The sequence below is a fragment of the Populus nigra genome, chromosome 3, assembly GCF_951802175.1.
Source record: "Populus nigra chromosome 3, ddPopNigr1.1, whole genome shotgun sequence".
NCBI lineage: Eukaryota > Viridiplantae > Streptophyta > Magnoliopsida > Malpighiales > Salicaceae > Populus > Populus nigra.
In genome coordinates, this window is record NC_084854.1 from 8,698,614 (window position 1) to 8,770,702 (window position 72,089).

Sequence of the window (72,089 nt, forward strand, 5' to 3'; positions counted from 1 at the left end):
TAGAAAACTCTTTTTTTTTCTTTCAATTGTCTCACAATTAAAAACAGCACGTGTTTCTAGAAGTAGCCCACGACAACACGTGGATAACCTATCTAGTATGAACTAAATAAATTAGCTAACATTGATTTAACTCAAACTTATTCAATCTATTTTAATAATACTTTTAAATCATTATCAATTTTCTACAAAAATTCAAATCCATCTACATTTATTGAAATTTTTAACATATCAATAAAATTAACAAAATATAAAATGTACCTATTAATAAGACATCATTTATTTCATTACAAAACATCTTAATCACAAAATCAAAATCAATTTCATCAAATTACAAACAAATACAATTTTTTAAAATCTAAAAAAAACCATAATATTTACAAATCATACATTCATACAATAAATTTTTATGAGATTATAAAATAAGTAAACATACAAACAAACTACATATACTACATCAAAATGCCAAAAAATTAACATTTTAAAAATTAATTTAAAAAATGGGTAGTTTTGACTTGACGTGGGGAATTCAAAAAAAAAAAAAAAACATAACCACAATAGGAATGTTGATAGACCGAGTGTTGGGGTAACTAGATTTATGGTTATGAGAGTTTGATTTGTCATTGGGGGGGGGGGGGGTTCCTATTATTTGCAAAGAAAAATAAAGAAAAACGAAGAAGAAAAAAAAAGAAATTGGGAGAGGGGTCGCTTGTCAAGTCATAACTTAATTATTACCGATGGATATTAGCGATGAGTTTATTTCGTTGGTAAAACTATCTATAATAATAACACATCATTTTTTTTTCATTCCTTCTTTTTATATTATAATTCATTGATATACACTAGAGAAAAATTAAAATCGGTGTATACTGAAGGACATAACAAAACAATATTTCACCAGTAAATTTCGCCATAATTTACTAATGGGATTGTTTCCATTAATATTTTTATTTGTATTTATTAAATTTATGGTTGTGAGACACATGTTTATGAGAGGTTTTTTAAGGTCTTTGAAAAGCATCCCTCCACAGGTTTTTAGGTTTTTTTTTAGTATGTTATTATATTAATGTATTTATGAGTAAGAAGTAATTGGAAAAACAATTACCAAAAACTATTCCTACCGACAGCATCAACACTGGCCTTTCGATTTTTCTTATCCGCGGCCCCGCTGAAGTGCTCTTTGAGGGGCAGTGGACAGATGTTTGTAACTGTCCAGAAACTCCTGATGTTGCTTCAGTGCCACTTGAGGAGCTGCATACTGGTCGCATACCTGAATCCACCGTTCCTTAAAACCTGTGGCCTGATAAGAATTATATATAAGCCCCAATGGAGAAAGAAGAGCACCAAACTTGTTGGGCTCTGCAGCACCCACCACCTTCTAGACAACATATACGTCTGCTTTTTTTTTTTTTTAATTTTGCAAAATAGTAAGATTTTGTTAAAAAAAAGAAATTGGTTCAGTCCACCTGTCACCCTATCATTCCTCAACCATTAAATTGGACGTAGAAAGAATTGGTATTAAGTAAGAATTTCGCCATACATGGGCACAAGAAAATATTTTCTACGAGTAAAATTAATATCAACTACTTTGAAAACCCATTTTTCCTTGCTTAGACAGTATGCTAGTGCTAAACACAGCCCAACTCTTAGCTACAACCTCAACAAGATATGTTCTACACACTTGGCACACGTTTATAGGCTCCAAACTGCCATGCCAGCAAGTAAAATCTAGCAAGATGACGACCCATAAATTAAATCTTTACAGTGAAAAACTTGCACAGTATCTAGAACGAGTAAGAAAGGGTTCTGATGAAAGGGAAGCGATGAGGCAAGTTATAAAGAAAGAGAAAAATGAGAGGCCTGAAATGGTTTACCTTACATTCTTGTGCTACGCTTGTGTACAAGAAAGAACTTGGCTTACCTTATCCTATCCACCTCTCAAGCCCCCCCCCTCTCTCTCTCTATATCCTCTTCCCAGCAGCAGTCTCTCTCGTTCTCTCATATTCTCCTTAATTAGCCCATGTCCCAAGTTTTCCTTTCACTTAAAGATTTTATTATGCTCAACAATATCCTACACAAACTAACTTCAATTCAGTTCCCTCTCTTTTCTTCTACTCTATCTGTCCCCATCCTTCTCCTCACCATATAAAAGCAGCTTCTTGCTTGAGCTATGAACTGGTTACGCATGCTTGCTAGCTAGCTAAATCTCCCCACCTTTAATTATCCCTCTATTTGTTAAAAAAGAATAAAAAATCCTGCACTTTTGCATTATTATTTTGTTTTCTTGGTGCTTCCTGTCCTTGCTCCACATATATTTGTTTCTTAATTCCTCGGGGTTTTTTCTTATGAGTGTTCGACGAAAGATTCTGTAAATGTTTCTTCCATGCAGAGAAGTTTAGTCGATAAATTCAATCTGGGATATAGTTTTTATCGTCAATTGAAGGAGTAGTTCTTATAACCAATCAAAACAGATTTCTTTTCCTTCATTCGCAACAACGATATGGCTCCCAAGACTGGAAAGGCCAAGCCTCATAAAGCTAAAGGAGAGAAAAAGAAGAAGGAAGAAAAAGGTTATTAATTCTATCATATATATATATATATATATATATATATATATATATATATATATATATATTCATTGCATCAGTCATCATATTTCTTTCTCCTCCTCCTCCTCCTCCTCCTCCCTATCTTTTTATCTTATTGAGTTTATTATTTGGATTATCAGGCCCTACATAAGATCGGAAATGTATGGCTCACAAATTTTCTTCTCCATTTTCTTATCCTTTCTGCAACCAATTGGACCTTTTAGCTAGATTGCTTAGATAAAAACATTCTGTGTGTGTATGCATATGATATGAATGCGAGCAAGTCGATGGACTGAATTATTGTCATTTTTTTTTTTAATTTGTTTTTGAGAATGCTGAGTTTGGGTCTTGTTGATTTTGTATGGAATGTACAGTTTTGCCTACTGTCATAGAAGTCACCGTTGAAACGCCGGACGATTCTCAAGTGTCTCTCAAGGTAAATGTACTTTCCTAGCTCGTATTTCCTCCCTGTCATTATAATTTTTCTTCATTAATTCCAAAAATCAACCCTTTGAACTACTTTTCTTAATTGGTGATATTAATTAGCAAAAAATTTAAGAGTTTAGGTTTTAGAAATTTTGAAGTTAATACTTTCATATATAGTTTTTGTTGTTGTTGTTGAGTTTTTAATTAAATAATATAAAAATTGAAGAAAAAACTGTTCAAAATTAATTAAGTTATATTGACTTTAAGAATAATTAATATATCTCTATTGATCCAAAAAAAAAAATATTTCTTTTGTCAAATTAATAATTAATGAGGTGTAATTTGCTTGTTATTTTCTTCTGCTTTTTCGTATTTGTTTTGTTGTTTTTGGTAGGTATATATTTCGATAGTACTCGTGTTTTATTATTATATTTTCTATTTTTTCTGCTTGGTTTGTAAGACATTTTTGGTTGTTGCATATATTTGTAGGGCATCTCCACGGACAGGATCTTGGATGTAAGAAAGCTTTTGGGTGTGCATGTCGAGACATGCCACTTGACCAATTTCTCCTTATCTCACGAGGTAACTAGCCCTTCTATTTTAATTAATTTATACTCTTAGCCCCCAAACTAATTTTTATTTTTTTTTTGATTTTTTTAACTTTAAATTAATTTTTTAGGTATTTTTAATTAATATAAAAAAATATTTTTTAAAAAAATGTTTTGATATATTAAAAAAAAACAATAAATTGGAGTGCTAACGGCTTTTTTTCCCTCAAACTCATTGACTCCTACCACACTCACAGGTACGGGGACCCAGACTCAAAGATTCAGTGGACATCATCTTGCTCAAACCCTGCCACCTCACCATTACAGAAGGTAAGCCCCTCATATCAACGGTCAAACATTCAACACCCACTCTATCTCACTAAGCACCACCAACAGCGTACTGCTACCCAAACAACCCCGATTTTTTGCTTAACGAGAATTCAAAATTTCTGTTGCAGAGGACTACACAGAAGAACAATCCATAGCTCACATCCACCGACTCCTCGACATCGTCGCCTGCACCACCTCATTTGGCGCCTCTTCCACTTCTCCGACAAAAACACCTGGTCGAACCGGAGGTTCAAAGGAGTCCGGTTCGACTGAGACGGGCGGAGATAACAAGAAAATCGTGAACAAGAGTGGCAAGGATGCTTGTACGGACGCGATGGAGAAAGCGGATGCGGCGGTTTCTATGTGCCCGCCGCCACGGCTTGGCCAGTTTTATGAATTCTTCTCTTTCTCGCACCTCACGCCGCCGGTTCAATGTCAGCTTTCATTTTCATTATAGTTATAATAACGACTATAATTATGCAAAAAAATACGATTTTTTAATATATTTTTTTTTTTGAATTTTGTTGATTTCAGATATCAGGAGATCGAGTCGTCCTTTCCTTGAAGATAAAACGGAAGATGATTTCTTCCAGATAGACGTGAGAGTTTTTGTTTTTTATGAATAGTTTGATTTTTAGTGGTTTTGGTTTAAAATTAAGGAATATTTTTGGAAATGGAAAAATTCAGGTTAGGGTTTGCAGTGGGAAGCCAATGACAATTGTTGCTTCGCGGGAAGGATTCTATCCAGCTGGAAAACGCGCTCTTCTTTGTCGCTCTTTGGTTAGTTTGTTGCAGCAGATTAGCAGAGTTTTTGATTCTGTAAGTTCTAATTCCAAACTGACATGTCGTTTGTGTGTTTTTGCTTTATTTTTACTATGAAAATCAAAGTCAGTCACTGGTGGTGTTTTTAAAGCTATAATTTTTTGTTTTAGGCATACAAAGCTCTTATGAAAGCTTTCACCGAGCATAATAAAGTAAGCCTTCCCTTCTCTTTAGCTCTTAGGTTTTAATAAGACTATAAGAGATGTTTGATTGTTAATTTTGTATTTTATGTTAATTGTTTGTTTCAGTTTGGTAACCTTCCTTATGGTTTTCGAGCGAACACGTGGGTTGTTCCACCGCTTGTTGCTGATAATCCTTCTGTTTTTCCGCCACTTCCTGTGGAGGATGAGAATTGGGGAGGTAATGGAGGAGGACAAGGAAGAGATGGGAAACATGATTACAGGCCATGGGCGAAGGAGTTTGCGATTTTGGCAACAATGCCTTGTAAAACAGCAGAAGAGAGGCAAATTCGGGACCGGAAAGCCTTTCTGCTTCATAGTTTATTTGTCGATGTTTCTGTTTTTAAAGCTGTTGCAGCAATCAAAAGTATCATTGAAAATCAGTGCTTTTTAAGTGATACTGTGAAGTCGTTTTTGCATGAGGAAAGAGTTGGAGATTTGATTATTATCATTACGAGAGATGTGTCAGATGCTAGCACCAAGTTGGATTGTAAAAATGATGGGTGTCAGGTTCTTGGAGTGTCACAGGAAGAACTTGCTCGGAGAAATTTACTTAAGGGAATAACTGCTGATGAAAGTGCAACTGTTCATGTGAGTAGTCTAATTGCTACATTTGCTCATTATGTTTTTCCTGAAGTAGTTGTATGAGTTGCTGAAGTGGACTTATGATCTTGTAGGATACTCCCACTTTAGGTGTAGTGGTTGTTCGACATTGTGGCTTCACAGCTGTTGTTAAAGTTTCTTCTGAGGTGAACTGGGAAGGGGATCCTATTCCCCAGGACATTTCCATTGAGGACCACCCTGAAGGAGGCGCCAGTGCCTTAAATGTTAATAGGTCAGTTCATTTCAAACGCTTTATTACTGTTCAGGACATGCATTTATTCATGTTTTAGTCCTAATGAACTGCTTATTTGTTGAATCCTCTTAAATCAGATCAGTTTTCTCTTAACTCTTCTCTGTTTCTTAATGACACATGGATATTAATGACACATGGATATGTGTATGCAATTGTACTCAAACAGACCCACTATCTAGAGAAATTACGCTTTGATGGCTTATAATAAAATCCATTGTTCCATAAGAGCATCCACAGTTGTTAATTGTCATTTTCTTTAAATTACTTTTCAGCTTGAGGATGCTATTGCATAAGTCATCGACGCCCCAGTTATCTAATACACTCCAGCGACTACAAGGTGGAGATCTCGAAATTTTACACTCTGCCAGGTCTTTGGTGAGGAAAATACTAGAGGATAGTTTGTTGAAGCTACAGGAAGAATCCAGTAGATACACGAAATCTATCAGATGGGAGCTAGGAGCATGTTGGGTCCAACATTTGCAAAATCAAGCTGCGGGGAAAGCTGAGGCTAAGAAAAATGAAGAAACTAATCCCGAGCCTGCTGTCAAGGGGCTTGGAAAGCAAGGTGCATTGTTAAGGGAGATAAAGAAGAAAACTGATGTCAAAACTGGCAAAACTGAAGAGGGAAAGGATGTTTATGCTGGTAACAACCTTGACATGAGCAAGAACCCTGATAGCACTAATCAGGAAGAAATGGAGAAAAAAGATGAGGAAATGAAAGTAATATGGAAAAAGCTGCTTCCTGAAGCAGCATATCTGCGACTTAGAGAATCAGAAACCGGTCTTCACCTCAAGGTTTGTTTACTACTTTCCAAGGAGAACATCTATCTGCTTAAATTTATTCTGTGTATTTTTCTATACTTAAACAACTAACTCATTTCTTCAAGAGTTGATCTTCAGGGAGTCTTGACCTTCTATATTTACTTGCTTATACTTAATGCTAAATATTTAACATTAGTTATTTATAATTATCATTGTGATAATTGCTTATTTATCTTGTTGAGAAGAGGAACCCCCAGTATTCTGATTTTATCAATCAATCATATTCAAATTCATATTTTCTGTGGTTATGTTGATTTTGCAGACACCTGATGAGTTGATTGAAATGGCATATAAATACTATGCTGACACTGCTCTTCCAAAACTGGTTAGTTTTTTGATAATCGACTTTTCTTTTTTGAATCCTAAGATGTTTCGGTGTTATTGTGAGTGATTCATGTGGCTTCAATATCTTAGGTGGCAGATTTTGGCTCCCTGGAACTTTCTCCAGTTGATGGAAGAACATTGACAGATTTTATGCATACACGGGGTTTGCAGATGTGTTCTTTGGGGCGTGTGGTAATTTACCTTTTGTGAAAGTTCTGTCTTGTTATTTTCTATTCCAAACAAGAAAATCTTTTGTTAATGCTATCAGAGTTGGCTTATCTATATAGCCGGATTCAGAAGCTTTATTAGTTTTTTCTTTTCTTCTATCATTCTAGGTTGAACTTGCAGACAAGCTCCCTCATGTGCAATCACTATGTATACATGAAATGATTGTCCGAGCCTACAAGCACATTTTACAAGCTGTTGTGGCATCAGTTAATGACGTTGCTGACTTGGCTGCTTGCATTGCATCATGTCTAAATATATTGTTAGGAACGCCTTCAACTGAAACTGAGGACTCAGATATCATAAATGATGAGAAACTAAAGTGTAAGTGGGTGGAAACCTTTGTTGGAAAGAGGTTTGGGTGGCAGTGGAAGCATGAGAGCTACCAGGATCTAAGAAAGTTTGCCATTCTTCGTGGACTGTCCCACAAGGTTTGAATATATGACCCTTCTGCTACTGCTTGAGAAGCCTCACAGTGTGTATAATAATCCATCTTAAGTTTATAAGTGAAGTCATCTTCTGTCAGGTTGGCCTTGAGCTTCTTCCCAGGGACTATGATATGGACAATGCTTTTCCTTTCAAGAGGTCTGATATTATAAGCATGGTCCCTGTATACAAGGTAAAGATACTAGTAACTCGTTTAAAAACTTTCATTTTTCTTGTAGTATCTGACAATATACTTCTCCTATAGCATGTTGCATGTTCATCTGCGGATGGACGTGCCCTACTAGAATCATCCAAAACTTCCTTAGATAAAGGTAAATTGGAGGATGCTGTAAACTATGGAACTAAGGTACATTATAACTTTTCTTGTGGAGATGACTTCTTACTCTTATCGATTTGTAAAACCAGTAATGTTAACATATATGTGATATTGAATTTTGAAGGCACTGTCAAAACTCGTGTCAGTCTGTGGCCCTTACCATCGAATGACTGCGGGAGCATACAGTCTTCTGGCTGTAGTTCTCTACCATACTGGGGATTTTAATCAGGTATGTGCTTTAATATGTTTTAAAACTTCTATACATCCACTGCATGCCAAGCAATAAGTAGCAGCAGCATGTATCTAGTTATTTAAACTTTTGGGAAACTCAAGATGGTGGAATTTATAGTTAATGTCTTTTTTGTCTTTCTCAAAATGATTTGAACATCAATTTTCTCCTTTTTAATTGGTTTGGTTTGTTTGGTATCGTTGATGATCACATGTTTTGTCAAAGAACCATCTCAACCCAATAGCTTAAGCTGTTAGGTGAGGTCATAGGATATGATTTATATTATTCTCTAACACACCCCCTCAAGTGAAAGCCCTTTGGGTTTGAAACTTATACAGGCCCATTTTACCTTGTGCTTAATTTTTATCAAATAAATGAGGATGGTGAGATTCGAACTCGAGACCACTTGGTCATCAAGGCTATGATATTATGTTAAAGAACCATCTCAACCCAATAGCTTAAGCTGTTAGGTGAAGTCCCAGGATATGATTTATATTATTCTCTAACATGTTTAAGAATGAGCACAACTTTGCTCAGTTTGTGGAAGAAGGACTATCTTGTCACTTGGCTTTTCTACAGATATCAAGGATATTGAATTTTATTTGCATAAACAAATGGATTCAAGATGATAATCAAAAGAAATAATAGCAGGATACAAATTAAACTCTGAGAAAGAAGAATTGTTGAGAGTTAAGTTTGGTTAGAAATCTGAATACATGTTTAGTTGTCATAGATACCTCACCTCATGATGCCTGTCTTGACATGATATTCTGAGTTTGACTTTGAAAAAGATCTTAGCGTAGCTACGAGTCCTAAAGAGCTTGAATATAAACAGTTTAGAGTGTTTACAGTATGTAAAAGAACTGGATTGCCATTCCATTCCTGAAGGTTTGGTAAATACTTTATGCTTTTATGTGATTGGTATTTTTATTATGAGGTTAATGTGTTTCATTATGCAATTACCAAAAATCAAGAACCTCCGAGTTCTATACTGATCTCTAATACTCTATCTATAGTTCTATACTGGTGTGCGTTTCCATGTTCTTCATTAGGTATTCTGTGTTGTTTATGGAGAATCACAAAGACAAAGGGAGAATTTACTCCCATACTTCTTTGCATGATTATCCTAGCTACTGTGGGGGAAATTTGAAACAGTAATATAAATAAAGAAGACAACTTGCATCAAGTCCATGAAATCCAAAAGGAGAAAGCAATTAAAGTTCGAAATTCTTTTGTATCTTAAGTACAATCTGAATCAAGTAAAGTAGCAGTTTCATATGTGAGGTAAAACTTGTAAAGGGAGCAGTTTCCGTAACAGATAGAGTATGCTGTACTTTTTTTGAAGTGTTACCTTCAAGATTCAAGCGCACCATTACATGTTTTAATATATTTCTGCTTGTCATCTAATTGGTGTAGTGTAGTGATTTTCTGTACTGACCTTCTCCACTTTATTTAGGCTACCATTTATCAACAAAAAGCATTGGATATTAATGAGAGGGAGCTTGGACTTGATCATCCTGATACAATGAAAAGTTACGGGGATCTAGCTGTCTTCTACTATCGTCTTCAACATACGGAATTGGCCTTGAAGTACGTTTTCATATTTTCCTAACCAAAAAATAATTTTCTACCTGACTCTGGCCCCACAATGGCTATCCTCTCTACTTTTTCATAGCTTTATATGGTGCTATGGGCTACTGGATGGTGCTATGTGATGAGTATAAACTTTTATTGAGGTTCTTAGCGTATAGAATTCAGGCTTGTCTCACTTTATTCACTAGTAGGACAATAGATAAACTCCTTAGTTAAAGGCAAGAGGGACTTTATCTGTTTAAATCTTGGAAAGAAAATATAATTGTCAATTAAAAGATTATGTTATTTGGGGCTTCCATTATTCCTTACTAGTTAAAATTAACCATCTCATTGGAGTTTTCTGAAATGCTCTCAGGAAAAACCAAAACACCAACATCGAGACAAAAAGCTTTCACATCCAAAAGGGGGTCTTAGAAAGGAATTTTAGGAATTTTTCACGCACACTGAGCTGGAAAAACAAAGAATCTGATGCCAACCCTGTGATAAAATTAAAATAAAATATTATGGTGCTGGAGTGGGGCAGGCAGTGCATCTATAAGAATGAAATATAGTTAATTCTTTCAGGAGTTATAACCAGTATCAAGGGAAATGCCCTAATGGCTACCTTTTTGCTTTTCCAGGTATGTCAATCGTGCACTGTATCTTTTGCATCTAACGTGCGGGCCTTCTCATCCAAATACTGCTGCGACGTATATCAATGTAGCAATGATGGAAGAAGGATTAGGGAACGTGCATGTTGCTCTCAGGTACCTTCACGAGGCTCTAAAGTGTAACCAGAGACTTCTTGGAGCGGATCATATACAGGCAAGTTCTTTCCCCCCCCCCCCCCCCCCCCTCTCTATCAATAAGAAAACTTTAACAGTTCGGTTATTCATACAGTAATTATAGACTACATAATCTGAAATGCATTTATCCTCTCCAATTTGTACTTTACACACCAGTTATTGTTGGCAAGCCAGCTCTTCCTTATATTGGCTGCTTCTTACTTTTCTGCTGAATTTCAAGGTTTGGTCAAGAAAATATTTGTTTTCTTTATACAGCATAAGTTATTATGGTCTTTCTTCCGTGATTTACAGATAGCCTTCAGTACTCAAAATTATTAATTCCTAGAAAATGAAACAAGAAGGTTAAAACTGATTCAAAAGTTGTGCTAAAAATGTTAAGGCCTGGTTAGAGTTAGAATTTCAATAAATGATATTACCATCATTGAACTCGCTATTCTCTCAGCTTTGATATCCTTAGTTGATTTGGATATCTTTAGATGCAACCAAATTAAACAATCAAGAATTATAAAGTGGGGTTACTAGAAGGGCTGAGACTTGAGAGGCAGTAGTGGATCTGGATCTATGACTAAAACAGATTTACTCGTTTGAAAAACCAATAACATTTCAAAAGGTATGTCTAGATTAAACATTGAATATACAAATCCAGAAATCCTGCTTCTTGAATCCAACCACTTGACAATTGCGTGTGTGCATGTATGCACATGTCCACTTTTTAATGAAGGTAATAGCTTGCATTGTCATGTCTTAACACATTTCTGGCTTCTTCAGACTGCTGCCAGCTACCATGCCATAGCAATTGCTCTGTCATTGATGGAAGTTTACTCCTTAAGTGTTCAGCATGAACAGACTACTCTGCAAATACTTCAGGCCAAACTTGGACCTGAGGATCTACGCACTCAGGTAGTATGAAGTTTAATATTTCAATTTTCAATAGTCAAATCTCATATTTTCCTGTGATTCTTGTTCCTTATATCTGTACACGATGGCTTTTACAGGATGCTGCTGCATGGCTTGAATATTTTGAGTCAAAGGCTCTGGAGCAGCAAGAAGCCGCGCGCAACGGTACTCCAAAGCCAGATGCCTCGATCTCCAGTAAAGGTCATTTAAGGTAACAATCAGCAGACATCAAATATGTGCTTTATATTGGTCCATGGTAGCAAGTTTTCTTTTCTTTTTGTACTGAATACATTGATATCATGTGTTAATAACAACTTTATGCAATATTTTCTTGTATTGGATCAGTGTATCAGATCTTTTGGATTATATAACACCAGATGCAGATATGAAAGCAAGAGAAGCACAAAAGAAAGCTCGTGCAAAGGTCATAAACTCTTGTACCTGCATATTTTTGCTTATGCTACTGGTATTAACTTTTCTCTTTTCTGAAATGCTGGCTGAAGTTTTCTTTTCATCATGCAGGTTAAAGGCAAACCAGGCCAAAATGGGGAGACAGTCTCAGATGAATACCAAAAGGATGAAATATTGTCACCGACTTCTCCTATTGTAGAAAATTCAAGTGATAAGGAAAACAAATCTGAAACTCAATTTGCAGAGCCTGGGAATGAAAAATCTGATTCTGGTCTTCCAGATCAGTCATTGTTGAAGACTGATGATAAGACCCTAGAGGAAGACTCAGATGAAGGATGGCAAGAAGCTGTTCCTAAAGGTCGTTCACCGACAAGTCGCAAATCTTCTGGTTCAAGGAGGCCAAGCCTAGCCAAATTGAATACCAACTTCATGAATTTACCCCAGTCATCAAGATTCCGAGGAAAGCCCAACAATTTTGCATCCCCTAAAACATCACCGAATGATCCTGCTGCTTCCACTGGACTGACAGTTCCTGTTCCTAAAAAGTTTGCCAAGAGTGCCAGCTTCAGTACAAAAGTAAATAACTCTGGTGCCTCTACTGGTGGAGCAGAGAAATCAAGTACCCCTAAATCAGCCCCAGCTACCCCTGCCTCAACTGAACAAGTTGCCAAAGCAGCCCCAACAGCAAGTCCCATCAGCGTTCAGTCAGCTGGAAAAATCTTTTCCTATAAAGAAGTTGCTTTGGCTCCTCCTGGGACAATTGTGAAGGCAGTAGCAGAACAGTTGCCGAAAGGAAATCTTCCAATGGAACCACGTACTCAGGGTAGCAATGAGGCATCTGCATCTGATGTCACATCAGGAGAGGTGACAACATTAAAAGCTGCAGAGGTAGACAACTTTCTGAAACCTGAAGCAGTGAAACATCTTCCGGCTTCAGAGGGAATGAAAAGTCCTGTCGATCAAAAGAAAGAAACAGAAGTAGGGGGTTTGGTGGCGACAGAGCAACTCGAAGGAAAGAAGTCTGCTGTTGAGGATCACACTGATAAAGAAGACAATGGTGCTGAAATTAAAATAGTTGCTGTTAAAGTTAATACCTCAGAAGCTGGAAACATTTCATTCTTGGGTAATGAGAATTTGGATACTTCCAAGGATTCAAATACCATCTCTTCCCCAACTGAAGTGCCAGAAACACAAGTATCAGACGGTTTCCCAGCAGCTTCCCTTGATATGGAACCTCAATCTACGTCAACTGAAAATTCTGGTTTGATGGAAAAAGATGCTTCAATCTCAAATGAAGGGGTAGAAGATGAGAATACTCTGGATCCATCTAGTGACAATACAATTGCTAAGGCATTGTCGACTGAAGGAGGAAAGCAAGATGAAACAGAAACTGGCAAGGAGACAACCAAGAAACTTTCTGCGGCTGCACCACCATTTAACCCATCCACAATAATTCCAGTTTTTGGCTCAGTTACCATTCCAGGATTCAAAGATCATGGAGGACTTCTTCCTTCACCAGTGAATATTCCTCCAATGCTTACTGTCAATCCTGTTCGCAGATCACCTCATCAGTCAGCAACAGCTAGGGTTCCATATGGTCCGAGGCTGTCTGGTGGTTTTAACAGATCTGGAAATCGCGTTCCACGTAACAAGCCGAGCTTCAACAATGGTGAGAATACAGGGGATGGGAATCATTTCAGCCCTCCTAGAATAATGAACCCACATGCAGCTGAATTTGTGCCTGGCCAACCTTGGGTTCCCGATGGCTATTCAATGCTGCAAAATGGTTATATGGCTACCACGAATGGTATGCCAGTATCTCCAAATGGCTTCCCCATTTCCCCAACCAGTGTTCCCGTGTCACCAAATGGTTATCCAGCATTATTGAACAGTATTCAAGCAACTCAAAATGAATTTCCAGCCTCTCCAGTCAGTTCAGTAGAAACACCCATGTTAGTTTCTGTTGATGTTCGTGTTGAAAGCAAGAGTGAAGCTGAAGCAGAGAATGGTGTTGAAACTTCTGCCATTGAAGTAGGAGTTGAAAACCAGTCAGGTGAGAAAGAACATCAAGAAGAAGATGTGAATCCCGAAATAGAAGAAAATCCTGCTGAGCTCCCAGAGACTAGTGAAACTGTTGTAGCAATAGAAACTTGTGATAGCTTGCCAATTGAGGAGAAACCAAGCAAGTGTTGGGCGGATTACAGCGATAATGAAGCTGATATTGTTGAGGTTGCAAGTTGAAAAATATCCTAAACTTTTCAAAGTTGGAAACTGGAAAGAAATCTGCTTGAGGCTCAGGATGTGTAGCAATGAAAGAGACAAGAGAAGCAATAAGCAACAACCGAAGGCCCCTGTAATGAGTGGGGAAGAGCAATGTTGCTGAGTCTGACATCATCATCTGTCTCGGGAATCTGTATATTTTCTAATAACGTTTGGTTTTATTGCAGCGAGGGAGGAGAGAGAATCGGTCTGATAGACTGGCATGGGAAAGACGTATACCATGACCATTGAACGATCTCAGTTACTTTGAGGAGAGCTCATGACACTTGTTATATTTTTTTTTGGCTAATTTCCGTGTTATATCTTTTTGTTGGTTGTGAAATTCAAACACAATAACCTCGGAGGATTTATACTTTCCTGGATGTATCTTAGGGATGATAGCTAGTCACTATCAAAGTTCCGCAGAAATGAAGTTCCAAGTAACTTGCATGTGTTACAGTATCGCCCGATTATCATAATAGGATTCCTCACAAGTGCATTAAAATCTTGCAGGAGATCAACACAAGTTAGTTTCTTAAAAAGCTATGGAAATTACTTGCCCAGCTGCGAAGCTTATACATGTAATTATGTGTTCACGAAGTCGAATTGAAACACTACTCTCTGGTAAGGTAACTATTCTCTATTTTGAATAGAATTGAAGATACTTATTTACAATAATACAATGAAAGTCTTGCAACATGAGGGAGGAAATTCATGAAAAAACATGCTGTCAACAATTAGCTAGCTTAGTGCAAAATGCCTACATAACATGCGCGCAGGCTGGTGATCTCATCATAACTAGTGTGGCAGCAGAGTGAGAAAGTGCTGCTAGAACAATAAACACATGAAAAATCTGATGGATGTGCCCTGCAATGTCAAATGCACCAATATGGAGGTTAGATTAAAGAACCGTGGATTGGGGTTGCTATAGAAGGTATAATAGATGGGAGCAAGGAATGAAGAAACTATCACAAGGGAGATGCCAGCATAATCTAGGCGCCAAAAGAACAAATTGTAACGTTTGGAATGGCAAGCAAGGAGGTGAGAGAGGGAGCTGCAGACCAGGCACACCATCGTCCCAGTTAAGAAAACGAACCATTGCCATCTAGGAATACCATCACCAGTGTTAAAATAATTAAGATCAAACACAAAAAGAAGGCTAGAATTATGAATAATCTGTATATTATGAGTACGTAGTCTTAACCTAAATACAAATAAAGTATATATAGGTTAAACTGAAAGTACTATTATACTCTTAATAAATAAGATTACATAAATATTATTTAACATCTCCCCTCAAACTCACGATGCGGCAGCTACAAGCATCGAGAGTTTGCCAACCAGTCTACGAAAACGAGAGATGAAGTGCGCCTTGATAAAGAAATCTGCAATCTGCAAGGAAGAAGAAACAAAAGGTAAAGCAATGGTGTCATGCTTGAGATGATGACGAGTAAGATGACAATCGATCTCAATGTGCTTAATTCACTCATGAAAAACCGAATTGTGAGCAATCTGAATAAAACTCTGGTTGTCACAATATATAGGAGTAAGATGAGAAAAGGAAACTCCTATATCAATAAGTAACCAACATAACCAAACAATCTCTTTGGTAGTAGATGCAATGACATGATATTCTGCTTCAGTGGATGATTGAGAAACAATAGATTGTTTCTTGCTCTTCCAAGAAATAAGAGAATCGTCTAAAAAGATATAGAACCCGGTAATAGACTTGCGATTAGTGGGATCACTACCATGATCAGCATCAGAGTATGCACACAATCCCAAGGAAGAGATGGATGAAAGTAAGAGACTTTGAAAAACTGTACCTCAAAGATATCGTAAAATACAAAGAATAACTGCCCAATGAATAGTAGTAAGAGAAGCAACAAACTGACTAACAACATGAACAACATATGTAATATCTGGACGAGTAATGGTGAGATATACCAAACTCCCAACCATAGTGCAGTATAAAGTAGGATCTATCAAAGGTAAATCATCAAAAGAAGAGTACCTTGCGTTAACCTCAATAGGAGTATCTACAGTCTTGTTATCAGTAAGTCTAGCTCGCTCAAAAATATCTGCAACATATTTCGACTGAGAAAGAAGGTAACCTCTAGGTGAGTATGTTACGTCAATACTTAGGAAATATCGAAGATAACCTAAATCTTTCATTTCAAATCATCTAGCCAACTCTGTCTTCAGAACTGAAATACCATCAATGTCATCACCAGTAATAATCATGTCATCAACATATAAAGATAAAATGATACGACCTGCATCATTGCACTTAATAAAAAGAGCAAAATCATGACTGCTAGAAACAAAGCCAAGAGACGAGATCATAATAGAGAATTTCTCAAACCAAGCACGGGGTGCTTGTTTGAGACCATATAATGCTTTCTTAAGCTTACAAACATATCCAAAGTCATGTGAAATACTAGGAGGGGGTGCCATATAAACTTCTTCTTGAAGATCTCCATTCAAGAAGGCATTTTTAACATCAAGCTGAGAAATATGCCACTGATGAATCAAAGCTATGATAATAAGAGTACGAATAGTAATTATTTTTGCAACCGGGGCAAATGTCTCTTCATAATCCATACCATACTATTGAGAGTATCCTTTTGCGACCAGTCTAGCTTTGTATCACTCAATAGACCCATCAGAATTAGTCTTGATCTTATACACTCAATGACAACCAACAACACTCTTACCAGGAGGTAGAGGAACCAGATCCCAAGTATCTATCTTATGCAAAGCAGAAAGTTCCTCATCCATAGCTTGCTGCCAAAACGGATCAAGAATTGCCTCTTTATAGGAAGAGGGCTCAAAGAGACACTGAATAGATGCTAAAAAGGAAGTAAATGATGAAGAATAACAAGAATAAGCAAATTCTGGTAGTTTGTGGACTTACGAATACGAATGGACTGATGTGGAGGTGGATCTACAATCTCAGATGAAGCTTGAAGGGCTATAGATGAGAATGGAGCTTCAGGTATGCTAGAGAGTAAAGTACCAGTACCTGCAGAGTTATGAATACAAATTGATCGAACATGGGGAGTGATATCATTACTAGAATCCTCAGAAAAGGGATCTATACGAATAAAATCAGATTTAGTCAGGCTATGAGTAGTAGATGAAATATAAAAGAAAGGTATATGCTCAAGGAAGACAATATGATGAGACACATAAAGTTTTTGAGTTATTGGATCAAAATAACGATACCCCTTTTTACCTTCACTATAACCCAAAAAGACACAAATGACAGATCGAGAGGATAACTTACTACATTCTACTTGAGGACGAAGAACAAAACAAATATATCCAAAGACTCTAAATGAGGAATAATCAGGGACATACTCATATAACTTTTCAAAAGGAGATAGACCCGAACAATGAGAAGATGGAATTATATTAATCAAACTTACAGCAGTAAGAACAGCTTCTCCCCAAAACTCACTAGGAACAAAAGTAGACAACAAGAGAGAACAAGCAGTTATGACAATATGCCTATGTTTTCTTTCAGCAACACCATTTTGCTCAGGAGCATCTATACATGAAGTTTGGTGGATGGTTCCATCTATGGCAAGCAATTAGCAAAATTTATTAGAGGTGTATTCCCCACCCAAATCACACCTAAAATATTTGATCACAACAGAATGTTGAGTTTTGATAAGAGCTCGAAAAGCTGCATATATCTTAAAGAATTCAGAACGATGTTTCATTAAATAAACCCAACAATAACGAGTATGATCATCAATAAAAGATACATAATATCGAGACTTTTCTTTTATGGCAATAGGAGAAGGTCCCCATACATCAGAATGAATCAAATTAAATGGTGAAGAAGAAACAGAAATACTTTGATTAAAAGGTAAAGCAGAAAATTTTGCCAGTTTACATCCACTACAATCAGAAATGTCACAAGTTTTTAAATTTCCTAAAGCTCATGTGGGTGCCAAAAATCTCAAACGAGAAGACGAAACATGACCTAGACGGGAATGCCATAAATAAAAACTAGAAGATGAAAGACTTAAACGAAAGGAAGATAAATCAACAGTAGCAGCAGCAGCAACAACAACAACAACAACAACAACAACTAGCACTTTTAACTCATCCAAAATATATAGTCCATTCTCCCTACGGCCTGTCCCAATTAGCTTCTGAGACTGTAGATTTTGTACACAACAAAAAGAACCAGAAAACATGACTAAACAATCACTAGAATCATATATTTGACCAACAGACGCAAGATTCAATTTGAGTTTTGGAATAAGATAAACATTAGAGAGAGACAAGTGAGGTGTGACAATAGAACCAACACTTGCTAAGGGCATAGGAGTGCCTTCAGTAGTCATAACAGGAATGGAGGACAAAAGGGATACAAAGGTAAAAGATGAGGAATCTGGAGACATATGATGAGAAGCACCAGAATCTAAGACCAATTTAGAGTTTGGCATACCTGAGGAACTATGAGGCAACTAACCTATGGAAGAAGAAGCGGACATTGCTTGTGACTGTAAGGAGAGAAAATTCTGAAATTGCTCAGCCAAAGTATTATGATCGGTAATAGAGCCTAGAAAATCTACTGCTACAGTATTGTGGTGTGGTGATTTATAACCCTGAGGTGGTCTATGAGCATTAGATTGTGACTGACTGCCAGGCTTTTAAGCTTAATTTTGTTGTCTCAACTTAGGACACTAAGTCTTCCAATGATTTTTCTATTTACAGAAACTGCACTCATCAAAGTTAACCCTTGTGTAAGGCTTATTCTGATGATTATAGAATGACTTAGAAGGTACTGCTAGTATAAAAGGATTTAAAGTAGAAAGAATTTCCTTTTCAGAATAAGACTGAAGACGTATTTCTTCAGCCAATAACTTACTGACAACAGAGTCAACAGAAGGCAGTGGAGAACGATGCAGAATTGAACCTCTAAGTCCTTCGAAATCACTGCGAAGTGCTGTTAAAAACTGTACCAATCGTTGCTACTCTCTACGCTAAAAATAGACACCACATGCCTTTAATTTTGCCGATTCTATAAGAGCCAATTGATCCCAAAGATCTGTCATAGCAGAATAAAACTCTTGAATACTCATATTCTTCTGAAGAGCTCGTATGTCATTCTAATTGATACTGTTTTGTAAAATTTGATTGTGTGAATAACCTTTGCAGATGATCCCAAACCTCTTTTACTGTCTCATACTTCGCCAACTGCGTACCTATCAAATGCTCAACAGAATTGTTGATCTAAGTAATGATTTTTGCATTATTTGCTTCCTATATATCTATCAAAACAGCATTATATAAGTTCCACTAACATACCGCCACATCTTCTTACCCTTAAAAAAATTTCTCATTACATAATTCCAATATGAATAGTTCTTCCCATCCAACCTCACCCTCACAGACTAAAGCGAATCATCTCTTTTAGTAGCTATAATTAACAGTCACAGAGAACCAGAATGTAAAAGCAACGGAAAACAAAATACGAAATTGCAGAAACTAAACAGAGATTGCAGAAACTAAACAAATATCTTCTTAACGAAATACCAAAATAATTATAGAAACTGAATGCAAATATCAAATTGCAGAAGCTGAAGGGAAGACGAAATACCAAATTTTGCAAAAGTTGGATCCACGAAAGTTGTGTTCGGGATTAAGCCTCGTTCCATAAAACCAACTCTAATACCATGTTAAAATAATTAAGATCAAACACAAAAAGGAGGCTAGAATTCTGAATAATCTGTATATTATGAGTGTTTAGTCTTAACCTAAATACAAATAAAGTATATATAGGTTAAACTGAAAGTACTATTCTACTTTTAATAAATAAGACTACATAAATATTATTTAACAACCAGAACCATCCTGTTTATGGAAGACTGATTGCTCTAAATTGTGCCTCATCAAGTCCGAATCTTAGAAACAAGCATTCAAATTCCTTGTAATAGAGTACCATACACTGAACAAATTTAAAGAAAAAAACATATTAGGGCTTGGAGTGTTGTAACATTGCATAATTGCCCGCACTTCTCCCCGCAAGGCCGAATTATTTTTTTTGTACAAAAAATAATATTTAGGTATTGAAATGGGGTTTAAAAAAATATAGAAAATTATTCATAACAAATGTGTAACGACGTTAATTAGAGCTAAAGCTAATATGAGATATTCTGCCAAACTTGCAGCTTAGATTATGTAACTAGAACAACCTGATAAAAAAATAAAGAGAAACATAAAGTTTTTTTTTAAAAAAAAATATGTTAACTTTTTAAATTTGTGACCCATGTCATTAGATCTGAAACATCTAATTTAGAAAAATCATGAAGTTCAATTATCAATAAATTAAATATTAAAGGATAAAATAAAAAAAGAAAAAGAATTTTAGTCATATAAAAGGATTGAAAAAAAATATCAATCTAAAGAACGAGGATCAAAATCACTATTACTACCATTATTAATAAGTAATATTATCATTGTTGTTGTTGTTGTTATTATTATTATTATCATCATCACTATTACTATTTCTATTATTATTAAAATTACTACCATTATTATTACTATTATTGTTATCATTATCACTATCATTATTACTATTGCTGCTGCTACTACTACTATTACTACTACTACCATTACTATTATCATTATCATCATCATCATCACAACAATTATTGCTAGCATTATCATTATTAATAATAACAGTAGCAATCATTAACATTATCATTAGTATTATTACTATTTTAATAACTATAACTACTATCATCATCACTACTTCTATTATTTTTATTGTCATCACTCCTCCTACTCTTCTTCTTACTACTACTATTATGATTAATGTCATAACCATAATTTTTATTATTGCTACCATTATTACCACCACCACTACCACCACCACCACCACCACCACTATTATTATTATTATTATTATTATTATTATCACTACTGATACTACTACTACAATCACCATTGTCACTACCACTACTACTACCATTATTATTATTATTATTATTATTATCATTATTTGAAGGATATTATTATAATAATAACTATTATTATTATTGTTGTTGAAAAAGTAAAAACCTTGAACTTGATTTGAAGGATAGAATTGAAAATTATAAAAACATTGACAAAAGAGCTAAGGAAAACAATAAGAAATAAAAAGAAGAGGGGCCAATTTGAAATCATTATTATTCTCATTGAAAAAAAAATCATAAACTTGATTTGAAGGATAAAATTGGAAGCAATAAAAACATTGACAAAAAAAAAAGAGAAAAAAGAAATTAAAAGCAGAAGGATCAAATCGAGACATATTATATATACAAACTAGAAACCAAAGGTTAGATTGAAAACAAATAAAACTTCAACAAAAGAAAAAACGATAAAAATTAAAAAAATTAAAACTAAAAAGACTGAATTTTAAGTACCAATAAAAATGAGGACTATAGTGTGTTTTTGGGGATAGGAGAGATAAACAAATGAGAAAAAAAGAAAACATCACTGGTAATAAATCAACAATATTTAGACCACACATGACACTTATTATAGAAGAAAAGATGATGAGGAATAAAATGATATAGCGGAAGCTCATTTTTTACAACCAAGAGCCTTCCCACACGCTACCTAAAGTACACAAAAGCTCCTATGCGCCATCAACCTTTCCCAATTAAAAAATATTATTTGAATATTAAATACATCACTATTCTCAACCAAACTAACAATTAACAAAAAATAAGAGACAAAAAGACCCCAATACCCCTAACCCTAATGAATTAAATTTCTTGGATGTAAGGGCCCATGTGTAATTGTAATGTGTATTAAAAAACAAAACATACCTAAATACTTCTACCCGAAACAATTGATTTTTTAACTTAGGGATATTTTGGTTATTTTAATGTTCATTAAAATGTTGAATAGATGAAAATACCTTAAAAAATCAATAATGACTAATGCACCGTGTGAAAATACCAAGACACCCTTGTTTCTAAGGCAACCAATTTTTTTAGCCAATATCGTAGATGTCAATAAACTATTGTAGTGAATAATGAAGTGTGTCTTTTGTTAGTGTATATATCTTGTAGCCAATCGGTTGGTTACACATAACATTAACTTTGTTCATATAAATATATATAATTTATTAATAAAAGACTTCTTTATATTTAACATTCATCAAATATTTTATTAATGAATTAAATATTTTATTAATGAGTTTGGAGTAAAGATAAAGTTCTTGGAACAAAAATGCTTTGCAAAAAAAATTATGAAGTTATTATAATTATAGGATTCATATTACATTAGAGCATTGTTTCTAAAATATTCGTAGTCAATACTCTATTAAGACTAGATATTAATTGAAGCTATTGAGACTAATATATATTATGTTCTTTTATTTATAAAAGGAAATAATTGTTCTCATAAGTTGAGGTATAGAGGATACTTAGAACTAATTTGTAAGTGTTTATCAGATGACATGTTTACTTAATTGACTCACATGAGAATTTCTTATAGAAAAATCGCATGTGTCTATGGATATACTCATGTGACGGTTGTGTAAGTGATCTTTAGACTTGAGATCACTAAGTTATCTTATATAGTGATCCTTATACTTGAGATTGATAGATATTATGTTTTTTTTTTATTTATGAAAGAAAATAATTATTCTCATAAGTTAAGATACAGGGGATACCTAGAATTAATTTGTAGGTGCTTATTAGATGACATGTTCACTTAATTGACTCATATGAGAATTTTTTATAGAAAAATCACATGTGTCTATGAATATACTCATGTGACGGTTGTGTAAGTGATCCTTAGACTTAAGATCACTAAGTTATCTTATATAGGGAGTGTTATGTTTTGATCTTGCTATACGTTGTTCTAATGAAAGGTAACAAATGAGCAGATATTAGGTATAATATGAACTATATAAAGACATTTAAGTAATCAAGAGATGATTCATCACCCTTGATGAATTATAAAAAATATTTATTTTTTCTTAAATAATATTGATTGTAAATTCTTTCACAAGGTGGAATTCATAATCCTTGATGAATTATGAAAAATATTCATTTGTTCTTAAATAATATTGATTGTAAATCCTACATGTTGTTCTAATTAAGGGTAACAAATGAGTAGATATTAGGTATAACATGAACTATATGAAAGGATTTAAGTAATCAAGAGAGGATTCATCACCCTTGATGAATTATGAAAAATATCCATTTGTTCTTAAATAATATTGATTGTAAATCCTTTCATAAGGTGGAATGAGATTTGTAAAAAACTTCAAATCTTATTCAAAGAATCAATGACTATGATATTAAGAACAAACATGATTTGACATAGTAAACACACTTCATGTTATAATATTTAAATCATAACATATTTTTATGAAGGGATAATAATTACACTGAGTAATTGACCACTAAAATGTTAAGTCAAACCACTTTTGATTTTTCTAATATTTGGAGAATCATGACAGGTTGTTAAATATTGTACTTGATCTTCAAATATAAATAAATTAATTGTTGAATTGACAATAAATTAATTCATTTAATCCAATTTTATTTAAGATTGTGATTTATATTTGGGTCAACTTATTAAGGAACCTAATGGGCACACACATAAGAGCCATTGGTTAGAAATTAAAATGGGGTAATTAATCAAGTGTGACTTGATTATAAATAAGTTTTAGAAATTGAGAACTGAAGTGTAATTTATACAAAGAATTACTAAACTTAGAAAAATCAAGTGGGGATTTAATTGAATAAATTTATAAAATTAGCCTAAAATAATATACTTGTTATTATTTAAGGGTCAAATTGATATTAATATATTTATATGGTTTTTAGATTTCCTTATAAATAGAAAGTTATACCTTTTTTTTAGATGATAAAAAAGTATGAATCTACAATGCTTTAATACTTAAAACATAAAAGAAAAAAATTATCACTTTAAGGTATATCAATTTCTCTTTCCTAAAATGATTTAGGAAATTTCTTATTGGTAATTCATGTGGATTACCGTTAGAGGTCGGACACTTGGACGACTTGTGGTTTATGACAAATAAACCTTAAAACAATTATTCAAAGTCATAAAGAACATCTGATCTTTAGATAATTTGTGTATAAAACCTAAATAATTCTAGATCTGTCCAACGAGATATTTGAGACTCAAAAAAGAAATTAAAATTTAAAATTTTCACCGCGTGTATATCTTTCAGGAACCCAACATATAACTACATGAAAATCACATTCCCTTTTAGCATATTTGTTGTATTCTTAAACAACACATCCAGGCCGTCGACTTTATGTCAGTTACTCGTCTCCTTTCTTAAGTAATATCACTGCTTCATTGGAATATTTCGATCCCTTTCTATAATCAGAATGAATTTCCCTTGCAAAAAACAATGGGAAGCTCAAACATGCAAAGATTTGAGAAAGAAGAGAATGCCAAGGTGCTAAGCTGTTTCCCCTCTACTATTCGTGGCAACAGTGAAGCAGCAGCTGCTGATGGCTGGCAAGAAATTAAGAAGGAAGGAATCTCTCTTTTCCTTATGAAAACCTTTACAAGACAAAGCAACAGAGATTTCACATGTGATGTCCACAGTCCATATCATACAAGTATTATAATATATAGTACTATCAAAAACCAAGAAATTGAAATTTCCAGTTACTTCTCGCAAAATAGCAGCAATTTCATAGTAAAATATATATTAAAAAAAATAGAAAAATGGAAGCCTTCAATTACTTATCTTTTACAACATTTCAAAAAGGAAAATTTAAATATACCATACAAGCTAGCATCATCAGTGTATTACATGGTGTGAGAATAAAAAATCACACGATGCTGTCCCAGCAGCCTATCTGTCATTGCTTAACATCATCTTCAGATAAGAACTTGCAGGAAACTTAACATCATCAGAGACGTTAAAGTCTTGATTCTTCATCATCGTCGGTCCAGAAACTTGTGAACCGTGGGTTCCACACCCAAAAAAAAAAATCAACTAAAGCAAATCGTTTCCTCATTAAACCAATATATTTACAAAAAAAAAAAAAACCCTGGAGAAACTGATGGAATAAATTAATATTATTTGATCACTAAATAATAATTAAATACCTATGTCTAGACATCGAGAGTTTCATTATGCCAAGAAAAGACGCTGAAAAATGCTTCTTTCAAAGGCCATTCGCATCGATAATAATCCAGTATATATGTACTCATTATCTTGCAAAAATAGAACATAGGTATGGAAAGCATGGGCGTTCCCTCGAGCCTGTTGAAGGAATTAAAGGTTTTTTGGTCCAATATTATATACATGAGTTTTCTATTATTTTATTAATAATTACTAATTTATAATAAAATTTACTTTATAAATACTTGAAGAATATTTTTTTTTATGTAGAATTGTAAACTCATTAGTATAGTTCATAAGAAAAAAAATTATGTGTTTTTAATGTTAGATAAAAAATATTTTTTGTTTAAATACTTAAACTTAAAATGATAAGATAATATCTTTCTGATGTGAGATAAAAAAACCTTTTAAAATAATATTTTAAATTTTATTATTTATAACATATATACACTACATGTATTGTTTTTTTTTAACTTTTTCATATGAAATATTAAAATCTTAAATATTTTTTTAATTTTTCTAGGTTGACCCGTGACCGAGCCTCTTGGCCAGGTCAACCCCCGGGCCAAGTTTAATGACTATGATAAAAACCATTGTGGAGATCTTAAAGAAAATGCTGGCTAATGTTATAAAAAATAATACTATAAATATTGATGAAAAAACAAAAGAAAGCACAGTATTTAACCAAACAACAAAAAATATTAGCGGCCAAATTAAATCTAGAAAAAATAATCACGAAGGTTTATATAAAAATAACACTCTCTAATATATAAAAAATCTATGATTTCATAAAAATATTGAAATTTCAATGGTATCTAATAAAAACAATTCAAATTATTTTCTAGTCAATCTATCTAAATGAACTAAAGTGTAATATGCATGGAAAATGAAAAAAAAAAATAAACAAAACAAGCCAGATGCGTGCAAACATATCGCTAAGCCCATTTCAAAGAGGTCTGGCCTATGCACCAGGCCTACTGACTTTTTTTATATTAAAAGCGTACAAGTCATAATCTGCTATTTGTTTTTTTGTTTTTAAAGTATTGCTGACGACGCTTCTTCTTCTAATCCAGTTTTTGACAACTAGAGATCACTAGAAACTCTGGCCTTAGTTGTTTTGTCCAAGAATTCTATTTCAATCTATTTTTGATCTAAATCACTATGAAAATACCATACACATCTTAATAAACTCATATATGACATCAAACAACCCAAAATAGATCCAAAAACCCAAAGTTAACCAGAAATAAAAGGCAAATTCCGATGTCAAATCTATTTTCTTAGACAAATTGAAGGTGAAAAACCATTTAAGTGAAAATCTCATTATCAAATGGAATCTATTGACGCTAAGATTGACTATTTTGATGGCAAAAATCATTGTTAACCGATGATTTTCTCTCTTTGCTAGAATCTATCAACTCTCTCTTCTCTCTCAGACCTACGGCTTAAAAGAAAAAATAAATTTTTTGACCAAAATGATTTTTTCTTGAAATTTCATAAATTGGATGGAGTTAACATTAATTATCTAAAAAATATAAGGATAATTGGGTGGTCAATGAGAGAGGGAAATCAACAAGAGAGAGGTGTTGAAGGAGAGGAACTATTGGTCAATTATAGATTTCAATTTTTTTTAAAAAATAAAAAATAGGAGAGGAGAGGGTTTGTTAGGTTTTAATTGATTTTAAAATAGGCAATAGAATTTCCATCAGTAATTCCATTAGAAATTTTGACATGTCATTAATGCCAACATAATTGATGAGTTTTTATTGCATCGTTGATTTTATTTGCAATAAAAAGCTTAATTTTTGACAAATTATTTCATTATTGATTTTGTTAACAATCCCTAAACCTTTTGTAACTTTCTAACAAAGTGGGTGGTCCATCATTGATTTTTTTGAAAACAAGAAGCTCAATTTCAATGGACTATTCTGTAGCTAATGCCATTGGCAATCCCTAAACCTTTTATAAATTTCCAACAAAATAGGTGGTTCGTTGCCTATTCCATCAGAAATAAGAACATTAATTTCTGACCTACTATTTTTCTGTTGATGACATCCACAATCCCTAAACCTTCTATAATTTTCTAAAACAATATGTGTGCATTATTGATGGAATAACCAATGAAAATTGTATTTTCATCGGTAATTTTAATATTTTTTTGGGATAGTTATTACATTACCCCTGCCAGCCTAAGCATAGAACAACAAACATATTCAAACCAACAATTTCTCACATTAAATCCATAACCACAAAAAAACTTGTGCAATTATTGTAACAATGAACAAATCTAAAAAAAAAAACATAAACAAAATTATCCAACAATTATAAATATAGATGATGACTTGGTAATAATCTCCGATGGTAATAAAAAAAATGCTTTACCGTAATTGATTAAGGAAAAAAGGCTTATTATTATCCATGTAATATGGAAAAGCCATTTTTCCATGTTTGCTTCAACTTGAAACCGTCGCATTTATAGAAAAATTATTTATAGTCTACATCAAAATTGTCTTCATTTTCTTGAAACATCATATGTTAAAGCCCTAATTAACCATAACTAATTCAACTCATCAATCAACAATTGAAGACAAATATCTATAATCCTCACTGGATTATAAGGAGCAAGTATGCCTATAGATAAAAACATGAATTTTGGTTTACTACATATCCCTGGGAGTAAGTTAGTATGGCTGATCAACAAGAATATGGTGTAACAAAGGATTTAAATGGATTAAATCCATTTGTACACAAGTCAAGATGTGCGTTATGTGATTTCATTGAAAATTGAGGATACACCCTATTAAATTACTAAGCTTCACCATTGGAAATGTGTCGTATGACTCCATTCATCTCATTATGTGAATGATATCATGTCATGTGCTCGGTTGTTCTTAAAGACATAAATAACCTTTACAACATAAGAATGGTTAGAAAGTTTCAACTTTTTATATACGATAAATGTCATTCCTCTAACACTATTAAGTTTATATGGAGCATGCAGAAAGGTTTGGCACTCGATAAAATTTGCATATTCACCGTAGTAGAACATGCAAAAGTTTGGGTAATATCAATTTTTTTGGTATCATAAGACAAGAGGTTTCATCATTTATTCAACATAAAAGTTATTTTTTATCCTATTCTCTTGAGGTTACATACTTTTTGCCCATTCAAGGATCCTATCATAATCGACCTCATCCAACCTATAATTTCACTTGATAGTAAATACTTATGCAATGACCAATAATTTACTATAATTTATGCACCCATCCCATAATGGTTCATCAAAATCTTTTAGAAGTTCAAAAAACATAGTTGTATCTATATTTAGTTCTTCATCTAAAAAGATGTTACGTGAACCTTCACATGAATAATTTTGATTCATTCTCATTGCATCCATCACCAAACTTCTATAAGGATTACTATTATCATATGCAAACCCATGTATATTGCTAGAACAAGAAGTTAAGTCAACCATCCTTTCAAACATGATTTTGTAAGAAATATGGGGTACTCAACAGAAGTATTTATCGGCAAACTCTTTTTTAAGTAGATACATCATCACAACATCTTTATGGTGAAACTTTTTATTCTTACACTTCATACATGGACATCTAATTTCACATTCAATAATATTCTTTAGATTAGAAAGTACAAAATTAATAAAATCCTTAACCCTTTTGAGATAGTTTTGCATATACAACCCTTCAGAAAAATCTTGATATATCCAAGAATAATCATCCATTACTTATAAAACCTATATCAAATATTTATAACAACATTTATTAATAATGTAACTAGCAACTCAAAATTCAATTTTTTTAATTAAAAATGAATTCACAATCCAATAACTAATTATCATTTCTACATAAATTTAATTTTGTATTAAAATGTGAGATGAGTAAAAAAAACTAACAACAAATAATCAGTACCTAACTAATTATACATTATTTTTTTCAATTCAGATTTATTCAATTTAAATTAATACCTTTTAATTATTATCAATTCTATAAAAAATCAATTTCTCCAAATTTCTTTAAATTTCAATTTGATAATAAAATTGACAAAATATAATTGGTACCCATTAAATAAGTCATAATTTCTTCAATTATAACATACTTAAGTTACCAAATCAAACTCAATTTAATCAAATAACAAATAAAATCAATTTCCTTCAAAATCTCAAACAAATCCTAACATATAAATCATACATTAATACAATAATATTCTCCAAGAAAAAGAGGTAAAACACTTAAATATGTAAACAAACTATAAATACTATGAAAAAAATTTAAATAAATTGACCTAAACCATAAATGAATTATAAAAGAAATTGGTAGGTTTACTTACTTGATATAACGAAGCTTCACAAGAAATTGAACCAAGAGATTAGAGATGCTAAAACTATTTATAGATGGAGGTTGACGCTGGTAGTTTGAGGTACTTATTGGATCCTTTTGGATTCCCATAAACCACTACTAGTCCATCGTGATTTGGGAATAGTTCCTCACACTATCCCCTTTTAGTTCGGTACATGTGAGCAATTCTTTAGGATAAATTTTAATTTACCTTTCAAGGTTTATGTTTTATCTCGATTTCATTTAAAATTTTTGTTTTGTTTCAATTATGTTATCTATCTTTATATTTATTTCACTTTGTAACACAATGTATGGTGTGGATAAAATCTAGGATTCTCAAACCCTAAGGTTACAACTCTAAACAATGTAGAGGAATAGAGAAAATCTCTAATATTTTATAATATAAGATTAAATTAAAATCTAAATCTAAATATTTTCAAAATAAACTAGAATCCATATTTATATTAGTTAGATCTAAAATCTTGGAAATGATTTCTGATTAAAACTAAAATCCTTTATAGGAAATGATTTCTATTTAAAATTTAGCTAACTAATATAATCCATTTAGTATTAGGATTCCTAAATAATAAATACTATTTAAATGAAAATTCCTAAGCTAAGTAAGTGTTGTAACCCATTTTTGGGTCCCCCACAAAATATATATATATAAAATATATATACAGCCAAAGGAGGTTAAGAAAAAATAACAAGAGGCAAAAGCGCTCAGAAAATGATCAGAAAATTGGTCAATGAGGTTAAAAATACAAAGATTGGATTTTTGACAGTATGTTCTTGAAGGAGGAGAGCCTTGTTGAGGAGGAAAATTTGAAATTTGAGGAGAAAAGCCCAAATTTGGATGTTTATGGACTTAATTGGATTTTTAAATGAATTTATAGGAGATTTGATTGCAAGAAAAATTGATTTTTAAGTCAATTTGAGCTTTAATTAGAAGAAATTTAAGTTCTGGGGCCAAAATAAATTTTTTAGGAATTTATTAGGTCAAATTAGGGGCTTAATTGCATAAATATTGAAGTTTAAGGGCCAATTAGGGACTTAATTGAAGAAATCCGAAACCAAGGACCAAATTGAAGAAGGCGCATAAGTATAGGGGTTGGAATTAATTGATTCAGGGGCCTAATTGAAGAAATTGGAAGTTTATTGATTAATTAAGGGCTCAATTGCATAAATCAAAGGCCAAGGACTAAAGTGAAAAACGCGGCCAACAAGAGGGATGGAGACCGAAAATGGCAGGGATGCAATTGAATAAACAAAAGATAATTGAGGGCTGCCTTGCAAATTGACGTGTTTTGGCATTTTGCAGGACTTAAATGAAACGGCGCGTTTTGCCTAAAACGACGTCGTTTCATGTAAAAAAAAAAAGAGATCGGAACGGTGTCGTTTTGAACGACACGGTTCCTCTTTCTTCCTCCCCTGGACATGCAGCAGGGGAAGAAAGAAAAATGGTTGTTTTTTTTCTTCTTCAAGTGTGCTCCCTCTCTCTTGCCGCCTGCCTTGCCAAGACCGAGAGAGCCGCACCTCGCCAGCCACACCTACTGGCCGACCACCCGCCGCGCGCCTACCAGAAAAACGGGGAAGCCGTACCACGCCAGCTGCACCCAAATGGCCGACCAACCGCCGCAGCCTTTGCTCCCCATGTGCAACCATAAAAAGCCCCGCCCCTTGGCTCTATAAATAGACCCAAAAACGAAGAGAAAAGAGGACCCGAAAGGAGGAAGGAACCGAGAGAGGGAATACCCGAAGAAAAAAGAGAGGAAGACCGAAAGAGAGGAGGGAGAGGGGAGAAAGAAGGAGAGAGAAGAAAGAGAGGGGTGAACTGAAAACAAGGAGAAGAGGAACGGGAAGAGAGGAAAGACCAAACCGAAAACAAAAGAAAAAAAAACCAAACTGAAAACGCACCCAAACCGTTGGAAACAGCCGCAGCGCCGCCGTCCGTGAGCCACCGGCCTCCGCCACAGCCTCGCCGGAAACGCAGCAAGCCACCGCCTCCGCGCCAGGTAACTTTTCTCCCCCCTCATTTCTGTTGTTTGTGGTTTTCCTTCTTTGCATGCAGAACGAATAGCGTTCTGCATGCAGGGGTGGGGGGGAAATAATTCCCCCCGCCCGTTTTTGATTTCTGGGCCAGGCGGATCCTGGCCCAGCCCTGCCTTCTGGGCCGGGCCTGGCCCAGAAGGCAGCATTAGTTTTTTGGGCCGAAATTGGCCCAATCCATTTTGGGCCGAAATCGGCCCAACACCTTTGGGGCTGAGTCCGGCCCAGCCCAGTTGGTGGGCCGGACCAGCCCAGCCCATTTAATATTATATATTATATATTATTTTGTTTTTGTATTATTTATATATAGATATATATAAAAAAAATTAAAAAAATTAAGAAAATTCTGCAAAATTTATTTCAAAAATATATGATTTTCTGTAATTTTATTATTGTATTTTGATTAATATTAGTTTGTATTTTTATACTATAAAAATACAAATCCGGTATTAAAATACCCGGTTTTCATCAAAACAACAAAGATTTTCAAAATAAAAAATGTCTTTTGCTTTCAAAAATTTTCTAAATATCTTAAAAATATTGTTGATTTTTCTGCATATTTTTATCAAAGTGGATTAATATTTGGTTGTATTTTTATACCGTAAGAATACCAACCCAGTATTAAAGTACCCGATTCGCGTCAAAACATCAAAAAAATATATACATAATTAAAAAATATTTTGTTTTAAAATACGGCCTAGTCTCTCCAATATATATATTATAACATCATATTTTCGCACAACAAAAGAAAATTTCAAAAAACAATATATGTATTAGCATGCATTTTGGCTTTAATAACCGGTTTATTTAAGCTATGAGAACTAGGTCAATATTTCAAAAATTCTAAAAAAATCTTTTTGTCTTCTTTTAGTATATGGGATTATGAATTTATACGTAAAACATATTCCTGATATTAAATATGGTTTTTTTACATAGACGTTAGAACGGTTAGGTTTTACCCGATAAGATAAGGACCTCCTTATTGAGGAGGACTTTTCTTGAACCATAGACGGGCCAACAACTAGAAAACACAACGAGACTTTGAATTTTATCAGACAAATAAACAATGCAGCTTACCTTAGGTAGGGCGTATTTGGGGTGCTAATACCTTCCCTTTACGCAACCAGTCCCCGTGCCCGATCTCTGAAGACCAGTTAGGGTTCCTAGTGACCAAAATACTAGGTGGCGTCTCTCATTCCATTTTCTACCAATAAAAGACAATATTTCCTTGTCTCCCCACATTTGCCAAATAGATACCATACACACATCCTAGTTTTTAAAAGTGGAATTTCGTTGCGACGCCGCACACCCCGCGACAGTAAGAAAAAAAATCCAAATACAACAATGTAAATAAAAACAATCTCATATATTAACTTTCAAGTCTTATTTTGAAGGCATTTTTTTTTTAATCTCCGATCATCATAAAATCTTAACCCAATAGAAACCAATGTCTTTAGAATTAACTGTTAGAATTTTTTTTTTATCTTCGATCATCATTATAAAATCTTAACTCAATAGAAATCAAGGTCTTTAGAATTAACTGTTAGAATTTCAACTCGATCTAATGATCAAATTAAAAATTATGTTTCATTTACTAAATTATGTCTTAGACTCTTTCCAAACTGGTCAAAACTAGAAAATCTTAATCATTACTAAAATAATACAATAAACATTAATATGCATAGAGTATTGAAGAAAGTTCCCCATGTTACTCTTCATTTCCATCCTTTTCTACTAAAAATAGTACTGGAACTGTGTAATTTTTAATTTGATCTCCAAAGTTAATAGAATCTCAAGGTAAAAATGAACAAATTAAAATTAAAAAAAAAAGATATTAAAGAAAGATATTTTTAATGTTACAAATATTATTGATTATTTTTTCACCAACTCTATCTGTCAGTCCTTTGACAATACTAGAATATGATTACTTGACAAAATATGATAAGAAATTAACAACATCAACCACTACTATTGTTATCATCTCCTATCACTACAAGATTTTAAAGTTTTATTGACGGATATATTTCGTCAATGTGTGATTAGCAGTTCGTCGGTGATTTATTTACCAACGTCTTCACCGACGGAATAATTTTAATTTTTTGAAATATAAAATTGAGATGAATCACTTTTATTTTTTTATTGGATATAAATGAGAATACATTAACACGAATAAATTTAATTTAAATTGAAATATAAAATAATTTTATATGGAGTCCACTTGAATGAAAAAAACGTGTTAACAAGAATCTCCCGTCCCATGCAACTTTTTCCCTAGCTAGTAATTATTTTATTTGAAGTTAAGGATTATACTAACTGGACAAATCATCTCTATCACCTACATATAAAAAATAATAAATCGAAATCTTTACCTTCAATTATTCATGTATTCATGTCAAATAAGCAAGCTTTCTCTAGCCCACAAGCTTTCGATTAGAGAAGCCAACTCTTTCCCTCTGACAAATGATAGTACATTGAAATTCTCGTCTGCGCCACTCGAGCTATTCTAATGACTCCATTAGTGTCAACATCTCCATGCGTGAGAATATTATTTGAATTTGATTTATTATATTAATGTTAATATCTACTTACCAAAACTATCTAAAAATATAAAAATATATTATAAAAAAAACATTTAATTTACCCAACCCTCATTTGGAACACAATAGCAATACCAAACGGGGGCTACTCAAGATTAACATCAAATAGTATAGAGTTACTTCAATAAAAGGATATATATAATAATAAAAATTATGAAATGCCGCTATAATTATACCATATACTAAAACAAATTAGGGTGAAACATATATACTTCATTGTTTATATAAACAGTAAAACAGATGACCTAGTTTTTTGTTTTTAAACTTTTGTTTTTATTTCAACTGAATCCTTTTACAACATAATTAGATTCTAAATTATCATAAAAAATATCAAATTAAAAGATAAAGAACTGAAATATAAAACATGAAGAAGATATGTCTCATCTCAAATTCATGATAATTTTTATTTCTATAAAAAAATTCATTTTGTTTACTTTTCAGTTTCTAGGTGAATGAGAGGAGAGAGAAACTTATTGAAAAATGATAGAAGAGAGAGAAGTTATCGATTGTTGCGATTTTGACAATAAAAATAGCACGTCAAAGAGTTTTATTTGATGAAAAAAATTTGATGATGGTGATTTTCTCTTCTAAACATGGCGGGATAAGTAAATCGGGTTTGGTTTGGATTATAGGAATTCATTTTATTTTTATTTTTCTGAGTCATTTTGGGTTTTTTAAGGGATGTTGGATGGTTTATATTGGTCTTTATGGTGTTTTGGAGGTGTTTTTGGATGAAAATAGATTGGAAAAAAAGTTTTTTAGAGAAAAAAAATTCAATATACCTTGTTTTTTGGCTACCACATTGGTGGTTGGATTTTGGGCAAAGCAAGCGACATATTGCCTGCATAATTAAAAATGAAACTTGTCATATGCTCGATAAAAACTAAAAAGCCTGGGCATGCCTCAACTAAAAATAATTAGTTTAAAATATTATTAATATATTATTTTATTAAGAATATATTTTACAATCCATCAATTAGATCTTGATTAAAGAATACATCAAAGAGAATTTAGTTTGATAAATTTAATGAATTTTTTTATTTATATGTAAATGGGTGAAAACCCCATTTTTCTTGAAAAATAGAAAAACCCTTTTGTTATTTGTTAAATAGAATCTACATATTGATTCTATTTTTTTCTCATAATTTTTGATAAATTATATGCATCAAAACATGGATTTGTCATTCTCAAGAGTTTGACCCTAACACTGATTTTATCAACAAAGATTATTATTAATTAAGTTAAAATATTGATAGTGAGATTTCGAATCAACTTATATATATCTTATTACAAAAAGTAAATTTAAAGATTTGTATTTATTAATCAACTTTCTAATAGTTAGATAATACTTGGAGCAACTATTTATGATACTATACAATTTGTGCAACTAGATGTACAAGCAATATGTATTTTTGCAAAAACTTTAATTAATGTCATCCCTCTTTTGTATGTATGATTTAGTTTATATTAATTATTTATTTTAATTTAAATTAATGCTTTCACTATCTGATTTTTAAAAAAAATTAGTTTCGCTTATTTTGAAATAGTAATTATTGTTTTTTAATTATTTTATATTTTTATAATGTTTCAAAGAGATTATTGTAATTTATATTTATATTTTTTATATATTTCATATGAATAAACTATATTTTGATGATGTATGTAAAAAAATAATTTGTTCTTGATGAGAAAAAATAACTTCTACAATAAATAAAAAGACATAAATTCTAAAGCAAAGTGAGTATATTAAATATTTGCATAGTCAACTAAATAGCATTCTAACAACTCGTTTACAATTAATCAATTCAACTATATTTAAATATATTTATTAAATATAATTAATATTTTTCAATTAGTTATATTGATACATTTTTCTATAATTTTAAATTTTAATTTGGAATTACACTCGCAACGTTACACGGGTTTTAATTTAAAACTAGTGTATATTTAGTGTAGCATTCATTTGAGCAAGTTTTTAGACAAATGCAAATAAAGACTAATTTTATTGTAGTGAGCGGAAGAATGACATTGTTTTTATCCTAATAAGCCCTCTCTTCACCATCTAAACCAATCATATTAAACATAATTACATCAACATATTGCAAAGTATATGATTGTTAAATATTAGTGTATTATCAAACAGAGAAAAAAAAAACAATAGCTGAAAAGTGGATTAACCAACAAATTACTGAGCGAAAAGCTTCGATTTGCCAATCTGATTGAAACAGCACATAGAAATATACGTAAGAAACAAGAGAGAAAAACCACAAGAGCCGGTTGAAGACGGCCTCCATAGCAGTTCGCTCACTAGCCGGCCATTTCTTCTATGACAGCACACACTTTTATAACCCTATTCTCCCCTATCATTCCTTTTAAAGCCTCCTCATTGGAGGACTCGGTCGTCATATCTCTCAGTTTTTATCTCACATTATTCTAGCTACTAGCTATACTGAACGTACAGCTCAGTTTCATGGCGAAATTATCACAGCAGAACACGAAAAACACAGCAATTAACAGAAATAATACGACTAATGGTGTTACCAAGGTGAAACGAACAAGGAGAAGTGTGCCAAGAGACTCTCCTCCTCAACGTAGCTCCATTTATCGTGGTGTTACTAGGTCATCAATCATTTGCCTTCATTTGCTTGATCAATTTTTTTAATTTCCTTCTTAATTTGTCTTCCTTTTTCCTTAGTACTAAAATGATACCATTGTATAACTTATTGTTTCAGGCATCGATGGACCGGCCGATATGAAGCTCATTTGTGGGATAAGAATTGCTGGAATGAATCACAAAACAAGAAAGGACGACAAGGTTCATTTCACCACCTACATTAGCTTTAGTTTTTTTTTTTTTTTCAAGTTGTAGCTCAATATAAATGATCATGGAACAATTTATTGTATTAATGTGAACTTTTCGTTGTCTTTTTGTGGCTCTGGCTGGTGGATTTTTGCCCATGCTTGGATAATGCAGTCTACCTTGGTACGTGTACATGTTTAATCCATGCATTTTCTTTATAAAACCAATGGAGAGTTATGTAAGAATTGGAAAAAAGAAATTTGAGATCGAGTGGTAGTTCTATGCCATTTGTGATGACTGCTATTGAATCAGGTGCCTATGATGACGAAGAAGTTGCAGCACATGCCTATGACTTAGCGGCATTGAAATACTGGGGTCCTGAGACAATCCTTAATTTTCCGGTAATTTTATATCAGTATTTCATTGATATGAGAAAAAACATATTTAGATGATTTAGCTCTATAGTTTTCAGGATGTAGAATTAACAAATGAATTTGTTGTTTCTTCTTCTTCTTCTTCTTCTTCTTATTAATGGTAGTTATCGACATACCAAAACCAGCTGAAAGAAATGGAGGGTAGGTCTAGAGAAGAGTACATCGGATCATTGAGAAGGTAATAAAGCTTCTTGCATCGATGGTTGTGGAAATGAATCCCTCCGTAAGGAATTGCTAAATTGATGAATTAATTTATACTGCAAATTGATTCATTTTGACATTGAAATTTATAGGAAAAGCAGTCGTGGGGTTTCAAAATATCGAGGAGTTTCTAGGTACTCTACGTACGGAAACCTTGTTCTTCAATTATATACACTTTATAACTTCAATTTTTAAATTTAAATTAACTTCAATTTCAGGCATCATCACAATGGAGGGTGGGAAGCTCGGATTGGCAGAGTGTTTGGCAACAAGTACCTGTATCTTGGTACATATGATAATTTCTATTAGAAAATAATATAAATAATTTTTTAAGATGTTATCTAATAATTTAAATTATTAGATTGAATTAGTTTTTTAATATGGTATCAGAATCTTGATAATTAATTGATCACGAGTTCGAATTTCACTATTTCTATTTATTTAATAAAAATTAAATATAAAATAACGTGAATTTGTGCAAGTTTCAAATTACTTAAAAAAATATGTTATATAATAATATAAATTAGCTACTTATCTATTAGTTTAAATTATTATATTGAATTAGTTCTTTAACAATTCCTCCATGAAGTTTTTCACTTATGAGATTTCTTATTTCTTTAATTCCAACCAAACTCTTACATGCAAAATCAATCCTGACATTAATCAAAGCTATTTTTTTTATTGCAAAACCATCCACCAACACTTATTGTAACCTAATTCTTACCTTACATGACGCAAAACGGATTGATCCTAACTTCAATCAATTGATCTCATTGAGTTCTTGCAGCTACTCAAGAAGAAGCTGCGGCCGCATATGGTATAGAGCACCGGGGCCTGAATGCTGATCTTAGCCGGTACATCAAGTGGCTGAAACCCAATCAAAATAACAGTAACGGCAGCAATGATCTGAATCTTCCTACCCCTATGATCATAGGCACTGATAACTCAACTCATCGTAACCCTAATCAAGAACTCGGACCAACATTCCTTCACAACGAACAAACCTACCAACCTAGTGAAACTACATTAATTCCACTACGGCCAGCTGCTGCGAATCCCACGTCAGCCCTAGGGCTCTTACTTCAATCATCAAAGTTCAAGGAAATGATGGAGATGACATCAGTGACAGACTGCCCACAAACCTCATCGTCAGAGTTAGAACTGACACCGTGTAGCTTCCCTGAAGACGTACAAACATATTTTGAGTGCCAATATTCAAGTAGCTATGGCGATCAAGGAGATGATATGATTTTTGGTGACTACAACTCGTTTATGCCGCCCATGTTTCACTCCGATTTCTAAACATAGGGATTAATTCAGGTGATTTAATATGTTAGTATATTCATTCTATATAATATTAAATTAGAAGGTTCTTTGTGAATACGAGATCATGTGGTCTTTGATTCTCCCAGATCATTTGGTTGGCAGTTCTTTAGGGTTGAGATTTCCTTGAATAAGAAAATTTGTAGAACGAGGAGAAGATATTGATAGCTTGGGAATCCGATTTCAGATATAGCTAATGGGCTCTTTATTATTTGGTTCATTTCTTTGAAGAGCGATAAGGGCAAATAAACAATAGATTTATCATCAATTATTTTTTTTTTGTATGAATAAGATGTATCATTTTATATCGTAAGACACAGATGTAATTTTCATTTTTTTTCAGCAATAAAAAGTCTACATATTGAAATAATGTACCTAGCAGTTATTTATTTATTTGTTATGAATATACTTTTTTTCAATTTAGTTTTTCTAAATATAGTAGCATATATCATATAACCACTTACTGTATATATCTGTTGCCTTCTTCATCCACTGGTATCTTCCCTCATTGGTTATTTAGAGTCTGTTTAAGAATGTGATTGTTGTTGTTTTTTAAAGTGTTTTTCACAAATATATTAAAATAATATTATTTTTTTATTTTTTTAAATTATTTTTAATATCAGCACAACAAAATAATTTAAAAACACAAAAAAATATTAATTTGAAGTAAAGAAAAAAATAAAAAAAATTTATATTTTTTCAAAAATATTTTTAAAATACAAAAACAAACAGTGCCTCAAGCTGCTGCACCGATTCCTTTGAAAGGGAAAAATTCAAGTGGTAATATCCATATGATATAAGTTTGGAATTCAATCACTGTGACAAAATTGCTTCTCGTCTATTAACTTAATATGATATAAGATTTATCCAACATGAAAAAAAAAAAGAACAAATAAAGGAGAAAAACATGAGGATGTCAACAAATTCTTTGGTTTCCTGATGAATAATGATTCATTCATATATATGTCAACAAATTCCTAAACTTTCAAATTCTTTCCCATTTTTTCACTTAGGTTGACACTCTAGGATTATTTATTTTTATTATCCATTATTTGGCAAATTCATCTCCATCTCAAGTCAACCATGTCAGTTTTACATAATTCTATACAATTTAAAAATTCTCTAAATATTTTCAATTTCATCCTAATAAGCTCAACCATTCAATTACTCAACATTTTATCATTTAATTAATTCAACTCAATTAAAATCATCAATCATTCACATGATCATACACATATTTATAACACAATTAAATGAACAATATCATAAATGCATAATTTCTTCTTTTTCTTCTTCATGTGGCCAGCCCTATTGTTTTTCCAATCTATCACTTTTTATTATTATTTTTCCATGATTTTACTCCCATAACAACCTGTAATGCTTCTAGAAACTCTAATTCTAAGAAATCTCTTTTCCCCCTAATTTTTATTTTAAAAATTCTAATTCAATTTTTTATATTTTTCAAAATCAATTAATTTTTGTTCAAATTGATATAGAGAGGTTCCAAACATCTTACCTGATCAAAATATGTTTCAAAAATCAAATAGTTGAAATTTCTCAAGGCTTTTCTCTCTTTTTCCTCATCTTTTTTCACTTTTTCTCTCTAACCCAATCTTCCCCTCTTTAATCTCTCTTTATTAATCTTCCCCTCTTTAATCTCTCTTTATTCTGGTATGGGTGTGTTCTTCTCTCTCAAAACTCTCTATTTTCACTCCTATTTACGCTTCTCTTACCCTTTAATGGTGGAAGAAAGGAAGAAGGAAAGAAAACTTTTTGTCTCTCCTTCTTTTGCTGTAAAGTCGGCTTACTAGGTGTGAGAGAGAGGAATTCTCCTTTTTTTTGTTAATTACTTATTTACCCTTTCTTATTCCATTACTTCTTTTATTTCAGGTAACCTTTCATAACTCTCTATATAACTTTATACCAGTAATTTCATCTAACGATATATATATATATATATTCCCTTTCTGTAAAATATTTATTTAGTTACCTTGCACTTTTATTATTTTTCTTAAATACTCATTTATCCCATTTTAAAATTTCATTTTTTTAATCATCTCAGGGTTCATATTTTTCTCTCATAATAAAAATTTTGTCCTCGATTACTACCTGCTTATGAAAATAATTATGGATATTTTCTTTTTATTTCTGACTCTCTTTCCCAAGTTACCTCCTCAATTTGAGAATGTTTTTAAAGTATCTTCACCATCATAATCGTTTTATTTCTTAGTTCCTTCTCACTCCTGTCCACCATTCTAAACGAACGTGCTTCCAAGGTCAAATATTCCTTAAGTTCTAGCAGAACTTAGGGTAGTTCTCGTGTGGGATCCATCGGAGCCTTTCTAAGTAATTATACATAAAATATATCATGTATCCTTGACAAGAGTAGTGGTAAGATCAGTCTATATACAACTGCACCTAGTATTTGAATTATATTAAAAGGATCGATATACATTATTAGAGTCAACTTGTCATTCATTCCAAACCATATAATATACTTTCAATGTGTAATCTTTAGGAACACTTGATCCCTCATCTCAAACTCGAGGATATAGTAGGTTAACCCGGGTTGACTCAAGTCATTTTTTGGTTTGCTTTCTGTGAGGTTATCCTGGTCTCATAATCCATGTCACGATTTTGATGGATTAAACCGATTCAAATCAGGTCATTTTTTTTTACCTTTTTTAATTGATTTTTTTTTAATTTCAACCTTTAAAATTTGGTTAATTGAAAATTAAGTTTCATAATTTATTTTTTTAGTGTTATCTTAGTTTCATGATTTAGGTTGCGGTTTTGGAAGGTTAATCTGGGTTGACTATGATCATTGTTTTAATTGATTTTCTTTTTTAATTTTATCCTTCAACATTGAATTGATTGAGAATTAGGTTTTATTTTTTTTCAATTTATTTTTTATTGGGTTATCATGGTCTCATGATTAGGGTTGTGGATTTAACAAGTTAACTCAGGTTAGCCCGATTCGATCCAACATGTTTTCGTCTTAATTTTTTTAAGAAGATATCGTCTTGAACTATTATATTTTAATCAAACTACTTTTTTTAACCAATTGTCTAGGTTGTCATTGAACTCATCAAATTATTTAGATCATATCAAGTCAACTTAATTCTTTTGCTAGAAAAACGTTAGCAATACATGAATATTTTCTGGACATTAAAAAAATTGATATGACCCGTAGCGTAGCGTGAGCGAATAATGTTTTACTAATTGATTATAAATAATTTCTTGACTAACACTAGACATTCTCAATTTATTATCCTTTTGTTTGAAAAAAGATACCAACTCCCCCCCCCCCTCTCTCTATATATATGTGTGTGTGTGTGTGTGTGTGTTTTTTGTTTTAATTAAAATATTAAAAAAGAAGATGCAATTGACTAGGGATATAGTAAGGTGTACTTGATCGGATTATAAACAGAGGGATTAAATATATGTCTAACACTAAAAAGGCTAATTAACTAATTTCATTAAACTATAAGGACTAAGTTTTAATAAATAAATAATTTTAGGACTATTAAGAGGCATAGATCATCTACTGGATTTATTAATCTAATTGTTTATTTGTGTTTGAGAATATCTCAAGAAATAGCATTAGTGACGAATTATATATGCTACAAAATCCTTTACGAAGTAGGGTTTGAAAGACCCAATGAAACATTGTCTCCCACTCTACTATAAATACACTTATGCCCTAAACCTTTCCGAATCACTAGAGGTTAAAATTTCCTTTCCTCTTTTCTTCTGGAGAAAAAAACATCGAAGGGACAACCTCGAAGAACAAAAAGCGGCGGACAAGAGTTTGATGAGCACACCAATCTCAGAAACCTCAGAGAAGAACTGGGATGTAGATCGGGCGATGCAAAGTGATGGTGAACCGAGGCGTCACGATCAAGTAAGGGAAGCGTTTAGAAGCTTATCTACATCAGCCAATTGGATGGATTGGTTCAAGTTTGGACCAGTTGGTTGGAGATTCAACCCTAGTGACATAGAATTGCTCGATTACTATTTACGTGCAAGAAAATATGGTGGTGGTGCAATTTGTGAAGGTATTTTTGGTGACTTTGATCTCTATAAATATGATCCTCAAAACTTACCACAAGGTAGGTCACGCTTCATGTTTTTCTTTGAATAAACAAAGATTTTCTTTCAATAAACAAGTTCATATTTACAGAAATATATATTGAGAGAGAGAAGATTATTTGATTTGCGCTAATAGTGTGAGTTAGTTTTTTAATGAACAGATAAAGTGCATCGCCATTGTAATGGCAGGATGTATATTTTTACTCCTATTTACAAACTCCATATAAATGGAGCAAGGAAGGGTAAACGAAACACCCCGAATGGACATTGGAAGATGAATTCATCTCCCATTCCCATTATCGAAAATAACGATGGACAAACAATTGGTACCAGGTCATCTCTTGTCTTCTTCGATAAGGATAAAAGGAAGACACGTTGGCTTATGTATGAATTCAGGCTTGTAGATCCTCCCACACAAACCATTGAAAATGAAGGCATGGTCTGTAAAATGTTTTGCTTGGTTTTTTTTTTTTTAAAAAAAAAAACAGTGTCTTGTTTAGCATGCTGACAATTACTTGCTTTTCTTTTGGAAATAACACAGTTGGACCACTGTGTGCTAGCAGTGGTTTATAGGTCCAAAGAGGATAGACTGGATACTGCTACCAGTAAAAACAGATGGTCACATGATTATGTGGCACACACTATAGGTTTTGATGAATTTAACTCAGAACCAAAACGTTGCCACGATCAAGTTCTGTCCGATAACAAGGAAATCCATTCCATGGAGCAGAGCCATAGAAAGCGTAAATATGCTCAAGATATTGGTGGGACTTCAACTTCAAATAGTAATTCAATCACAAATTTTTCCTAGATCAGCATATTCTTCTCCAATAAGTATTTCCATTTGATGTAAATTTTTCCGTATATAAGTTCTTTTCTTCGTTGAATTAGAATCCTCTTTTAGTGTTTCTTTGAATATGAATCTTTTTCTTACGAAAAAAATATCTTTTTGTTAATAAGGATCTTTATATTTATTTTGTTCTGAATTCTTTATTAAATGTTGGTGATGAAAACAACCAATAATCCCATATATTATTAATATATTTTTGAGCTAAGCCGTAACAGATCCGTAGTTTCAACTAGGCTAAAGTTGATTCAGATGAAAATCATCGAATTAATTGTAAGGACTATAGACACCACCTATCTCCACATTGGTGTGATATTGTCCATTTTTGAGCCTAAGCCCTCATGGATTTGCTCTTGGGTTATACCCAAAAGGCCTCACACCAATGGAGATATTTATCCATCCTTATATACCCATGATCCTCCCCACTTCTAGCCAATGTGGGACTTTGGTCGTATACCTAACAATCCTCCCCTCGAACAAAGGACCACCAAGCCTCCCCTCAAACCGATCATTCATCCGTCCACTCTCTACCAACCAGGATTCTTCATTCTTTACTTCACCGTGTTGGGGTCAGGACACGTCCATGAAGCATCCGAAAAGCACTACCTGACTTGAGAGTTTGCTCTTTCTAGGTCAACTCCTCTTCACCGTGTTGGGATCAGGACACGTCCATGAAGGGAGCACACTGCCTATCCAATAGAGCTGATCCATGGATTACATCGTGATTGGGGGCCCACCCCTTTTGTTCCGCATTCCGAGGATTCATCCATCATGGCTAACTCTGGGCTTGGCTCTGATACCACTTGTAAGGACTATGGACACCACCTATCTCCACATTGGTGTGATATTATCCACTTTTGGGCCTAAGCCCTCATGGATTTGCTCTTGGGTTATACCCAAAAGGCCTCACACCAATGGAGATATTTATCCATCCTTATATACCCATGATCCTCCCCACTTCTAGCCAATGTGGGACTTTGGTCGTATACCTAACATTAATATGTTAGGTAAGATGTGTAGCAAATGCATGTCAACGAGCAAGAACTTAAACTGCAAGGAAGACTCTGAACATCACTGTTTAAAATTTGACATTTTAAAAAAGACAACAGAAAAATAGAGTGATGAACGTGATTCCAAGAATTGTTATGAATCAAATACAAGAAAATAGAGCTAAGTTTGTTGTGTATTGTTGTTACTCATTTTTGAACCCTACATGCTAGAGACAATGTATACCTCTTTTGAATCAAGTACAGGAGTGTAGCTCATATTTGCTGAAAAATTGACAAAAGTAGAGAAAGAAATATTTTTTTTCGAAACCCGGTTTGAGTTGTTTTCTGCTCTCTTTATCCTTCCTATTTGCTGCTAAAATCATCAGGTTTTCTTAGATTGACTAGGGGTTTTCATAATGCTCAATTTGTTCTTTTGTTATCTTGTTTTTCAGGTTGAATAAATCCTTTAAATTTTACACTAAAAAAAACTGATTCTGCTGCTATTGTAATTTTTTGTTCTAAATTAAGCTCTGATTCTGACTTGGTTTTGTACGATATCTGACCATCCTAGCTACATTCTGTCACTCATGACATGTTAAAAAATGACCTACACCTTTATTGGGTCCTAGGAATCACTGATCTTAGGGCAGACTCTTAGCTAGATTTGGATGTTTGGCATTGTCAAATCAAGAACCCTCTTTAAAACAATTTTATCTCAATTCGACTCCTTCATCAAAGTTGTAGTCCTAGACACATAGATAAATTTGGGCTTTTGAATCGCTTGATTTCAATATCAGAAGCTCAAGATATTCCCATTTGAATATCTAATGTGAAAGCAGGGATTTCTGCCGCGAGAAGGATCACGACCCGATTTTTGCATTGAAAACTCTAATTCTGTCACAAATTGTGATGATTTGTTCTTAGGTCATACTCTCAGTCATATCGAGATTCTCGGCATTGTCAGTTTCCAAATCAGATCAGGAGATCCTTTTTGATCAACCAGATTACTGCCAGATTTTGTTCTTTAAAATGATTTTATCTCCCTTCAACTCCTTCATCAAAGTTGTAGTCCTAGACACGTAGATAAATTTAGGCTTTTGAATTGTCTGATTTCAGTATCAGAAGCTCAAGATATTCCCGTTTGAATATGTAGTGTGAAAGTAGGGATTCTTATCGCAAGAAGGATTTTTTGCCCAAGTTCACGGGACTGATTCGAAGGATTTTTTATGGACCAAGGACTGAATCGAAAAGTGCTAAAATGAGGGATTGATTTAAAGAAGGATATTGAAAGCTGGAGAGGGGGCTGGATCATCATAAATGACAGGATTTTTACCACAACGAATAAGGAAAACAAGACTTTGCAGCTGCACCCTCCATCTGATTTCTTTCCTTTTTTCTCTGCAAATTCCTGTTGTTTTTCCTTTATCATTACACCTGATTTTTGGAGCTGAAGACCACGTTTTTGTTGCCTCATTTCAAAGGGAGCAGCTGGCCCTATGGAAGGAAAGAAAAGAGCCACACCCTCCTCTAAAACTGGAAAGAAATCAGATCTAAAGCACCAACATAAAATCAGAATATTGCAGTTTTCTTTTTGCGTTTTTTTTACTGCAAATTAGTAGGGATTTGCGTCCTAGGATTAATGCATTGAATCCTTCCTAAATAGAGCCTTCTAATGACCTAACGGGGGCAGCAAAAAGAGGGCAGCAAAAAGGAGAAAAAAACCGGAGAGAAAGAAAGAAAAAAACTGTAAAAAGAGACAAGAAAAACACAAGAGAGGCAGATTAAAAAAACACAGTAAATAGAGGGAGTTTTCTTTCTTGCATTTTGGTGTTATTGTGAGGAAAGAGAAGAGAAAAAGACAAGATAGAGAAGGAGCTTTGTTGCTAAACCTTGACAACAACGTTTGCTTGGTTTTATTTCATCTTCTTCAGAAAAGAAAACAGTGAGACCTGCAGGTAATTCTTAACTTTCTCCTCCTTTGCTGCCTTTAAATCTGTTGTACCTGTTTTGTCTTTGCTCTGCACATTCGTTTTCAATTTTAGACTACAATGAACGCTTGCCTCTTGCTGTTCCTGACGATTTAAAAACCTATTTCTTCTTTTTTCTTTTCTTTTCTTTCTTTCGTTGTTTCATAAGGAACCGTGGGAGGGGGGCTGTTGTTTCTTCATCATCAGCTCCCTTTTCTGTTCATTCTTTTTTCCTGCTTCTTGAGAGATTAGTTGACCATGGTTTTGTTTTTCCTATATACATGAATAGAGCATGCTTTTTTCTTTCTTTCTTTCTGTCTTGCTGTCTGCGTGGGGGAGTTAAAGCAGGTTTTAGTTTTTTCAAAGAAAGGGGTTTTGTGGGTATGAACACTGTCACTAAAATGGGTTTATGGGGATGAACACTGTCACTAAATTCTGTTTTATTTCTCTCCAGTTATGATTTTTTTTTTAGTTGCTTTAAGCTTTCTTGTAAATTTTAGAATATATGTGACGATTGGTTACCTTTTATTGTGATTCTTGTATTTAATTGTGATGCTTGTGGTTTAAAAAAAAATGTTTTCTTGTGTGTTGTATACGGCCAATACCCTAACATGTTTTGAAAGCTCTTTTTTTATATATATACAAAATAGTGGAAGTTTCGAAAATGTGTTTTCGCATGGATTTCTTAAACACAACAAAAATTATTTTCCTGCATTTCTGGATTTTATAACATGTTTGTAAAACTCCAAAGGATATTGGCCAACATTTTAAAAAATATTAAAATCTTATTTTGGGGGGAATTCATCTATTATTCATCGCTAATGTTTGGATAAAAAAATCCTTAAAGGATGAATATCCAAAATATTATTGGGAATAATTTGTTATTATTCACTGTTAATATTTGGATAAAGAAACCTGAAGTGATAAATATCCAAAATAATTTTCTAGGAATAATAAATCCGCACACATCCTTGAAAGAAGTCTTGATTATAATTAAGAACATTTCAACTTTTTACTCCACGGTTTACGAGCCGTGAGAGTATAAAACACTAAGAAAAAAAATAGGTTTTTAAAGCACCCTAGATTTCTAAATTTTTGTCCCTTCTCCTTGCGATTTACGAGTCGCAAACTCTTGAAATACCAAGGAAAAAATGAGCTTGTAAAGCACATGGAATCTCCTTGGATTTCTATCTTAATAAATTTAGTTAAAATCAAACAGAGAAAAATTGATGGGATTAGAAAACACTAACATCATAGCAATTATAAGACAAACCAAACACCAAGCAGCTTACCTTAGGTAGGGCGTACTAAGGGTGTTAACACCTTCCCTTTACACAACCAGTCCCTTGCCTTAGAATCTCTGAAAGACCATTTAGGTTTCCTAGTGACTATAATACTAGGTGGCGACTCCTTTACACAAAACAAATAACTCGAAATCAATCAAGGGTTCGCCGCTCCGCCGCGAGGGTGTGACATGTATGACCTAATTGACAGCCAATCACCCCCTAACTAAATCTAAATCATGAATCTATTAGAAAACACATGTACACTATATATGTGAGCAAAAGCAAAAGATGCATAAGATTTTGATAGAAGTCAGCAATCTAAGCACTTTTTTTCCTTTTTTTTTTGTTGGGGGGAGGCATGCTAAACTAGATCAACTCTCCTGTGTACTCCATATATATAGTAGTGTCTCTCATCGTTACATAAAACATTGCAGCTCTAAGAACCTTGAAAGCACAACAAAAGAAGAAAAATAAAACTCAATCATTAGATTGAAATAGACACTCGTAACAACAACAACAAATTAGAAAAAAAAAACAGAGAGAGATTTTATAGTTAAAATTTTAATGCACTTTGAGAATTTTATAATTTTAGAATTTTAATGATCATAATATATTGTAATATTGAGGTGATGAGTATTATGGTAATAATACTGATAGGTAAGGGTAGATGGTGGGTGGTGAAGATGGTGCTAGAGTAGAGATGAAGATCAATGTTATCAAAAACGCGTTTTGAGTTGTAAAATTGTATGATTTTACAAGTCAAAACATATAAAACGTGTATACTCAGGTTAAAAACTCGAAAACCAGTAAAATTGGTCAAAACCGATCAAATTCAATAAAATCATATTGATTTCACAAGTTTGATAGAAAATTAAAATCTGCATTCTGCTGACTCCATCTCCAATTCTCCAAATCACTCTCAGGTTAGAGGCGACACTGGGTGGGAAGAGAGCACCATAGTTTGCTCCATACAAGAGCGAGGGATTCTTCTAGAAAAGCAAATCAAATTCCAAAACACCAGTTTTCTTTTAATATCTGGAATTATGAATTTATATGTAAGACATATTCCCGATATTAAAAGGTAGTTCTTTTATGTATAGATTTTAGAATGGTTAGGTTTTACCCAATAAGATAAGGATCTCCTTACTGAGAAGAACTTTTCTTAAATCTTAGACAGACCAACAACTAGAAAACATGACAAGACCTTAATTTTATCAGAAAATTAAACAATGCAGCTTACCTTAGGTAGGACATATTTGAGGTGCTAATACCTTCCCTTTAAGCAACCAGTCCTCGCACCTGATCTCTGAAACCAGTTAGGGTTCCTAATAATCAAAATACTAGGTGGCGACTCTCATTCACTCTATACACTAGAAAAAGACAAGAAATCCTTGTCTTCCCCATTTTCTCGATACCTACAAGAGTGGACGATCACTGCGACGCCGTACACGTGTGACAATAATAGTATTATGATATCAACTATATAGATGTAGTAACAAAATATCAGAGTTCTTGAATGTATACTTTATGATAATATACAAACTCCTTGGTAAGAATTAATGATCTTTAATTTGATATCACTATATTATTATCTTAAATTATATTTAATGTTTTTCATTAGTTAGTAACTGTGAATTAATAAAAATAGAGAGTTTGTAACTAGTAGTGATGATATTTGATGATATAATCATATTTTTTAAATTGGCATTATAAATAAAACCACATAAGTTGTAACATATCACTGGAAATTTAGTTCATATAATGCCTTATACCCAGGATAAGCGGGTTTTAGTAGGCACTAGTGTTAGGGCTAGCAAGCACATAAACAAGCTGATCTTTGGTGGTGTTGATGGGGTTAGGTGTTAGCTACCCAACCTGATAGTTGATTGGGGATCGTACAGAATTTGTACCTAACATTAATATTTATACAAGATTTGTTTTGTTTATTGCACATGGTGAAGACCTAACATTTTCATTATATACTAAGATAATAATACTGTGAATTGACTCAGGTCAACTTAGGTTTACTTGTCAAAATCATAACTGAAGTCATGGATTTGGTTGGGTTTAATCATATGATAATAAAAATTGGTACGTGCAAGAAAGTCACCAAGAATAAAAAAAATAATTGCAAAGGGCTATACAACAAGAGCATTTGTAAGTGTTATTAAAAGAACGTTATAATTTTATTTGAAAACAAATCAAACATTGAATGAATTTTAATAAAATAATGTCCATAAAAATTTCTAATAAATTTATCTTAATGAATTGCAATTTAAATGAAAAAAAAAAGTTAAAGAACATTAAGGCACTTGGGCCTGGGTGGGTCAACCCGCCTATCCTATAAAAAATAAAGGCAAGGGGTGGGCTGCTAGGGCAAGCCCAATGCTAGACCATTAACTTCTTTTATTTTACCGGAAATGAAATTGGTAGACAGTAAGTTTGTCTCTTTTTTTTTGCAAGTGCAGATGACATGTCATCTCATAGTTTAGCTTCAGCCACCTTACATTATAGGAAAATTGGGTTCCATCATCTTGGTCTTAGAAAAGCTCATATTAGGAATTTTTTTTTTTATATCGTGATAACCCAATATAAAAAAAATAAAAACAAATTATCAAGTTTAATTCTCATTTAATGCATTGTTGAAAGACAAAATTAGAAAAAAAAAATTTAATGACCAGACCAAAAAAATTAGGATAAAAAAAATATTATTACAATTCACAATGCTTTCTCTCATATGCTAAAATACATATTACAGTAAAAACACCACACTTTTAAAATTTTTGTTAATAGTTATATAAGAAATTTTCACAAGTAAAAACGATATGTCCAGCGAAGATATTTGATAGTTCATTAAATCCAATTCAATGAATCAAAGTTGAAACCTCTCGATAATATTTTTTGTTTAGCTCGAGCTTAAAATTAAATTGTATAGGAGTTGTTCTTGTGTCTTCCAATCAACTTGACGAGTTAAAGTAAATTTAGACAATTAATAAAAACATGGTTCGGATTTAAAAATATTTTCAAGATGACATCTTTTCTTAAAACAAATATTGAGACGGTGACACATTGGATAAACCCGGTTCAACCTACGTTAACTCATCAAACTTGCGATCTGAGTTATGAACTCTATTGAGTAAAAAAAAATTATTTAAATTAATTATATGATAAAAAATAGACGCTTGCAAAATCGAGCATCAACCACTATCAGAAATTCACCTAAAACCAACAGAATTACCGACATAATAATTATGTCGGTAAATTGCGGTGATAATTACTGACGGACACTATTTAATCTGTAATGTCATTTGTATATACCGATAAAATTACAGACAAAATATATAGAATTTTTTTTTAAAAAAAAAGCGATTCAATGACATGGAAGTTTTTCCGAGCAATTTTACCGATGGGTTTATCGAGGGATTCAAACCGGGATCTCCGTACAATGACGTGACCCTCTCCTCCCCTATTTCTTCTTCTTCTTCCCCATCTCAACTCTCTCCTCCCAAACTGCAAACAACCACCCCCCCTAAAAATATCTCCCTCTTCTCAACACAAGTCATATTTCTTTAAGTTTTGTGGTCATAGTACCGTGTTTTGATTTATTGTGGATTTTATTATTTTTTGTAAGTAAATCTATCTTTTTTAATTTTAACATTTAAATGTCAATTTTATTATTTTCTTTTAGTATATGTATTTTGTTAGTGTATGTTCATGTTTTATTGTTATTTCTTAAATAAACTTATAGTATGAATGTATAACTTTGTACTTGTTATAGTTTGTTTTAGATTTTTTTAAAATTGTTTTTGCTTGTCATTGTTGGAACTTTGTTGAATTACCGAATTACATGTGTTGTGATGAAATAATTAATAGCTTGTTTAACGGGTCCGTTTTAATTTTTATCAATGCTATTGTGAAGTTGTAATTTCCATAAATTTATATGTATAAATTGGTATGGACGTTGATAATTGATCATGAATATTTATGAGAAGTTTAAATTAGTTTGTGGGATAATCTCGAGGTGAACCAATATTTTTGCAAATTTATTTACCTCACATAGTTAATTAATACATGTTGTCATCATAATTTTATAGAGGTTCGATAAAAGTCATGGATGATCGTTCATGGATGCATCGAGATTCACCTCAATGATTGCGAAGGATGGATTATTGTATTGAGGTTTAGGGTTTTATTAATTTCACAACATTTATTCCCATAAATTTTACTAGAGGCGGTATTAGGTGTCCATACAGGAAGTGTAAAAATAAAAGTATTTTCATCCAGATGTTGTAATGACGCATCTTCTTCATAAAAGGTTCATGGAGGACTACATGTGTTGGTATGCATACGGAGAATTATTTGTTTGTAATGAGAGCATGATTGAAAGGGTGGTTGGGTCAACTTCTAGTGCTAGCAATATGCATAGAGTTGCAATCGACAACAGTAATCCTTATAGGAATATGGTTATGAATGCAATGAGAATGAATCAAAGTAATGTCAGTTAATGTCCAATCATAAAAGAAGAACCATTATGGGATGGTTGTATGAACCATAGTAAATTATCGGTCGTAGCACAGGTGTTCACCATCAAGTCAGATCAGGGGTTGAGTGAGGCCGGTTATGACAAAATTATCGAATGGGTGAGAAACACTTTACCTAAAGGGAACATACTGAAACTAAATTTCTATGCTACAAAGTCCATGATGAAACCCCTCGGTTTAGGATACCAGAAAATTGACATGTGCCCTAACTTCTGCATGTTATACTACCTTGAAAATGTTGAGCTCACCAAGTGCATGACATCTGGGCATTCCCATTACAAACCCAGAACTAGCAACGGAAAGACTCTCGTGGCATAAAAAACTTAGATACTTTCCAATCACATCTAGATTGCAGAGGTTATTCATGTCACCAAGGACTACTGAGCACATGACATGGCACCAATCACATGATGCGGTTGATGGAATGATGGTGCATCCTTCTGAAGGCAAAACATGGAAACACTTTAACAGTGTGCATCCTCACTTTTCAACTGAATCAAGGAACTTGCGTCTTGAGTTGTGTACAGACGGATTCAACCCATTCAGGTCATGTGTTGCTCCTTATTCTTGTTGGCCGGCTATACTCACAATTTATAACTTACCACCGGGGATGTGTATGAGGCCGGAGTTCATATTTTTATCTACTGTCATACCTGATCCAAGCAGTCCAGGCTAAAATATATATATGTTTGTCTTCGACTGTTGATTGATGAGTTGACGCAATTGTGGTCTTCCGGAGCTTTGACTTATGATATATTGAGAAAATAGAAATTTGTTATGAGGGTGGCTTTGATATAGACTATCAGTGATTTTCCAGCTTATGAAACGGTTTGTGGTTGAAGCACGTATGGAAAACTAGCATGCCCATACTGCATGGAAAACATTAAGGCATTTATGCTAACAAACAGAGGTAAAGCTTCTTTTTTTTACTGTCATCGTTGTTTCTTGCCAACGAATCATAGGTACAGAAAGAACAAAAAGGATTTATTTGTTGGCAGAGTTGAAAAGGATGTTACACCCCCGCGTCTTTCTAATGAAGAATTACATGATGTTGTATCAGAGTATAGTGACATTGTGTTTGGTTTCCAATCAGGCAAGCAGAAGTTTCCTGGTTTTGGTTTGACCCACAATTAGATAAAGTGAAGTATTTTTTGGGAGCTTCCTTATTAGAAGACCAATCTCCTCCGCCATAATCTTAACGTCATGCACATAGAAAAGAACGTGTTTGAGAACATTTTCAACACTGTCATAGATGTGAAGGGGAAGACAAAGGACAACATCGAGGCTAGATTGGATATATCTTTGTTCTGTAACCGTAAAAATATGGAGTTGGTTTTTGATGGGTCACAGGACACAAAACTAAGAGCAAGCTTTGTGTTAGAGAAAAATACACAACTACTAGTCTACAAATGGCTTAAAAGTCTGTGTTTTCCCTATGGACATGCCTCAAACATATCAAGGTTGGTTAATATGGAGGAATGCAGATTGTATGGAATGAAGAGTCATGACTGCCACGTGTTTATGCAAACACTCATTCCATTAACTTATCATGATTTGTTGCCAATAAGGATATGAGATGCACTCACGGAGATCAATCATTTCTGTAGAGATATATGCTCCACCAAGTTGAATGTTAATCATATTGAGAGGCTTGAAACAAATATCATCGAGAAAATATGCAAACTTGAGATGATGTTCCCTCCATTATTTTTTTACTGAATGGAGCATCTCCCCATACATTTACCATTCAAGGTAAAAGTTGGAGAACCGGTCCAATATAGATGAATATATCCATTCGAATGGTTAGATATTACAATTGCAATGTGATTCATATATAAAAGTATTTTCTTTGTTCTTCTTAATTGAAAATATATGATTAATTCCATGCAAGTACTTGTTCAATCTTAAAAAAACGTTTAAGAACAAGGCGCATGTTGAGGCTTCAAAATGTGAGGCCTATATTATTAAGAAGATCTCAACATTTATCTCGTACTATTTCAAACCTCATTTGAGAATGAGAATCAATCGCGTTCCACGACATGATGATGGTGGTGAAGTGCCTTCCAGTGAAAACTTGTCAATATTCTCCAATCATGGATGACCCACACCTAAATTGTCGTAAAGGGAAGATATTTGTTTCAAATAGAGTTCAGACAAGCACATAATTATGTTCTATTTAACTATGATGAGCTGAGACCTTTTTATGCAGTAAGTATATGTATTACTTAAACTTTGTTAAGAATGTACTAGTTATATATTGTAATATCATAAACTCATATAATTTGGAACAACCTTGTAGGCAACATCAATAATATTTATTGTCCACTAACTCATAGCTGATTGAATCTTAAATCTTTCAAATACAAGATGAACAATTTGCCATGTGGTTCAGAACACATGTAAGTACTATCACAAACTCATTATCTCTTGCAAAGTTACTGTATGTGATTACAAAATTCTCGTTTACTGTTCATTATTGTACATGATATACAAGGTTTATCAAATGGGAAGGAATGTTGTTATTTCATTGTCTTCATTAAGCCTAGGCTTTGAAAGAAAAGTTAAGTGCTATAACGAGTATTTTTTTAATGGATATGTGTTTCATACTGAAGAATACAGGCATGGAAGAAAGACATACAACAATAGTGTTTGTGTTAAGGGATCGACTTGTAGTGAGTTTGAAGTTGACTACTATGGTAAATTAGAAGAGGTTATCGAATTGCAATATCATAGCGAAGAGAATAAATTATTTTTATTCAAATGCTATTGGTATGACACCAATGACAAAGGAATCAGAGTAGATCCTTACTATGGTCTAGTTGAAATCAACTCGAAAGCTAGACTCCGCAATGTAAACGATGTTTTTGTTTTCGCAAAGCAATGTCAACAAGTTTATTACACATACACCCCTTCATTTAGAAAGGACTGATCAAGAGTTGATTGATTATCTGTTTTAAAAATGAAACTCAGGGGTCATGTCGAGGTTTTTCAGAATGAGAACGAAGACACAAGTATGCGAGATGAAGTCTTTCAAGTTAGTAAGTTGGTTGAACCATATTGATTTGCTCCTTCAATTGACTTAGAAGAAAATTCAAATTTTTATGTTTTCGATGATAGTCTTGTTGATGTTCACGCATAAGAGTTGAATGTTGTAGAACTGAAGGAGTTCGTGGCGTTGCAGCAACACACGGCTCATCTCATAAAAAAATACAAGTAACTCTCGGCGAATTATGAACAACTTCATCAAATGGTCATGGACTTTAGATCACATATGGGTGATACATATGCATCTCTTTTTTGGCTGTTTGGTCCCGGGAACGACCAACCTCCACCACCACCACCTCCTCCTCCACCTCCGCCATTGTTCTAGTTTTATTTTTTTTGGAAACACATTAAATTTATAATGAATATTTGGATGAATATTATTTAACTTTATTTTTATATTTTTGATGTTTAATACAATTTTATTTGCATAATTTTTTTTTACTATTAATTTATATTTTTTATTCTAAATAATGTTTTTTAAAATCTTTAAAAAAACACCACCAACAGATTTCCAGATGGAATTTTTCCATCAATATTTTACAGAGAGTTGAAAAATATTTACTGGAAATGCCACAATCACCAACGTCTCTACAAAGGGAAACATTTCGTCAGTATTTTACCAGGAGTTACAAAACATTTATTGAAAATGCCATAATCACCGATTCTTATACCAACAGATACCGTCTGTGGACATTTCACTTAGAGTTGAAAAATATTTACTGCATATGCCATGATCACCGACATAATATTTTCTTCGGTATATTTCTAGCAAGATATTTTTTTGCTCGTATTTTCCATCTGTAAAATCATCGGTATTTTTTTTACCGACAGAATGTGGAATTACCAACGAACGCTATGCTGACGAACGCTTTCTGTCTGGATTTAGTAGGTAAAAAAATTTACTGACAAAGTGGCATTCTTACACCGACAGATGTGGTCCGTTGATAATACTATTAAAACTTGTAATCTACTCAATACTAAGATATTTTTCTAAGACCATGATAATCCCATAAAAGTAAATCGAAATAAAACGTGAAACTTAATTCTGAATAATTATGTTTTTTTCTAGAATAATTTTTTATTTAATAATATGATTAAAAAATAAATGCTAAAAAAATCAAGCACCAACCTAATGTTGGGATGATTTTTCAAGACCATGATATCCTCATATAAGGAAAACTAAAATAAATAACAAAGTCCAATTGTCAATAAATCCAAAAATATGAAAATTAAAGACAAAAAAAAGAAAAAGCAAGAAGCAAAAAGCAAAAAGAAAATGGAAAAAGGAAAAAAAGACTTGTGAGGAGGGGAACATTGATTTCTCCTCCTAAACTAATTCTTGTCAATAATAGTTTAGTTAATTCTTTAAGTTATTTGATTTTTAAGTTATTATTTGTAGAATTACGCATATTTAGCAATGGGTATATTGCATTTAATCTTTAGATTCTTTTATTGTTAGATGCAAGTTTAAGTTCATAAACGTATTGAACCTGATTTTTAAAATAATTCTGAATATTATATCATAGTATTAACTAGTTTGTTGCTTTGTGCGTTTTAATGGGTAATCTTTTACTAGTATTAATAAACTAGATCTGGCTTGGTTTGATGAGTTAATATAATAGCTAATTAATTTAGTTTTTGGTTTAAATTAAATTTTAAATTAAATCAAATATAAATTAATTTGATGTGATGGAATCAATTTAAAAAAAACATAAAATTTTAGTCAACCAAACAAAACTCTATATGACTTTTTTTCAAAAAATTATCAATCTAATATATTTTTATAAAATAATTTAAATGACAATATTTTTAATGGATTTGGGCCAACTCTACCAATACGTGATTAATTTAGACCATAGGCCTAACTAATTTTAATAAGTTTTTTTTGGAATCTAGTTTTTATTTAATATTACAATAATAAAAATAGATATTTTTAGCTTATTATATATAATAGAGAATGTTTTCATTAATTTTCTTTTTCATTCATGTAATTTTTTACAACATAATGGTTTTTATTAGCAACATAGTCATTGAATAAAAATTAACAACATTAAAAAAAAAAAGTTTGATAAAACTACAATGATTTTAACTAAAAAAGAAAATTTGTATATTTTTTTTTTCAAAAACCTAATTTTTCCATTCATGCATTTCATTTTTATTTTTATGAAAACATATTTTTTTTTATGAGAAGCATTTTTTTTTTAAGCAAAGACTTATTATGATACTAAAAAATTAAAAGTTTGAAAATATATCATTTTTACGCACCTACATAAAAAAAGCATCAGAACAACAATTTGTTTTTAAAATCATATAAAAATTAATAAGAAAAATAAGAAAATAAATATTATAGTCGCATCTAATAGTAACACATAATTATTCAGAAATCAATGATATCATCATAAAAAGCCCTAATATTGTCAAAACAAATGACATGATTTTTCATTAGAAGCACATTTTTTTGAATAAAAAGCAATGAAAATTAAAATAGAAGTTTGTTAAAAATTTGAATAATTTGAAATAGTTCAAATTAGAAAAATATATCTTTTAATCTAAACTACATGGCTTTATTAATGCATCTCTTTATTATTTTAACAAAAGTAATTTTTTTAATCAAAAGCATTATTTTATAGATAAATAAACTATCATGATCTCAAAAGCAAGTTTTAATATATATATATATATATATATATATATATATATATATATATATATATATATATATATATAATGTCTTAATATTTTGTATGTGATTGAAAGTAAAAAAAAAAACCCCTTAATAATGTGATAAAATAATTTCAAAAATCTATTAAAAATAACACAAAAAAATTCATTTTCATTGAATATCGATGAATAAATTTTTAATTTTTTTTTATCATATCTCGTATATAATGATCGGAAAAAAATTGCAAACATTACTGTAAAAATATATTAAGAACTATGAAAGAATTGAATAATAATTTAAACATCATGTTAAATATTTTATTTAAAAGGCATCCCAAAAATCACATAGAATAAAAATTTAAGAATCAAAATGAATTATTAAAAAATACACAATGTCATTCATGGTATGTGTAAACAGTGTTTTGTATGGGTAAACAGTGCGGCTCATCAACAATACCCAGCCTTAGTTTTTTTTTTTTTTAATCTAATTTTAGATGCTTTAGAATTTCCATCTCTTTAATTTGTGTGTGCAAATAGGGTGCCTTTGTTTTGTAAAAATATATTTTAGAAAACATTTTCCTGAAACTGAATTATTTTCTCTTGATAGATTTTGATAGATCAGTTAAAGTGAAGGTGATAATAATGACAATGATGTTCAAAACAATGGTGGTAGTTGATGCATAACAGCAGTATTAAACATTTTCCTGGCATTGTGTTTGAAGAGGTGATGATACGATAGAGATGATGATAAAGAGATGATGATAAAGAGATGATATAATGATTTTTTTTTTAATAATTTTAACTAAGTGCAAATCATACTGAGGACTCGAAAAAGAAGTTCATCATGATTAATATATCTCCTTTTTTTTATTTTATTTCAAGAGAAATACATCTAAAAGCAGGTGCTGCAACAAGAAATTATTTTTTTCCTTTAGAAAAAGGAGGGCAGTACGCTGTGGCTACAAATTAAAGGAGAGACAGACTGCAAGCGGACTCAATAGATGCTTGAATATGTAGCATGCTCGACAAATACGATTCTAAGCCATGGCTTTCAGTTCCTCAATCAACTCTACAATGTACTTGTTCTGAATCTGTGCGTTCAACAGAAATTCCCTCCATTTTTTGTGATTTTCCCTCATAGACTTGCCAGGCTCCTTGTCTACATCCAGCATGACAGTTTTGACAGCTTCACAAATATCATCCTTTCCAAAATACCCATCCTCATCTCTCCTATTTATCTCCACCCCAGCCTTCAGGTCTCCAGCTATGAGCTTGGTGTTCAAGAACTGGTCACCCTTCAGTGGTAGCATGGCCAATTGACAGTCATTCACCAATGCTTCAATCAGAGAGCTAAACCCTGAGTGACAGACATAACACCCTACACTACTATGTGCGAGTATAAGCTGTTGCTGAACCCACCCTGTGTGCAGAACTCCTCTCCCCTTGACCCTCTCTAAGAACCTCGATGGTAAAGCCTGGTTTAACTCGGTTTGGCTGTCGAGCTCTGCAGGAAAGTTCAAAACAAGGAAAAATGGTAAACCAGTGAGTTCCAAACCAAGAACAAGCTCTTTTATTTGGTCATGGTTCAGGAATGTTTCGCTGCCGAATGAGCAAAAAATCACAGATTTGGCAGGAAATTGACCCAACCAATTAGCCCATTTCTCATCGAGTACTCCAGAAGGTGGATCAGGGACTAGAGGACCAGTTAAAAGTACAGGTTTTTTAAACTGTGTTTTTATAAAATCCACGTACGGTCCTTCCATTTCTTGACATGTCTTCAAGAGCATTGCAGTGCAACCAAGACGACTACCGACAGCTCTATCGCATATAGTAGGACCACCATCAAAGCTCTTATATACAACCGAGAAGTCTCGAGCCTGAAAGGCTTTTACAGAAGTAATGGATGATGAAGGATACCCATTTGGAGGTTTCATGAGATCCTCAATCGAGGGACTTTCTCCTTCTTCACTTATTCTGGCAGGGACAGTAAGGTATGAAGTTGAAGTGGCAGAGAAAACAGTGTAGCTTATTGTTTTTATGCCAATCTGGGAAGCTAGCTTTGGAACCCAGTGCTGCAAGAGATCGAAGATCACAAAATGGGGTTTGAGTTCTGCCAATATGGCCTTGATTTGAGGCTGCATGAGGTCTAGAGCTTTCTTGAGGAGACCAGCCACAGCCGGTGTTGTCTCTGCGGTGCTGTTATGCCCCGGAGGGAGGCCCTCAACCGCAGGGATTGGAAGAGAGATGATTTGGGTGGTGGGAGTGGCAAGAAGAGAGGACTTGATGCGTGCAATGTTGCCAGGAGCTGACAAGAAAGAGATTCGAACTCCATGGAGGGAAAGCTTGTTAGAGAGTTGCACAAATGGGCTTATGTGACCAAACGCAAAGAATGGAAACATCACAACATGAAGCTCGGATGATGATTCACTAGACATGGTTTTTTAGGTGTTGTTCCTCTCTCTCTCCCTCTTCCTGTTTCTTGTTTCTTTTTTGGTTTTCGATGTCCAATACAGTCTTTATATATAAACTCAGGGTGTGCTTGAGAATTGTTTCTTTTTTTAAATTTTGTTTTTATCACATTTCTAATTCACTAGCATTTCAATCAAGTTACCTATAAAATAAAATTTTAGTTTTTTTTTTATCAGCTGGATCCTGTTATTAAAAACCGAAGGACCAGTGACCATTTACCATTCAACAATAGCCATGGGTCGGTCTTGTGCATTCCTTGGTGGTTCGCTTTGTTTATAAAGTAGAGCTTGCCGATATTTTTTTTTAATATATTAAAATAATAGATTTTAATTTTTAATTTTTTTTAATATCAGTAAATTAAAATGATATTAAAAAATTAAAATTTTTATAAAGCACATATGAATGTGCTCCCAAACACAAACACCCCTAGAAAAGTTAATGGAACCCAACAACCACTAGTCTCTGCCAGCCACCATTAAACGCGAGACCCCGGCTCCAACCACCTCTTAGTTCGTGGTCCAAGACAAACCAAACAGGTTCGGTACCTTTCTGCATGCATTGATTGTTATTGTCAGGGGAAGAGGTGGTGCTGCCCACTGTGGTAATGTATAGCGGTTATCAATAATAAAAAAAATTTAAAATGTTAAAAAAATACTAAAACCCAATGTTATTGAATTTCTCTGAGCAGCAGGCCCAAACACTAAAAAAAAAAATTCAACCAATCCAATTTCAAATAAAAAAATTTATCATCACTCAACATTTATATAATATAAAAAAATCTCATCAATTCATTTTCTATTTACCATATGAAAAAAATTAAATAAAAAAATTTAAAGAGACAAAAAAAAAATTAAACGTATTTGGATTTAGCTAAAAGCTGAACCCAATAGCTATGTAACCTGTGCTCTGTCACGGGTCAAATATTTTTATTTATCCATGCAGATTTTTTAAATGCATTTTGGTAGTTCAAAAAATATAACAAATTAAAATGTTTGTGCACACATGTAATCAAATAAACTAAGAATTATGTGCATTAATAAATCAATAAAAACTTATTAATGACACCTAAAAACAAAACTTGGAAAAACAAGAGACAAATGTAGATCAAGATATTGAATCTTGAAAAATAAAATATTAAATTAATTGAATAAAATATAAAGAAAAAAGAAATAACATGTAAGGCTACACATGTTAAGAATAACATCCAAAAATACATATTTTTTATTTTAAAAAACATAATTTATCTATATAAAAGATAAAAAGAAAAATCATAGATGAACAAAAAAAGTCACTTTGAAAATTAAATGCATAACAAAAAAATCAATAGTTTTCAAAAGAGACCCCAGAACAAAATAAAAGAGAGGTTTTGTCTTTTGTTTTTAGTTTTTAGTTTTATAACCAGTTACATTACTTTATTTCTTTTTAATTGTATTCTTTAAAGTTATATTTTTCATGAGAACCATGGTTATCAAACCTGACCTGGGGGTTGACCTGGCCAAGGGATCGGATCTCGGGTTACATGAGTTGATCGGGTCAACTCGGAAAAATTGAAAAAAAATATTTGAGTTTTAATATTTTATATGAAAAAATTAAGAAACAATCCGTATGAATATAGACTATATATGTTGTAAATAATTAAGTTTAAAAGATTATTTCAAAAGTTGTTTTATCCCATATTGAAAAGTTACTATTTTATTCTTCTAAGTTGAAGTATTCAAACTAAAAAGGTTTATTATCCCATATTAAAAAAAAAACATAACTTTTCTCTTATGAACATATAGTATATATACTAAAGAGTTTCAAATTTTACATTGAAAAAATAAAACATTATTCTACTATTTATATACTGAACTTTGAAATGAGTTAGTAACATGATTTTTTCTCCAAACTAACTTTTTTTTAATTATATGATAAAAAATAGACGATCATAAAATCGAGTTCAATTAAAAAAAAAACAAAAAAGATACCTAGCCAAACTAGTGAACCGGGATAACCTGAGTTACCCCCACTAAATCCCCTAACCGAGTCGTTAACTCAATAAAGTTTAATAATTTGGGATGTTTTCAAAACTATTCTTATTTAAAAAAATTAAAAAAAAATCATAAAATCATTCATCATCTCAATGTTGGGATGTTTGTTTGATATTATGATAATTTTATAGAAATATTTAATGAAAAAAAAAATATGATGTTTAATTTCTAAATAATCTAATGTTAAATGATGAAATTAAAAAAAAAATTGGAAAAAAACAATTAAAAAATAAAAGATTGAATTGAAGAGATTTTAAAAATTGAGAGACTAAATAAATAAATAAATGTTCGCTCCAAAACTTGACAAAGGTCCCCTACCTTTGAGTAGCATGTGAAACTTTGTCTGTGATTTGATTTGTGTCTTCTTTTTTTGTCGTTGTAATAATAAAGGCAATCATTTTCCCTATAAAGTGGTGCATGTGGCAATAGAGGGGTCGTTGTGGCTTTGGGAACGACCGTTCCTTTCTTTTTTTCTTTTTCTTTTTTTTATTATTTTTTGTCTTTCTCTCTCTCTCTCTCTCTTTCCCTGGATTTTCATTATTGGCTTATCCATTTCTCCCCTCCATACCTTAATATTTTTCTATTCTTTAATTCTAATCCCTTAACTCTTAATAAATAAAAAAAACAATAAAAAAATTTTAAATAATATCTTACAAAATCAAGTTCTTTAATGTTGTTGAGATATTTTTTTAATATTGAAATAACTATATTAAAAATATTTTAAATATATTGTCAACTCTAAATATTAATAAAAGACTAAATTATAAATAAAAAATAACAAAAAAAAATTTCAAAACACAAATATATCGATTTTAGACAAGTTGGTGGTTGACAGCATAAATACCTAGGGGCTCTTATAAATTTGTAAAATATGACTCCCTGATTATTGATTATTATTTTTGGTTTGGTTTAGTTTTTATCAAAAAATAAAAGAAATTAAACCAGTTTTTTTAAAAAAAAACCAAAACTAGTTCAAACCGACAGGTTTCGATTCGATTATTTTAGAACAAAAATCAGTTTTTTTCTGGTTTTGCTCGGTTTTTTCCGATTTGGCTCGGTTTTTTTGGGTTGGCTATGTTTTTCGGGTTTGACTCGTTTTTTTTTAGTTTTTTTTGTTTGGGTTCGGTTTGGTTTTTTTGGTTTCAGGCTTATAAAACCAAAACCGAACCGAATCGGTTAATTTTTTAAAAAATTTAATCGATTTAATTGGTTTTTTTTACAGTTTATTTTTTTAATTATTTTTTTTCTTGTATTTTGGTTTTTTGCTCACCTTTACTTTTTAATGGTTGTGCCTTTTATTTTAATTGTCAGGCATAACATGTTTTAGTTATGTGGTGATTTTTTTAATTAATGTAGGTGTCTTTGTCAGTTTGTGCGTACCTCGACTAATCCTACAAGTTTTGAAGTTAATGACTATGTAATTTTTCGGTGGCCTTAAGATATAAAATAGATATAAAATAAAATATATTTGATTACACCTATATATATATATATATATATATATAATGGTAACTTATAAAAAATAAACTCCAGACCTCACGAATTAAATTACACCTATATATATGTATGTATGTCGATTTTAGATAAGTTAGTGGTTGACAACGTAAATATCCTGGGGCTCTCATAAATTTGCAAAATATGACTCCCTCGTTAATGGTGTTACGCCTAGACTGGTTTGCTTTCATTCGCATCATCTAAAAGGAAAGGAATTCTAGAAATCATGATTTAATTTGAAACTAATAGTCTAATTCAGTGATAAAATATGCTCAGTTGAGATTAGGTAGAACAAATTTTATATAGGAAACATGTTTATATACCATAAATTATACTCTTTGTTGAAGATTGCATCAGATTTGATTGTGCCCCTACTTTAATTTCTTTCATTCGTGAAAAAAAGATCAAATATTTAATGGAAATCTAGTAAAAACATATTTTATATATACTCAAATAGATATATGTAATAACTAAAAATTGAGAAGTTACTCCCATCCAATAGGGGGTGTTACACAACCACACCGTGTTCTTCAAAAAATATATTTTTGTGATAAGATGTTGCCTCCCGATGGTGGTAATATCTTGTAGCTATCTACGTGATGTTATCTACATTACAAGCTTTGTGCAACTCATGTCCGTCATCTCTGAAAAGTTTTGGCACACGTACTTGGTGGTAAGATCCCATTTACTTGATTTGCTCATATAATTGCATCAATATGTGCATGTTAAAGCACCATGCATGCTTTGGTTTCGGATTTTTCTTGAGAAAGAGTGAATGATCATTACCTTTTCTATTTTAAATATGCATCATAAGTTTCATAAATTTGTCTGAAATATGTATTTGTTATTTCTCAAATACGTTTTGGGTTCGTTATTGTCACTGCTGAATTCTGTGATCCGTAGTTTTAGCTAAACTGATGGCGTTAGAGTATGAATATTGAAATAGTTTGATGACGTTACTTGAGATTCTAATGTAAATTTTAGCTCATAGCAAAGTTTGTACAGTTTTACTAGTCTACAAACATAGGATCTGAACAATTCACTTCAAAATTGAGTTGAAGATATGATATATTTTGCTAGTTCATTGCCGCATTTTGTGATTTATCCTACCTGCATTGTTGATTTGTTGCATACTATGACGAAATGCGCAACTCTTTAAGTAAAGGGAAGTTGCTATTTCAAAGGGTCATTTAGGAGAATAGACTCCCTGTAAATTCAGCCATCGGCTTTCCAATTGGGAACAGCTGCTGGCTGGCCCTCACTTTCCTTTTTTTTCCAGGGGGTATGGAAGGGTAAGTGAATTGGGGTTTGTTGTGAGTTTTTGACAAGAATGTTGTCAAACTAGGGCCCGCGTTAAGAGATACCTATTTCTGTTTTAGAGATGTTTTCGAAGATATATACGGAGATAACTTTTACAATTATGTACATGGTGAGATGTTGGTTCCATATCGAAGTATCTACTGAATACCATCCTTGGATGAGGCAATGCACATGCACTAGTTACTCTTTCATGTTTCTTTCCATATGCCAGCATTTGGAGCCTGCAAATCTTTTGGATTCACTAGAGTTTTTTTATCACTAGGTTCAGAAGTATCTTTTCTTATCCTGTTTTGGTTGGCTATCTTTATAGGCATGAAACACGTTTTATATTCTCTATATGACCCTGTCTGTGATCTTCTGTTGACTAGGAAGGTGCTGAGGATGAAAAAAAACCCGCAAGAAGAGGGAAAAACTGGAGAACTTGTTTGTCTTTGCATTTTGAGTAGATGGGCAACCTGGTGTAAGTTGAGGATATTCGTGATTATCCAAGGATGAACTTGTTTGTCTTTGCATTTGGAGAAAACAGTGTAGCTTATTGTTTTTATGCCAATCTGGGAAGCTAGCTTTGGAACCCAGTGCTGCAAGAGATCGAAGATCACAAAATGGGGTTTGAGTTCTGCCAATATGGCCTTGATTTGAGGCTGCATGAGGTCTAGAGCTTTCTTGAGGAGACCAGCCACAGCCGGTGTTGTCTCTGCGGTGCTGTTATGCCCCGGAGGGAGGCCCTCAACCGCAGGGATTGGAAGAGAGATGATTTGGGTGGTGGGAGTGGCAAGAAGAGAGGACTTGATGCGTGCAATGTGTTAGAATCTATGAGAATTTGCCTTTATTTGATAGTTGTTAGACTTGGTATTTGGTTTTATCTTCATAACAGATTCTGTTATGAATTTTGCTATTATTCTGCTATTAGTAGTAGTCCAATAATCTCTCATGTTTGTTGAGAATTTATAGCATTTTGAATTTGGTTGTAAGCCTTTAAATAGGCAGTCTTAATTTATAAATATTATTATCATTCAGCTTCAACTTTCTCTTTATTAGAATTCTCTGCAATTGCTATCTACTTATACTGCAGATTTCAAACTATTTAATTTACTGCAGGTTTTAACAGTGGTATCAGAGCTAATATCCTACGGGCTGTGGGGCAAGTTTTTTGAGTGCTAAACACGGTAAGGTTGAGTGCTAAACACAGAGAGGGTGAGTGTAAACACTAGTGATTTACTTTGTCTATTGATTCTATGTCTACTTCAAGCAACTCTGCATCTGCAATTCCAGTGTTCAGTGGTGAACACTATCACATTTGGGCTGTCAAGATGAGATTTTATCTAAGATCTCAAGGCTTGTGGAATGTTGTAGTGTCTGATTCCGATCCACCACCATTGACAGCAAACCCCACAATTGCTCAGATGAAGGCACATGAAGAAGAAAAACTCAAGAAGGACAAAGCCATCACCTGCCTACATTCTGGTCTTGCAGATCACATCTTTACCAAAATTATGGACTTGGAAACACCAAAACAGGTATGGGACAAGCTTCAAGGTGAATTTGAGGGTAGTAGCAGAGTTAAAACTGTTAGACTTCTTGCATTGAAAAGGGAGTTTGAGTTGATGAAAATGAAAGATAATGAATCTGTCAAAGATTATTCTGGCAGATTAATGGATGTTGTAAACCAAATGAGGCTTCTTGGCAAGGCTTTTACAGACCATAAGGTGGTAGAGAAAATCATGGTTTCAGTACCACAGAAGTTTGAAGCCAAAATTTCTGCAATAGAAGAGTCTTGTGATCTGAACAATCTCACTATTGCAGAATTAACCAGCAAACTTCATGTACAAGAGCAAAGAGTCCAAATGAGAGATGAAGAGGCTATTGAAGGAGCTTTCCAAGCAAACACCAAGGAAAGGGGTTCTAGAAACTTGCAACGAAAGAAGCCTTTCAAGTTTACCAAGGGAAAAACTGAAATGTCTTCAAGAAAGCAAAATTACTCACCTTGCTCTCATTGCAAGAGAACCAACCATGCTGAGAAGGATTGTTGGTATAAAGACAAACCTTCTTTCAAATGCACATTCTGCAATAATCTCGGTCACAGTGAGAAATATTGCAGAGCAAAGAAGAAACAATCTCAACAGCATATTCACCAGCAAGCAAATGTTTCAGAAGAAGAAAAAGAGGACACTGAGCACTTGTTTATGGCATCACAAGTTATTAGTTCTCATGAACAGAATATTTGGCTCATTGACAGTGGCTGCACTAGTCACATGACCAAACATCTCGCAATTTTTTCTTCCATTGATAAATCAATTCAACCAAAAGTCAAGCTGGGAAATGGTGATGTTGTGCAGGCTCAAGGAAGAGGAACGATTGCTGTCAGCACCAAAAGAGGTACAAAGATTATCAATAATGTTCTTTACATTCCTGAACTAGACCAAAATCTGCTTAGTGTTGCACAAATGCTAAGGAATGGTTATGCAGTCTCCTTTAAAGAAAGGTTTTGTTTTATCACTGATACACATGGATTAGAGATAGCAAAACTCAAAATGGATGGTAATAGCTTCTATTTGAAGCTTGATGCAGTTGAAGGGCATGTCTTTTATGCTAAGGTTGATGAGAGTATTATGTGGCACAAAAGATATGGTCATTTCAACTTCAAGTCTTTAAAGCTTATGCATGATGCTGGTATGGTAGATGATATGCCTGAAATCCATGTTAGTGACCAAACTTGTGATAGCTGTGAACTTGGGAAGCAACATCGACAACCATTTCCTCAAAGTATATCAAAAGGAGCCACTCACAAGCTAGAATTAGTCCATTCAGACATCTGTGGACCAATGAGCACAGCTTCATTAAGCAATAATCTGTATTTTATTCTTTTTATTGATGATTTCAGCAGAATGACTTGGGTTTATTTTCTGAAAACCAAGTCACAAGCACTTTCTATGTTCAGCAACTTCAAGAAAATGGTGGAAACTCAATGTGGTCAGAAAATTAAGAAGCTCAGAACTGATAATGGAGGAGAGTATACTTCAAAAGAGTTCAGTGTTTTCTGTCAAGAAGCTGGAATTGTGCATCAGCTGACAGTTCCATACTCACCACAACAGAATGGAGTTTCAGAGAGGAAGAACAGGACTGTGATGGAGATGACAAGGTGCATTCTGTTTGAAAAGAAGCTACCAAAGTTTCTATGGGCTGAAGCTGTAAACACGTCAGTTTACTTGCTCAACAGACTACCAACAAAGTCTGTTCAAGACAGAACACCATTGGAGGCATGGTCTGGTGTTAAGCCTACTGTCAAACATCTCAAAGTGTTTGGATCATTGTGCTATTTTCATGTGCCATCTGCCAGAAGAGGGAAACTTGATGAAAAAGCTGAAAAAGGAATTTTTGTGGGATATGCAACAGAATCTAAAGGTTACAGAATATACAATCTGAGTGCAGCTAAAGTCCAGATTAGCAGAGACGTTCATTTTGATGAAAATTCTTACTGGAAATGGGGCTTAAAGGAAGTTGATTGCACAAGCACATCTGCTCTTGAACCAGCAGTAAAAGGAACTGGAGATCAACCAGACATTGAAGGAACTTCAGATACAGCAATACTAAAGGTGAGACCTTTGTCTGATGTATATGAGAGATGTAATCTGGTACATGCTGAGCCTACAAGCTACACTGAAGCTGCAAGATTTCCAGCTTGGATTGATGCTATGAAGTCAGAAATTGATTCCATTGAAAGAAATGGAACCTGGAAATTGACAGAACTTCCTCAGAACAAAAGGGAAATTGGTGTGAAGTGGGTTTTCAGAACCAAATTCAATCCAGATGGTTCAATTTTCAGACACAAGGCTAGACTGGTTGTTAAAGGCTTTGCTCAAATTGCTGGAGTGGATTATGGTGATACTTTTGCACCAGTTGCTAGGCATGATACCATTAGACTTCTACTTGCACTTGCGGGTCAAAAGGAATGGAAAGTGTATCATTTAGATGTCAAGTCTGCTTTTCTAAATGGGATACTCCTTGAAGAAATCTATATTCAGCAACCGGAAGGCTTTATAGTTACTGGCCATGAACACAAAGTATATAAGCTACACAAGGCTCTTTATGGCTTGAAGCAAGCACCAAGGGCTTGGTACAGCAGAATTGATACTCATCTGATTCAACTGGGATTCAAGAGAAGTGAAAATGAAGCTACCTTGTATTTGAAACAAGATGAAGATGGTCTGCAACTAGTAATTTCACTCTATGTGGATGACATGCTAGTGACTGGTAGCAATGTCAAATTGCTGGCAGAATTCAAAAGAGAAATGCATGATGTTTTTGAAATGTCTGATCTTGGCATTATGAACTACTTTCTTGGAATGGAAATACATCAATACAGCTCGGGTATCTTTGTTTCACAAAAAAAATACGCTGTTGATATACTCAAGAGATTTAAGCTTGAATCGTGCAAAGAAGTAGCAACTCCATTGGCACAAAATGAGAAGATTTCAAAGAATGATGGTGAGCAACTTGAAGAACCTTCTGCATATAGAAGTTTAGTAGGTAGCCTACTATACTTGACAGCAACCAGACCTGACTTAATGTTCCCAGCTGGTTTACTGTCAAGATTCATGAGCTCACCTAGCAATGTTCACATGGGAGTTGCCAAGAGGGTCCTGAAGTATATTAGAGGGACAGCTGATCTTGGAATCTTGTACTCAAAGTCAGGAGGAGTAAAATTAAGTGGATATGCAGATAGTGACTGGGCAGGGAGTGTTGATGATATGAAAAGCACTTCTGGATATGTTTTTACAATTGGTTCAGGTGCAATATGTTGGAATGCAAAAAAGCAAGAAGTGGTGGCACAATCAACAGCTGAAGCAGAGTATATTTCCCTGGCAGCTGCTGCAAATCAAGCAATATGGTTGAACAAATTGCTTGCTGATCTAGGCCAAGGACAAAACTCACCAACTGAGCTTTATTGTGATAACAAGTCTGCCATTGCTATTGCTCAAAATCCGGTTCAACATGGCAGGACCAAGCACATCAATGTGAAATTTCACTCCATAAGAGAAGCTGAGAAGAATTTGCTTGTAAAGCTTCATTACTGTCCAACCGAAATACAACTTGCTGATATAATGACTAAAGCACTTCCTAAAGCAAGGTTGGAATTTCTAAGGATGAAACTTGGTTTATCCAAGGCAAATCTCAAGGAGGAGTGTTAGAATCTATGAGAATTTGCCTTTATTTGATAGTTGTTAGACTTGGTATTTGGTTTTATCTTCATAACAGATTCTGTTATGAATTTTGCTATTATTCTGCTATTAGTAGTAGTCCAATAATCTCTCATGTTTGTTGAGAATTTATAGCATTTTGAATTTGGTTGTAAGCCTTTAAATAGGCAGTCTTAATTTATAAATATTATTATCATTCAGCTTCAACTTTCTCTTTATTAGAATTCTCTGCAATTGCTATCTACTTATACTGCAGATTTCAAACTATTTAATTTACTGCAGGTTTTAACACAATGTTGCCAGGAGCTGACAAGAAAGAGATTCGAACTCCATGGAGGGAAAGCTTGTTAGAGAGTTGCACAAATGGGCTTATGTGACCAAACGCAAAGAATGGAAACATCACAACATGAAGCTCGGATGATGATTCACTAGACATGGTTTTTTAGGTGTTGTTCCTCTCTCTCTCCCTCTTCCTGTTTCTTGTTTCTTTTTTGGTTTTCGATGTCCAATACAGTCTTTATATATAAACTCAGGGTGTGCTTGAGAATTGTTTCTTTTTTTAAATTTTGTTTTTATCACATTTCTAATTCACTAGCATTTCAATCAAGTTACCTATAAAATAAAATTTTAGTTTTTTTTTTATCAGCTGGATCCTGTTATTAAAAACCGAAGGACCAGTGACCATTTACCATTCAACAATAGCCATGGGTCGGTCTTGTGCATTCCTTGGTGGTTCGCTTTGTTTATAAAGTAGAGCTTGCCGATATTTTTTTTTAATATATTAAAATAATAGATTTTAATTTTTAATTTTTTTTAATATCAGTAAATTAAAATGATATTAAAAAATTAAAATTTTTATAAAGCACATATGAATGTGCTCCCAAACACAAACACCCCTAGAAAAGTTAATGGAACCCAACAACCACTAGTCTCTGCCAGCCACCATTAAACGCGAGACCCCGGCTCCAACCACCTCTTAGTTCGTGGTCCAAGACAAACCAAACAGGTTCGGTACCTTTCTGCATGCATTGATTGTTATTGTCAGGGGAAGAGGTGGTGCTGCCCACTGTGGTAATGTATAGCGGTTATCAATAATAAAAAAAATTTAAAATGTTAAAAAAATACTAAAACCCAATGTTATTGAATTTCTCTGAGCAGCAGGCCCAAACACTAAAAAAAAAAATTCAACCAATCCAATTTCAA

General features: G+C 33.1%; 5 protein-coding genes across 5 annotated transcripts; 3 read left to right on the forward strand and 2 right to left on the reverse strand.

Moving 5' to 3' along the window:
- Nucleotides 1-1,936: 1,936 nt before the first annotated feature.
- LOC133689789 (protein REDUCED CHLOROPLAST COVERAGE 2-like) lies at nucleotides 1,937-14,511 on the forward strand. The gene is made up of 23 exons (XM_062109830.1): nucleotides 1,937-2,567; nucleotides 2,960-3,021; nucleotides 3,501-3,593; nucleotides 3,817-3,889; nucleotides 4,018-4,323; nucleotides 4,424-4,488; nucleotides 4,577-4,708; nucleotides 4,822-4,863; nucleotides 4,960-5,481; nucleotides 5,568-5,725; nucleotides 6,019-6,541; nucleotides 6,831-6,893; nucleotides 6,983-7,084; nucleotides 7,228-7,548; nucleotides 7,644-7,736; nucleotides 7,809-7,910; nucleotides 8,005-8,109; nucleotides 9,566-9,699; nucleotides 10,323-10,506; nucleotides 11,256-11,387; nucleotides 11,483-11,595; nucleotides 11,730-11,808; nucleotides 11,907-14,511. Exons 1-23 carry the CDS (start codon nucleotides 2,498-2,500, stop codon nucleotides 14,034-14,036), a joined length of 5,604 nt encoding a protein of 1,867 aa, XP_061965814.1. The 5' UTR covers nucleotides 1,937-2,497; the 3' UTR covers nucleotides 14,037-14,511.
- A 371-nt stretch (nucleotides 14,512-14,882) lies between these two features.
- On the reverse strand, nucleotides 14,883-25,277 carry LOC133688552 (heptahelical transmembrane protein 2-like). Its single transcript, XM_062108061.1, is given in 5 exon segments — nucleotides 14,883-15,168; nucleotides 16,247-16,253; nucleotides 19,919-19,978; nucleotides 24,954-25,059; nucleotides 25,155-25,277. Coding segments are annotated over 5 exon segments (582 nt in total).
- Nucleotides 25,278-36,659: 11,382 nt separating this feature from the next.
- Nucleotides 36,660-38,926, forward strand: LOC133688555 (AP2-like ethylene-responsive transcription factor At1g79700). Its single transcript, XM_062108064.1, has 8 exons — nucleotides 36,660-36,808; nucleotides 36,922-37,004; nucleotides 37,164-37,172; nucleotides 37,302-37,390; nucleotides 37,528-37,601; nucleotides 37,717-37,758; nucleotides 37,843-37,889; nucleotides 38,412-38,926. Exons 1-8 carry the CDS (start codon nucleotides 36,660-36,662, stop codon nucleotides 38,924-38,926), a joined length of 1,008 nt encoding a protein of 335 aa, XP_061964048.1.
- Nucleotides 38,927-42,761: 3,835 nt separating this feature from the next.
- Nucleotides 42,762-43,850, forward strand: LOC133688561 (NAC transcription factor 56-like). Its single transcript, XM_062108073.1, has 3 exons — nucleotides 42,762-43,059; nucleotides 43,201-43,478; nucleotides 43,581-43,850. The coding sequence occupies exons 1-3, from the start codon at nucleotides 42,762-42,764 to the stop codon at nucleotides 43,848-43,850; spliced, it is 846 nt and encodes a 281-aa protein (XP_061964057.1).
- Nucleotides 43,851-59,220: 15,370 nt separating this feature from the next.
- LOC133688739 (anthocyanidin-3-O-glucoside rhamnosyltransferase-like) lies at nucleotides 59,221-60,876 on the reverse strand. The gene has a single exon (XM_062108335.1). The coding sequence runs from the start codon at nucleotides 60,808-60,810 to the stop codon at nucleotides 59,413-59,415; it is 1,398 nt and encodes a 465-aa protein (XP_061964319.1). The 5' UTR covers nucleotides 60,811-60,876; the 3' UTR covers nucleotides 59,221-59,412.
- Nucleotides 60,877-72,089: the final 11,213 nt, after the last annotated feature.

Bases quoted from the DNA above. Each gene is read 5' to 3' on its own strand.
- LOC133689789 (XM_062109830.1), top strand. From the start codon at position 2,498: ATGGCTCCCAAGACTGGAAAGGCCAAGCCTCATAAAGCTAAAGGAGAG. The intron at 5,482-5,567 runs GTGAGTAGTCTA...ATGATCTTGTAG, and splicing joins ATGAAAGTGCAACTGTTCAT to GATACTCCCACTTTAGGTGT. The intron at 6,542-6,830 runs GTTTGTTTACTA...TTGATTTTGCAG, and splicing joins AAACCGGTCTTCACCTCAAG to ACACCTGATGAGTTGATTGA.
- LOC133688555 (XM_062108064.1), top strand. From the start codon at position 36,660: ATGGCGAAATTATCACAGCAGAACACGAAAAACACAGCAATTAACAGA. The intron at 37,602-37,716 runs GTAATAAAGCTT...TGAAATTTATAG, and splicing joins TACATCGGATCATTGAGAAG to GAAAAGCAGTCGTGGGGTTT. The intron at 37,890-38,411 runs GCAACAAGTACC...GAGTTCTTGCAG, and splicing joins TCGGATTGGCAGAGTGTTTG to CTACTCAAGAAGAAGCTGCG.
- LOC133688561 (XM_062108073.1), top strand. From the start codon at position 42,762: ATGAGCACACCAATCTCAGAAACCTCAGAGAAGAACTGGGATGTAGAT. The intron at 43,060-43,200 runs GTAGGTCACGCT...TTTAATGAACAG, and splicing joins TCCTCAAAACTTACCACAAG to ATAAAGTGCATCGCCATTGT. The intron at 43,479-43,580 runs GTCTGTAAAATG...GAAATAACACAG, and splicing joins CCATTGAAAATGAAGGCATG to TTGGACCACTGTGTGCTAGC.
- LOC133688739 (XM_062108335.1), bottom strand. From the start codon at position 60,810: ATGTCTAGTGAATCATCATCCGAGCTTCATGTTGTGATGTTTCCATTC.